At 49.2% G+C, this 70794-nt stretch overlaps 2 protein-coding genes across 10 annotated transcripts in view; one reads left to right on the top strand and one right to left on the bottom strand.

Moving 5' to 3' along the window:
- The window catches only part of Rimbp2 (RIMS binding protein 2), a 191682-nt gene extending 161246 nt beyond the window's left edge, over positions 1-30436 (top strand). For 3 of the 9 annotated variants that reach the window (XM_026784541.1, XM_026784544.1, XM_026784547.1), the window contains 12 exons: positions 1338-1489; positions 2470-2925; positions 4203-4349; positions 5783-5941; positions 8243-8953; positions 10287-10404; positions 14082-14266; positions 14814-14982; positions 16536-16639; positions 18011-18082; positions 26876-27010; positions 29070-30436. In XM_026784541.1, coding sequence (XP_026640342.1) covers positions 1338-1489; positions 2470-2925; positions 4203-4349; positions 5783-5941; positions 8243-8953; positions 10287-10404; positions 14082-14266; positions 14814-14982; positions 16536-16639; positions 18011-18082; positions 26876-27010; positions 29070-29258 — 2597 coding nt within the window. In that variant the 3' untranslated portion in view covers positions 29259-30436. Of the gene's footprint in view, positions 1-1337; positions 1490-2469; positions 2926-4202; positions 4350-5782; positions 5942-8242; positions 8954-10286; positions 10405-14081; positions 14267-14813; positions 14983-16535; positions 16640-18010; positions 18083-26875; positions 27011-27480 lie in introns of all 9 variants that reach the window. The other 6 variants (XM_026784554.1, XM_026784553.1, XM_026784550.1 and 3 more) reach the window with 6 other exon arrangements.
- Positions 30437-37045: 6609 nt separating this feature from the next.
- On the bottom strand, positions 37046-53664 carry Piwil1 (piwi like RNA-mediated gene silencing 1). The gene is made up of 20 exons (XM_026788007.1): positions 53587-53664; positions 52924-53038; positions 51746-51871; positions 51233-51447; positions 50827-50948; positions 49721-49801; positions 49113-49310; positions 48740-48851; positions 47601-47727; positions 47381-47498; positions 46811-46925; positions 45520-45707; positions 44877-44949; positions 42152-42352; positions 41615-41718; positions 40914-40984; positions 40642-40795; positions 39317-39442; positions 37346-37493; positions 37046-37224 (listed from the first exon to the last, which is right to left on the bottom strand). Exons 1-20 carry the CDS (start codon positions 53662-53664, stop codon positions 37108-37110), a joined length of 2589 nt encoding a protein of 862 aa, XP_026643808.1. The 3' UTR covers positions 37046-37107.
- Positions 53665-70794: the final 17130 nt, after the last annotated feature.

The raw sequence follows: 70794 nt of genomic DNA, 5'->3' as shown, positions 1-70794 counted from the left end.
ATTTGCCTTCATTGTTCAAATATATCCTCTTATGAAACTGGATGATTTATTTTGATGCTGTTCCATCTTTGGTTGACCTGCCATTGTCTCTGTGATGAGTCAGCTGTCACTCCTACTGTTACCAGCAGAGTACTTCTCAAAGAAGGGCTTTGGGAGCTCATTCTGAATGCACCTTCCTTAGACAAAGGTCACTCATGAGCCACTGGGGAAAAATGGACTCTGATCCAGGCTGCGCTTCTGAGACCTTTGCTTCAGTAGAGTAACATGGACCTGTGCCACAAGTACATGCTATGGAGGGAAGGATCCAGCTTCTAACCCTAGGCAGCAGAGCAGATTTTCTGAGCCTCGGTTTCCTCATTTACAAAATGAGGTTGGAGACACCATTTATAATATCATTATGAAATGATATGCAGAAGTCCTAGGGCTCTGGTGAGGGCCAAACAATACATAGCATACAAAGTACACAGGGCGGCTGGCGTGTGGACATTCCCTGGTGAGCGCTATCCTCCTCTGGGATGCCTTGGCCAGGTTTGGGACATGTTTGGCCTTCTTCCTCTTGAGCTCATGAGTACATTCCTTCCAAAACGAAGCCATCCAGACTCACAGTCAAGAAGAGGTGGGAAACTGTACCCCAAGTCTAGAATAGAAAACGTTACGTCCTTGGTGTCTGAGAGCAGATGGACTATACCTTACAAACACTGAAATGGCTTGGAGAGCTGGCCAGTACTTACCTATGACCTGAATTAGTGGCTCAGGACATTTTTTTTTTCAGTGAGCATGGTTAACATTATGTCAGCCCGTAAGGAAACCAGCAGTCTAGATACTTGCAATATCTGGGCTTTTTTTGACATGATTTTTCCCATTTCCATAGGAGAGCCTGATGGGTGGTGTGAGGTCAAATGTTGCTGTCTCTAGAGTTTGATGATGAGCATGAAGGGGGCGGGTGGCAACAGTCAGGAGGAGAAGGAGTAAGAGAGAGGTGGGAAGAGGGGTGTGTCAAAGGTATCTTTCCTCTGGAGCCATCCCAGGCTACTTGGCTTCCAAGCCCCTTGGCAGAGGAAGCTCCATTCAATTGGAGCACAAGGGCAGGCTTCTCAGAGGCACAGAGAGGTCCTCCCCTAGATGCAGATGAATAGATGCCAGGACTGGGAAGCAGCACAGCTTCCATGGGCATCGAGCTGAGTGCTCGCCTTCACTACCTACAATCTACTGTTTACATCCTTGCCTCTATGTTCCTTTCTCTTCTTCCTTGTCAACCATATGGATGGCTCCTCTTCCAGGTGTGACAGAGCCCAAGGACCATGCTCTGACAGCATCTGTCCCTTCTCTCCTTCCAGGCCCCCCAGCCCCACCCCAAGATGTCACCGTCCAAGCTGGGGCCACAGCTGCCATTGTTCAGGTCTCCTGGAAGCCCCCCGTGCTGACTCCCACTGGGCTGTCCAATGGAGCGAATGTCACAGGATATGGAGTGTATGCCAAAGGGCAGAGGGTGAGCATGGGATGCGAGGCTCTACTGTGCAGGGGTAGGCTTGGGGAAGGAGGAGGGGGCAGAACCCACCATCTTAGCTTGCCACCCCTTTCCTGGCACATGGAGCAGAAACTCTAACCTGAGGAAGCTCTGGAAAGCTGCTGTCTATCTGTCCACTGCCATCTTAGAAAGGGCTTTTATTGCTGTGCAGAGACATCATGATCACGGCAGCTTTTATAAAGGAAAGCATTTAATTGGGCTTGCTTGCATCCAGAGGTTTAGTCTATTATCCCACCTGGAGGCACATGGACAGGCATGGTGCTGGAGAGGTAACTGAGAGTTCTACATCATACATCGGGACCAGTAGGAAACAGGAAGAGAGAGAGACATTGGCCCTGGCTTGAGCATCTAAAACCCCAAAACCTATGCTTAGTGACACACTTCCTCCAACAAGGCCACACCCACTAATAGTGCCACTCTCTGGTGACTAAGCATTCAGATATATGCACCTAGGGGGGCCATTCCTATTCAACCTGCCCCAACTGTTGCCACCCTGCTCTTCCTCCAAGGGACAGATTGGGCTGCCTAACTTGGGTGTGAGGGCCCCAGCCATTTCTCCCATGATTCACCGCTCATAGGCTGTAGGCTTTATGGGTACAGGCTACATGATTTCCTAAGGGCAGGTTTCATGCACATCCAGGAAGCCACCCCCTGGTCCCCTCCCTACAGCTGTGTCAGTAAGCAAGATCGCCTTCAGATCCCTGTGGAACCCTGCATCTGGTCTAGAGACGGAAGAAGAAGGCCATGCTTCATTGATCTCACAACCTACCTGGGTCCTGGGCTCCCAGAGACTCTTTGGTTTTGTTAGCTCTATGAATGACTTGAGCCAGATGTTGGGCTCAAGATATTGGCTCTTTTCTGCCAGATGTCTGACTTCAGGAGAGGCCACTGCTGGGTCAACACATGCTGACAGCCTGTGACATGGCTTTCTCTGTGTGCAGGTGGCTGAGGTCATCGCCCCCACAGCAGACGGCACAGCAGTGGAGCTGGTCCGGCTGCGGAGCCTGGAGGCCAAGGCCGTGAGTGTGCGCACCCTGTCTGCACAGGGGGAGTCCATGGATTCTGCCCTCGCAGCCATCCCTCCTGACCTCCTGGTGCCTCCAGCCCCCCACCCGAGGACTGCTCCCCCACCAAAGCCATTAGCAAGTGACCTGGATACCAAAGACCAACACCTGGGTCCCCACGTCAAAGTGGACGAGTCCTGGGAGCAGAGCCGGCCACCCGGCCCCGCACATGGCCACATGTTGGAACCACCTGACATGCACAGCGCTGGCCCAGGCAGAAGGTCACCCTCACCCAGCCGGATCCTCCCTCAGCCACAAGGAGCCCCTGTGTCCACCACCGTTGCCAAGGCCATGGCCCGTGAGGCTGCACAGAGGGTGGCTGAAACCAGCAGGGTAAGTTGCGTCTTCCTAGCAGGTTGGACCCTGTGCTCTTGGGGTGGGGTATGACCTGTCGCTGTGCCCGGCAGGTAGAGACAGATCTACCAGAGAGCACTTTAGACCTCAGCCTAGGACTGTTGTCCTGAACTGGACAGGGCCTGTTCTTTCATTGCAACTTTCATATACATATACATTGCCTGAGTATATGTGTGTATGTTGCGGGGGAGGGGCTATTGTGACTGTGGAGATTGGGTGAGGTTTGGACAATGATAATGTACCTACTAACTCACCTATAGGGTACCCCTTCCCCACTACTGGGGGAGTAGGACCCAGGACTGAACTGGCCCAGGACCTTCCCATTTCTCCCAGATATTTGGGGCAAGTTAGAGTTTCTCCACCAAGGAGGCAGCAGGACCTACTGGCAGGACCCTCTTGGTGTCGGGTTGTTCTGTGGGCCTTGCCAGGATGGTGACCCCTGGAAATGTCTGCCAAGGCTGGGGAACCCTCCTCCCAGGGCCCAGGTCAGGAGAGGAAGGATACATGGCCAATGGTCAGCACTGGAGTTGCAGGGACCTGGGAGGATGTTTCTAACATAAGTTCAGTCCCGTGTATCCCCATGAGGGCACAGGGCTACCCTGACCCCAGGGCCCCAGAACCCTTTAGGAAACCAGAGGGTCAGCCTGTCTGTGAAATCTGATTTGTAAACAGCGGCTTCTGATACTTATGAACTTGTGAGCTTGGGACCTCTGCGCTGAGGCTTAGTGAGGCTGGAGCTGTGTTGAGATCACTGGATGGTACTTATGGCTGAGGAACAGAGGATCCCAGGGCAGCCTCAGAGCAGATCCAGAAGAGTCCAGTAGCTGTTAGGATGGGTCAGAGATCCTTCCTGGGCTCCTGCTTCAATGCCATGGTCACTGTCTAAATAAGCCAGGTGAGGTGAGTGATGGAGGGAGAAGTTTCCCACTGAGGGAAGCTCAGAGTGATCCAGGTCTCATGAAGAGGAGGAAAGGTGAAGGGAATAGCTGGTCCCAGGAGCCTGGACCTCATGGGAGCCATTCTCCAGTAGCAGCCTGGAGTCACATGCTTAAGGGGTCACAGTCCAGCATATTTCATGCATCTACCCTGAGGGAGTCCTCAGGGCTCAGTGTGTGTGAGGCCTCTCCAGGGTACCTCTTAGAATCTCCTTGCCCTTCTCAGGACTTGGGCCGAGGATAACAGCCGTGTGTGCTCCTGGGTCCCCATCCAGCCTTTCCCCATATGCCTGCTCATCTTTGTCCCTTTCTCTTTCCAAGTTAGAGAAAAGGAGCCTCTTTCTAGAGCGAAGCAGTGCTGGGCAATATGCCAACTCAGACGAGGAGGATGGCTATGCCTCCCCCGAGGTCAAGAGGAGGGGTACATCTGTGGATGACTTCCTGACAGGGTCAGAGCTGGGCAAGCAGGTGAGAGTGTGTACCCCTGCATCAGCCCTTGGCTGGATACATAGGCGCTTAAAGTTATGAAGACATTGCCCTAACCTGTCTTGGGCGTGTACCCATGTGTTCATATATGCATGTGTGTGTCCAGGCATAACTGTGTAGGCATGTACATGCATTTGTGGTATATGTGCTTGTGCTTATTGGATATATTCATGTGTGTAGAAGTATATGTGCCTGTGTATGAGTGTGTATGGTGTGTGTGTGTGTTCCTGTTTGTGTATGCTCCTGTGTGTATGCGTGCCTCTGTGTGTACCTTTGTACACGAATATGTATGTGTATGTGTGTTTATGTGTGGACATGTGAAAATGTGTTCCTGTGTATCTATGCGGGTGTGCATGTATGTGTGTTCATGTATATCTGTATATGCTTGTGTGTATACGCATATCTACTTGTCTGGTATGTATATGCATGAGTATGTTCATTCATGTGCTCATATATAGTTTCTATGCACATGTGCTCATATGTACATGTGACTGAATTCCTATGTATCATTGTACACATGTTTATGTGCACAGAAATGTGTGTGGACATATACATGCATGTCATCATGTGTTCCTACGCATCTATGTGTCTCTGTATGAGTACATGTATGTGTATTGGGATGAGTGTGGATGTGAGCATGTTCCTATGTGTGTTCTCATATGTGGACCTATACATGCACATGTGTCTGTGCATACACATGTACATCTGTTTACTTCCCAATGGTTCTTTTAAAAGCCTCAGCATCACCCCGTGTGACCACCTGCCCTGTCATGTCCTCTTGTGTGACACTGTGTCGACATGTACACGTGGGTGCCCTGGCCCTCAGCCATCTGAACTGGCAACGTTGGGCTTAAGCCTCTGTTCAGCTGGTGAAGTACAGAAGTGACAGGTTGGAAGTTGAGCATCATAGAATGTGACTTACCAATACCGCTTGCTCTGTCTCCTGCAGAGTCCAGGATCCTCATGCCTGTCAGAGTGGGGTGACCCGTGCTGTCCTCTCTCTGTTGCTTAGACAAACTCGTGTCAGGTTTTGTTTCCTTCACCAAGATGAGCTGGGCATGCACTGTTTCCCTCATTCCTTGTTCCATGGGCTCTACACGTTGGTAAATATGGGCCCAGGACTCAGGGAGGATAGCCTGGGAGCCTGTGGCACGCACAAGATGTCCCGTCAGGAGCCGGAGACATACACAGTGGTTAAGGATAGTTCCTTCAGAAGACCCAGGTTGGAGTTCCAGCACCTACATGGTAGCTCACAACTGTTTGTAACTCTAGTTTCAGGGGAGCCAATGGCTTCTTCTGACCTCCACAGGCACTGGGCACACATGTAGTGTACAGACATACATGCAAAACACCCAATACACATAAAAATAAATAAAAAGAAGAAAAGCTCTATCTGTGTGCCTTTTTGACCACAGCCCCACTGTTGCCATGGAGATGATTACCACACAGAGAGCAGCCGGGGGTCAGACCTGTCGGACATCATGGAGGAGGATGAGGAGGAGCTGTACTCAGAGATGCAGTTGGAGGATGGGGGCCGGCGCCGGCCCAGTGGCACCTCTCACAATGCCCTCAAGGTGAGCACTGAGCTCATGACAGGGTGCCCCAAATCTAGGGGCTGCTCCCTTCTGCCCTTTTTCTGGGATTGTTTTATGGTTGCATTCAGGAGTTAACCTGCTGCTCCTGTCCGTTTTGCCAAGAGGGTCTGGGTACTGGAATTTGGGGGATCCATTTGGAACCCCTGGACACAGCCAACACTGTAGTGGGAAGAGAACAGAACCAGCCCAAGCCTTACATGTTCACACAGTAGGTGCAGCTTCAGGGTTAGCACTGAACTGGCAGTGTGGGGCTGGGCCCCACGCTCCTATGAATGAGGAAGACTCCACGTGGGCTAGAGCCATGCCACTGAGGCCACAGGAGGCCTATGACAGCACACCCCTGGGTCCATCACCCAAACCCCATACCAGGAAAGAGTCCACACCATCTGCCCCTGGAGATCTGAGATGGAAGGGTGGCTACTTCATCAAAATGGGGGTGGGGGGTGATGAAGCCTGCAGGGCTTATTTCTGTAGATCATCCTGTGCTATGATGGACGGACAGAAGACAACATTCATTACTGCTGTCTACTCAGGGCCTCTATAGGGACCATATGAAGGTTTTACCCATAAAGGTCCTTGCAGGGACTTTGGGGACCTCCATGAGGTCCTGCATGGTATGACTCACACTGTTCCCTGTGCCCCTCCCGCAGTGGGTCCCACACAGGCCTCTTCTGAAGACTCCTGACCTGAGCCTCCTACCTGTCCTGGGCTATGTTCCAGAGCAAGAGCCACCTTGAAAGTGCTCATGGGTGGGTCGGGGAAAGGCATACACCTGTGTTTTGCACCTTCCAGACACTTCTCTGGACAGGGGAAGATATTAGAAGCTGCCTCCCAAGCACTGCTTAGCAAAGGAAGGGCCACCAAGGGTGCTGTGAAGCAGGAGGTGTGACCCCATCCATCCCTCACCCTCTTATAAACAGCCCAGCAGTATCCTAGGGGACGTAGGGTCAGGGTAGCCACAGGGGTGTGCCACTCACCCACAGGGCTTCTTAAGGGTGTGGGTTTCAAAATTCTCCTAATAACTGCCAGTATCAGTTGGGAGTATGGCCACACTACCCCACAGTCTCACATGGTAGTGACGGGCTAAGCCAAGCCAGGTTTCCTGGAGGGACCAGCGCCCACGGCCCTTCATCTCCAACTGGCTCGGCTCACTTGCCTACCCCATGGTACCCTCTTTTTCAGCAATCATCCTTTACCTTCATAGTGCTCAGCACACCTGAGCCAAACATCCTTCAGTGTGGTGCTATAAAGGAGAAAGATACATGAGTTAGCAGATTCTGTGCCCATCCACTCATGGGCAGTGGCACAAGCGTACAGTAGACTGCACTAGGAAACAACCCCCCCCCATGGTCCGAGGTGTCCACAGACCAGTGGGGGCAGCTGGCCATTATGGGTACTCATTATAAGATATAACCCCAGATCTCAGCAAAGGATAAAAGCAGCTTTCCCAGAGTCAGCCTGATCTCCCCAAAGGGGAATATGGAGCAGTAGTTGGCACCAAAATATGCCCTTCGGAAATAGACAGGGGCCGAGGGCTGCAGCTGGTAGGGAACGGAAATGTAGGCTAAGGCTGGAATGCAGGAGGATTTGCATAGCAACCTCAAGACTAGCTAGCTCGGTGCCAGCTGCTGAGCCCAGATGGGCCAGGTATGGTAAATCCATCTCAGGTGCAGAGGCAGAGGACCTTGGTCCTTTGTAGGCACCGAGTAGGCACTGGGTCTGCTAAGGCGACATTCACTAGACTACGGGTGCGCTTCAGCTAAGGGAAAGGAGGGTGGCAATCAGCTGGGGCACTGAGTGCTGGCAAGGCAACAGTCCGCAGGACCAGACAGGGATACAGTAGGGCTACCTCCAGCCACACTGGGCATTCAATGGCAGCTGCCCCTGGGCTGCAGGGAGTCAGCCCCAGTGGCAGACAAATTCCCCGCACTACTCTGGAGAACCCCTCAGCATAGGAACAGGCAAGGGCCTGGGAGCATTGTTTCCTCCCATCTGGGCCACCTTTTTCTCCCTCTGGCTCACCCGCATGGCGTCTGCTCCTGACGTCCCGCTGTTTCCTCTGTGTGCTGTCCCTTACCTTCTGCTCTGCACCCACCACGTGACCCATTGCTCCATCCCAGAGCCCCAGCAGGCATGCTGCAGGTCCCCCATGAGCAGAGGCTGCCTCACGCTGCGCCCCCCTGCCTCCCTGCCAAGACTAATTCTGTGTGTGTTTTCTCTCCTTCCTCCACCGCCTCATATCTGGTCATACACCGCTCTCTCACACATGCTGTCCCCAAGGAATGCCATAAGGCTAGGAGTTTGGAAGGCGCTTTCCTGGAGCAGCCCGAGTTCCCCCAACAGCCCCACCGCAGTAAGAGACTGTTCAGTATCCCCGAGGTAGCTGAGGAGGACACGGAGCATGGCGAGCCGCTGCTCAGACAGGGCATGGGGTCCTCCAGAGCCAGGGCCTTGTTGGCTATGGAGCGTGGGCCGGCGCGGTCCTGTTGGGGACATCCAGTCCTACAGGGTTCCTGGCTCCCTGCAGAGCACAGGGGCCCGGGCATCCATATGGAGGATCTCTTTCTGGAAGACAGAGGCTGTCGGTTCAGCCGCTCGGCCACCAGGAGCCCGGACAGTGGTTTGGACTGTGGCAGTGAGGAGGAAGAATCTCGGTTTAGTTTCAGGAGCACCTCGGCCAAGTGCAGTCCAGGCCCTGGTCACTGTCCATGTAGGAGAAGCCCAAGGCCCCTGCTGGCCCGGAGGCGGACGCTGACCCGACAGAGCAGCATCGAAGAGGACTTTGGGGAGCAGGTGGACCCCAGTGACGTCATCAGGAGCGATGACGCCCAACTCAGCCCGGAGAGGCCCGTGCCCAGGAGGGATGGCTGGGACGAGGCCAGCGACCACGAAGATTTTCGGGGTGTCTGGAGGAAAAGCCCAGCCATGCCCGACAGTAGGGCAGCTGAGCGTCTGGCACAGCCTCCTCCCCGAGTGGCAGACGGCCCCTTGGTGTGTCAAGTAAACCATCCTCCCCGCGCGCTTGCCAAACCAATCCGTGCTCTCATCCTTTTGTTGGTTTTGCCTTTGGTTCGGGTTTTGGAGTGCATCCGGGGACTCTCTGGGCCGCTCTCTTTGGTTTCTCCTTGCATTTTTGATTTTTTCAGTCCCATTGCTTCCCAGCTGCTTGACCATCCCGAAGGTTTTCTTGCTTTGGAGTAACAATCTCCCCCCACAGAATCAGCGATGGTTACGGCTGCTTTACTTAAAGGACAACTGAATCTAAGTTTTAATTAAGGGTTAGCTGAACTGCTGAGTATCTGGAACTCTAGAAACACACAACCCCCCAGCCCCCTAAAATGATCCTTAGGGGCCCACAGAGGATGGTTGGTATGATCAAAGGCTTTTTGCCCTTGTTGTTTTGGCTTTCATCTATAACTGTTTAAAAACACGGAGAATAACCAGGGAAGAAACTCAGTTTTGCAAATTGTTCCCAAAGTCTTCCTCACCCCAATCTCTGTTCCCTCTGTGTCTACCACACAGCGGGGGGGGGGGGGGGGTCATCCGAGGCTTCATACATTTCTGTAATTGCATCCTCTCTACAACATCTGCGCCCCTGCTGTGCTCAGCTGCCATTGGGCACACAGGTGGGCCATCGACACTGCAGCAAGCCACCTTCTGAGCTTTGCACTCTGACGTGTCCATGCCAGGCCCTGCCTGCACCCCATGGCGCCTGTCCCATTGGCTCCTGAGTCCTGGGAACGGCTACCAACAGGCTGATTCTTACCGATCTGCTTCCCTTCAGTCAGTTCTGCCCCTTAGTCCAGACAGAAGGCCTGCTCGAGCCCAGGTTAACCACAGAGCACGATCAAAGCCGATAGTACAGGCACTACCCTCTGAGGGTCCAGAACCCTCCAAACCCCTTCTATCTGTGAGGGACTTTGGGAACTACAGCAGTGTGTCTTTTGAGGGTGGGACAATCAAACCAGGAGAAGACTTAACTGACATGGAGCCTGAGCTGTAAACCACAGTCAATTTGCTTCAGTGGGTTTGACTTCAGGAGCAATAGCATCAACCAAAAGCTTCCTCCTATGACTCCTTTTGACTCCCAGCCGTACCAGCCCCACTGCGGTGAGTCCAGAGTCCAGAAAGGACCCTGATGTAGAAAGCAGGTTCCTGGGCCTGGCTGGCTCCTCCCCCAGGTCACTCAGCTAACCTTTCAGTTAAAAGCTACGTTTAGTTGCCTTTAGTGCTTCTGCTTCTGATCCGGATTGATTTGGCTTTAACTCCTCTCTTCCTTCCAAGGCTGGCCAGATCTAACCACGGTGTTCTCTCTTGGGTCTAGATTTTAGGAAACCCCGCTTTGATGGGGCGAGGAGACCGGATGGATCACGTGAGCCGAAGGTATTCTCACAGTGGCGGAGGTCCTCAGAGGCACCGGCCGGCGATGGCTCCATCCATTGGTTAGTGGCCTGATCCCTATCATACACTCTCTGCACACCACCTACTTAAGAACAGTTCACGGGTCACACATTAGGGCTTTTGTACTGGGTCAAGTGCCTGAGAAAAACAATGAAGAGGAAAAAGGACAAGGGGACTCATAGTGTCAGGGTTCAGTCCACTGTGCCACGGGAGGATGTAGGAGGAGGTTGGGAGGGGAGACACAGAGAGAGTGGGGAGAGGAGGAAGAGAGAGAACAAAATACTCTATCTACTGGCTTGATCCTTCCCTCTTATGTCATCAACCCCAGCCCCTGGGATGGTGCCTTCCACATTCCCACACGGAGGACACAGTTCCTCCTGCTAAATCCTTTCTGGACCCACTCTCAGAGACATACTCAGAGATGTGCTTTAGGAATTTCCTGGGAGAGAGAGAGAGAGAGAATGAGAGAGAATGAGAGAGAGAGAGAGAGAGAGAGAGAGAGAGAGAGAGAGAGAGAGAGAGAGGTTGAGTTGACTATATACCCCAAATATCCAGATGAGCTCCTGGTGAGTGGAGTCATTTGAGGTCATAGGTCATATTGGTGCAAGTCTTGGTAACACTTGGAAGCTGGAAGTGTCCCTAAGACATGTGCTCCCTTTCTTACCCACCACTGGCCCCGCCCCCTCACCATCCACCTCAGTCCTATTTTCTCCACCCACTCATGACTCCTGGGCTTCCTTTTCTTAAAAACCATTTGGGATTCAGTCAGTGGGATTCAAAGCTGTCCTTTGGCTGTTGGTTGTCACCAACTCATGCTAAGGGTGTCTGCAGATGGGGGCGATAGTGCTGCCATTGGCATAGAACCGTGGGGACAGTAATTCTAAGAAGTGGTGTTCGCGAGGTAACAGGGATCAGGAGGATCCAAATAAACCAGGCTTTTGTGAACACGCACATGCACGCACGCATATACGCACACATGTGCATGCACACACAGGAAAGACACTAAGCAGGAATGGTGGGGACAATACCAGGTTCGCCATTTCAGAGTGGAAGAAAATCTGCTCAGGTGACCCAAATTGGAAAGGATTCAAATCACAGTGAGCAGGAAGCGCTGGAACATGATTCTTTCCCCCACCCCAAGAGGAAGCCGAACAGCAGTAGGAATCCCTTCTGGGCTTGTTCCTTCTGCAGGGAAGCATTTGCTTCTGCAGCTCTGCCTTTATCACCAGGCACCTGCTTTACCCTTAAGGATGTCATGGGATGCTGGACGTCCTCAGCTCGTGGAGTGAGACTCACCAAACCCCACCCAACCACCACCACCAAAACCTGTCTTTACTAATCCCAAAGAGAGCAAGAGGTGTATGACCAGACTCAAAAAGCATGGACCCCAAGATAAGCTGATCAGTGCAGAGCTCTGCTCTCCTAATCCTAGCCGGGCCAAATGTCCCTGACAAAGTGAGCAGAAAAGGGTTTGGGCTGTCCTGTTCAGTGGGACTTCGGTCCTGAGGCTTGAGAGCCAGGGCTGACCCACTCAGGGTTCAGCTCCTGCTCTGCCAGCCAAGTTGCCTGCTCAGTCTCAGTGTTATTGTTGGGCAAAGAAAGGGTGAAACGCTGCTGGAGATGTCACATGACCAAATAAACAGGCTTCTATGAATCCCACCACCACCCCACCACTCCATGCAGAGATGTCATAGGCAGGAATGGACATTTCTATGGGCATTGAGATTTATATCATTTAAGGAATTAGAGTAGAATTCCTACTTCAGTCTCCCAGGCCAGGAACTTATTGTCATGAAAGTCAGAGACAGAAAAGAAAGAAAGAAAAGAAAAAAGAAAGAAAGAAAGAAAGAAAGAAAGAAAAGGAAAGGAAAGGAAGAAAAGAAACGAAAGAAAGAAAGGGTAAGGACATCCCATGCCCAGATATTCAGACATCCTGCCTGCACTGTCCTGTCAGATACCCTTGTCAGTAAGAGCCAGGGACAGCCTTTACTGCTTTGTTGGGACCCTTGTCATCGAATCTTATGCAAGGTTTGTCTGGATTCTTAAGGTGAAGAACTCGAGAGGCTGCAGGCATGTGACTGGCCCCAAAGAGAGTAATGCCGTGTAACAAAGATCACACCCTTCATCCTAATACTTGAAAGAGAATGAGCCCATGGCAGCTCCCTTATCTCTTCTTAGTTCTTGTAGTCACCCAAGACCCTGTGTAAAAAACATAACTTAAACCCAGCACATAAACAAACCCAAATGCCTGTGAACAGCTTGGAAGGAAACATCCATAACATCCATGTGATAGGCCTGTCACTCACCAAGAACACAGGCAGGTGGGCCAAGCAGTCAGTGAGTAATAACCAGGGGTCAGGGGTTGGAGAACATGTTTCTCTGCTCTTCAAGTCTCTTTGCATGTTAAAACAGTAGCCATTAGGGTCTGGAGAGATGGCTCAGTGGTGAAGAGCAGTTGCTGCTCTTGCAGAAGACCTGGGTTCATTTCCCAGCACCTAATAGCAACTCACAACCAGCTGTGACTCCAGTTCCAGGGGATCTGGCGCCATCTTCTGGTCGCCATACATACATAGTTCACATATGAAATAAAAGGTAAAATTTAAGGAAAAAGATCAGCAATTAGCATTTTAGAACCCGCCATATTCCAAAAGCATCAGTTTTTCTTTCCTATGGGTAGTGAAGTCTTCATATCATATTTTCCTGGGTACACTTTAATAGACAGGGGAGCCACAAATAAGAAAAGTAAGGTGGCTATTGATATTCCGATTTCTAACAATAATATTAACTTTTATATCTTGTCACAACCCCCTAAACTGTAGGACAGCCAAGCATCGACACTGATTTGGAAGTGCCCTGGAGCCAATTAAAGCAGCCAAGATGGGTGGAGGAGGGGCATGGCTAGAGAGGTAGCTCCATAGTTAAGAACATGTATTGCTCTTCTAGCGGATGTTTGACTTCAGAAACTGCATCAGAAGACTCATGACTGCTTGTAACTTCAGCTCCTGGAGGATCTGACTCTTCCAGCCTCTGTGGCCCCTGCACCCATATGCGCATACCTACACATAATTAAAAACAAATCCTTTTTAAAAAGTGTCATAGTGGGAAGGGCAAAGGTTCTAGTTGCCATCTTTTTAAGGGGTAAGATTATGGTGCAGTTTAGTATCAGCATGAGAGGAGTCTGCAATGGGCACCTCGTGGGTATAGCCAGACAACCGTACAGCTCATGATGTCAAGTGACCCTCACACACTCACACACACTCACTCACACACACACACACATTAGGATCCTAAACAAATCGCAATTAGATGCTCAAAAGGCATGGATTCCCTTCGGTGGAGGGTGTAACATCCAGATCTGGGAGAATGGCGCTGTCCGCCATGTTGAACCCTGAGATGTGAGTGGCAAATAGAGTTAGCCTTGTGCTCTGCTGAGGACCCAGGAAGCATCTCACAAGGGTCACACCTGTACTCTGAGGGGACCAAACACCTATTCTGTCAGAGCCACTGACCCAAGGCTTTTCGCTCAGACGGCTTTCTCTCACTTTATGGCTTAGTTTGGAGTGAGGTTCTGTTCTGAAGCAATCCCCAGTCTACCTCTGGGGGATTTCTGCCCCATGGTGAGCCCAAACAGACAGAGAGGAGCACCCAGGGCTGCCCTTTCCACAGATGCACCCCTGGTGTCACACCGTCCCTCTGCTCTGTCCCCTGCATGCTCTAGATGAATACACCCGACGAGACCGCCTTTCTCCAGACTTCTATGATGAGTCAGAAACTGACCCTGGTGCTGAGGAGCTCCCAGCCCGCATCTTCGTGGCACTGTTTGACTATGACCCACTGACCATGTCCCCCAACCCTGATGCTGCTGAGGAGGAGCTTCCCTTCAAAGAAGGACAGATCATCAAGGTAGTGATGGCTGCGGTATGGTGGGATAGGGGACCGAGACTGGCAGCGGGGCTGGAGTGGTGCTTGTGCAAGCATGGGAGGGCATAGCCTTTAGACTTCAAGGGCTGATGGAGACGACTCAGGGCTGTGAAAGCCTGGAACATAGGCTAGGCATTGCCTCTGCTCCACCTAGGAAGAGGGTCACTGCTTCCACCTGTCTGCCTGATGGGATTGTGCACGTTCCTATGCACGCAAACCTGCCTGCCTAAGTGTGTTCTGTGTACTTCGTGTGCAATCAGAGCCTATGCTTACAGATACTGAATTTGAAAAGCAGAGGTTTCTGTGTCCTACACCCAAACTTCAGGCAGGCACACCAACAAAGGGGAGGGATGAGAAGGAGAGGAGCCATGGTCACTGGGCCAGTGGGCCTATGACTGATGCAGGTCAAGGGTAGGCTTTGAAATGTGTGTTCTAAGCAGTTTGGGCTTGAGGTGCCTCTGCTGTTGGTGGGGCTAATGTATGGCTGAGCCAGTCTATCAAAATGTTCTGCTGTCCCCAACGGCTCCAGGTATATGGAGACAAAGACGCAGACGGCTTCTACCGTGGGGAGACCTGCGCCCGGCTCGGCCTCATTCCCTGTAACATGGTCTCCGAGATCCATGCGGACGATGAGGAGATGATGGACCAGCTGCTGAGACAAGGCTTCCTCCCTCTGAACACACCTGTGGAGAAAATAGGTGCGCACAATCCCTTAGGCTCAGCTGTACTTACATTTAGAGCAGCCCATAGTGGGGTGTATGCGGGGAGCCGCAGCCCCCAGAAGCACGGGCTGCACAGCACCTCTGAGTGTCCAATTCTTGGGGGTGGGGATTTGCTACTCCCTCCCTTCTTGTTGGGTAGAACTCACTCTGCAAGCCAGTACTGCAATCCACTTGCATGCTTTAGGAGCATTTACCACGTCCTAGTATTTGTTCTAGTATTTGTGCACACACAATGCACACACACACATGCAAGTGTCTTGATGGGTGAAGTGCAGCTAAAAGACTTTGTTTCCTGTTCTAGGTTTTTTTTTTTTTTTCCTGTTGTAATAAAACATTACGAGCAAAGATGACCTGGGGAGGAAAGGGTTTATTTCACCTTACAGTCCACAGCACAGTGCTGAGGAAAGGTAGAGCAGGGTCTACTACTTTACAGGCTTGCTCAGCCTGCTGCCTTTACAACCTAGCACCCAGGGGGGTCACCGCCCATAGAGGGCTGTCCCCACCCGTACATTAATCATCAATAAAAACAGATGCCCCCCCCCACTTGCTCACAGGCCAATCTGGTGGAGGCAAATCCTCAGTCGAGGCTCCCTCTCCCCAGTGTACAGATACACTAATAAAAGGCCGTAGGGCTCTCTGGAGATGGGAGGAAGGTTGACAGTAAAACCTGTCGGTGCCGTAACGTGGCTCTTCCTCGTGGGGTCTGCCTCCCCTTTATTCAGGTGGCTTTGGACCTGTAATTAGCTCAAGTCTGGAAACTCGCTGATGGGCTGTGATTCTCTGTTAGTATGATCCAATACAGCCTTTCTTTCATTTGTTTTAGAGTTTCTCTGCTTATACAGATCACACAGTAACTGGGTAGGCGTATCTGTTTTGTTCCAAGGAACACCATGATTAATGAGCCTGTCCCCAAAGTCAGGCCATTGTAGGCGTTGTTTTGCCGGTGCTGTCCATCATGGTAACTATGCTCACCTTGCCTTTGGTGAGACAATGCTGCCACCTGGCCATGCTACTCTGAGTGGTGACTCAAAGACAGCACCCCCAGCATACGTGATGACTCACCAAAACTGTACCGAGTTCTGCACACCCAGCAGCTGGTTTCACCAAGAGCTGTGTTCCCTAGCATTTAGTCGCAGCTTTAGAAGCTTGGGGTGGGGCCTTGCGAGCCTTGTAAGTTTCTGAGTGTGCTGAGCCATCCAAGTTTGCCTCCATCTTCCCTGTAGGAGGAAAGGTTTCAATTCAAGGGGTAGCTGTGGCTTTTTTCCAAAGCAATGGTCAGAGCCTCATGATACCTACAAGGCCTTCCCAAATTGTAGCCACCTGGTGCCTCAGACCACCTGCCCTCACTTTGGGAGGAGCTCCCCTACCTCATGGAGCCCCCGTAGCATGGTAGTCCCAAGGGGGAATGTCACTGTGAAGGTAAACACTGGAGGCTGAGACCGTTTTCCCAAGCCAGGGGTGTCAGCAGCTCACACACACCCTTTGGGCACCGAGTGGCCTCTTCACAACTAGATCTTCTGGTTTTGCAGAGAGAAGCAGAAGAAGCGGCCGGGGTCACTCTGTGCCCACACGAAGAATGGTGGCTCTCTACGACTATGACCCGAGGGAGAGCTCCCCCAATGTGGATGTTGAGGTACCAGCCCAGAGGTCTTTCACACTGACCTGGACCTGCTCCCACTGCCTTCCTGGCTAAGCCTCTCATGGGTGCCTTTAGGCAGCGCTCTTCCCTGAGCATTGTAGAGAGGGAGACCCGGTGGCAAGCCGCGTCAGAGATGGCAGTTGCATTCTCTGGCTCACAGACAGCTGCAGAAAACACAGGTCCACGTTTTCAGTTACCTGTGGCCAGCCGAGGTCCAAGGATGCCAGTGGAAAACTCCAGAAATCAACGATGAGCGAGCAAATGTCCATCCTTAGCCACACCCACAAACTGTCCCGCCGTATTCCACCCAGCTGGGAATCACCCTGATCCAGCGTAGTGCATGAGTCTGCTGCTGAGAATGCAGATGTGCTAGCCTTATCTAGGGTACTCTTACGCCATTGTGTTCTAAGTTCCTACCCATCTATTAGGGTGTCTAGTTTACAAACTGTGTCATGAAGATGTTTGCCAAAAATACACGTATAGTATGTCGCAAGTGTTTGATGTCATGAGGACAGTTACAGTGGCAAATCCTCGTCCCTGTGGTCCAAGTCTCCCTGCATAACTATAGAAGAGCGACCTATGACCCACACTTACGGCAATATGGAGTCCCTTTTAGCAGAGAAACCGACGTCACTGTGGCTGATGATCCCTCATGTGCATATGAAAGATGAGAGGGAGGGCGGGTGTTCTGGGTGCCTGGGACTGCTGGGCACCCCATAGCATAAAAGCAGAACATGATCAGAAATAAGAAAAAAAAAGAGTTGCCCACCCCTAAACCAGATTGAGCTGAATTCCTGCCCATAGCTTTGCTTATTAGCTGCTGGCTGGGAAGCCTAATCACCTCCCTCTTATTAGAGACAGAGTCGTGTTTGTAGTCATCCCCAGGTAGCTTTCTGTTTCTCCCTTCTTCCGGGCCCTATGACCATAGTCCGAAGGGTCTAAGGACAGTTTGACTCCTGGATACGTTCTCTGCTCTCCCCAGACTGGGACCTGACACTTAACAGATGGGTGTTGAACTGATGGTGGGGCTGGGCGATTTTCTTGGTGCTGAGAGGTTGTTTGCCAATAGTCCTCATTCTCCAGTCTTCCAGGTGTGTACAGTTACCACGTGACTAGAGTTCCCGTGCGTTACCAGGAGGTGGCAATGACCTTTAATCTACACGTTTCTCTTAGGTTTACTTAGAACAGATGCCCCCCCCCCCAGCTTTGAGCAGATAACCTCCCTCCCTGTCCCCTCAGCTTTGCACCCTACATCCTATCTTAGGTGAAAGACAGATTAATTCCCAAAGAATAGGAAGAATCCAGGGCCTTGTAGGATGCTCCTGTGTCACAACATTCTCTTAGCTCTGTCTTCTGTCTTTGCAGGCGGAACTTCCGTTTTGCACAGGAGACATTATTACTGTTTTTGGTGAAATCGATGAAGATGGGTTTTATTATGTAAGTTTTTGGAACATCGAGAAATGCTGTTCATTTTATCCCAAGCCCTGGTTTGCGCTCTCTTAAAGTAACACATACGCTGTGATCTGTTTATATCACGTTCTGAAGCATTTGCCTGGTTTGCTGCCTGAGTTTTCTTTTGTATATAATATAGAAATCTGGAGGCCAAAGTGACACATGGCTACGAGCCTGGGACATGGGGGGCTGAGACAGGAGGATTGTAAGTTCAAGGCAAGCCTGGGCTATATAGCTAGATCCTGTCTCAAAAACAGAAAAGGAGAGGAAGGAACAATGAGGGAAAGGAGGAAGGACAGCGAGGGAGGGCAGGCGAGAGGAATGGAGGGGAAAAAGAAGAGAGGAGCGAGGGAGAGAGGAATGAAGAGAGGAGGAGGGAAGGAAGCTAGCACTGTGGTCTCTTGCTATTCTCTACTAATTATAGTATTTTCTGTGTCTACAAACCATAGACAAAGCAAACACAAAATTGCCACCATCCAAACATTTACAAAACAATTTGATTTTCTAGGTTATTTATGGCCTGGGTGGTGGAGTCTCTCTCATGGAGAATAGGATGTAAAAAACAAAACAAACAGGTGGACCAGCCCTCGCCTTCCCCACCTCCCCTCACCCACAGCCAAACCCTCAGGTGGACCAGCCCTGGCTTCACCCACAACCCGACACCAGAGAGTCGCTCTTCCTGCTCATTCCTGTGTCAGCCACGGTGCCTCCCTCTTCTACGGCTGATGAGTAAAGGAGGCCATACACAGGGTGGGCTTGACTTCCTGCGTCTGTGTCTAGCTGTCCTCTGAATGTCCCCCACCCCTGTGACCACTCTCTGTGGTTGCCCCCCATGGCCACCTCCTCTTGGGAGTCCTGCTTCTCCATACAGTGGTGGGTGCTCCCAGAGATCCCCCCCCTCCACAGCCTCAGGCACACAGGGTTTTAGAGGTTCGATCCTCTAAGCTGCCGAGATTTCACAGCAGGTTTTAGTGGGGTAGCCACACTGCCATGCAGATTTTTGGTGAGCTTTCGACACCCCCATGTGGGTTTTGGTGGGATAGCCACACCTCCTTGCACAGAGTAACAATGTCTTTCTGTAGGCCACAGTCTACTGGTTAGCTTTTCATTTGGAGCAGTGTTGGGCTGTGAATTTGTATGAGGGCACAGTGCGTTGTCTTCATGAATGGTGTGTTGAAGGTGGCTCACCGCAGTGAGCTACCCTTCCTTCTTCAGTTCTGTGCCAGTTTCTCACGTGCTGACTTGTGGCTATGTTTCGTTTTCTCCTGAGTTAGAACCTTATAAAGATCCTTCCTAAAGTGACCTGTCCTGTGCCGGAAGAGCTTGCTCAGAGCTTAACAGAACTTGCTTCTCTTGCAGAAGACCCAAGTTTGGTTCTAACCCCCCATGCCTGGTGGCTCGCAACTGCCTATAACTCCAGTTCCCTCTTCTACCCCTCCTCCATATGCACACGCGTTACATATACTCACACAAGCACATAAATGGACACAAATGGAAAAAAAAATCTCTTTTTCAAAAAAGAAAGCTGCTCTCTTAAATATCTCATCCATACCATATATGCTAAATTTGACTGGTATGGATTGCATAGACTGCAGCTCTTGGGTCTGCTCTTTCCATCTCTGTATTTTTATAATATATTCAGGGTTTTATAATATATTCGGTGAGCCTTGGCTCTATAGCAGACCCTCATTCCTCTGTTTAGAGAAAGTCTATGCCATATTTAGGTTAGGCTCAGGGGAAACCGTCATGTCTGACAGGGAATACTTCCTGTCATCTAACAAGAGAGTCAGAAATTTATTTTTATTCCCTTTTTATGGGTCTTTAAATTATTAAGAATTTATGGATCTTACTGCTATTCTCTACCCTTGAGCCACAATCCCAGGCTTTAGTTTACTTTTTCAGTTTGAAAATGTAAGAGACACAGGGAGACACCCTGTGTCATTCAGGCTGGCTTCCTGACCTGCACCTGTTGGCCTGGCTGCACAGAATCCCTCTTGGGATGTGTGTGGTCTCCATGTACTGTCATACGAGTGCATGTCTGTAGTCATCAGCTGATGCTCGAGTGCTCCAGATGATGACTGTTTAGTCTCTGATGTTAACAGCTGTCACCTTCATTTGCTGTCTTACTGTCATAACAATGCTGGGAAACATGTCTGCGGTAGCTGGCCTGTGGCTTGCTGCAGACTTCAGTAGCAGATGTGTCTGCACAGGGTAGACTTCCTTCTTCCTGATTTAGCTTACTAAATTCTTTTTATCATTAACCCATTGACTGTGGAATATGTACGCACATAGATGAAAATGCATGTAAACACACATATACACATATACTGAACAGGCTTGTTTTCCTAATTTTTTTCTTAGCACACTTATTACTGTATGGGATGGTTACTAATTTTTGTATTTTAATTTGCATTCTGCCGTTCTTCTAGTGGTCCTTATCAACTGTAGGCAGTTTCCTGTTGGAGTCCTGGGGTCTCACACATAGGATCATGACCTCTGCAAACAGAGACAGATACTCTGACCTCTTCCTCTCGAATCCGCTTCTCTTGTCTCATTGCTCTAAGACTTTCAACGCCATATGGAATGGAGAAATGAACACCCTTGCCTTGTTCCTGGCTTTAATAAAAACGCTTTCAAGTTTTTCCCACTTAATATAATGCTGGCTGTAGGTTTGTTATGTATAGGTTTTATTATGTTGAGACATTACTCTTTTATTTTGGGTGTCTTCAGGACTTAACATGTAGGATATTATAGATTGTCAAAAGCTTTTTCTCCATCTTTTGAGATAACCATGTGATTTTTTTCCTTGATGATATCTACTTAATGTAACTTATGTTTGTTGATTTACATTTATTGAAGTCTCTGCATCTCTAGAACAAACCCAACTTGGTCATGGTCAATGATCTTTATTAGCCCATTGGTTACAGAATATATATGTGCATATATGTGTGTGCGTACATATATACATGCATATATATGCTAAATGGGCTTGTTTTTTCTGACTTCCTTCTTCACTCATTAGCATATAAGAAGGGTCTTGGATTTGGTTTGCAGATATTTTGTTGAGAATTTTAGCATTTGTATTCATCAGAGAAACTGGTCTGCAATTTTCTTTTGCATTGCATATTTTTCTGCTTTTGGTATCTCAGTCATACTAGCTTTGTTAAAAGACCTTGGTAATGTTCCTTTTCTATTTTATGGAGTAATTTGAGAAATGTTGGTCTTACTCTCCTTTGAACGTCTGATAAAATTCACCAGGAATCCACGTGGGCCTGGACTTTTATGTGGGAGACTTTAATCACTTCAGTCTCGCTGACTCTTATGGATCTAATTAAATGTTCTCATTTTGGTTTACTTTGGTGGGTCACGATGCGTCTAAAAGTTCATCCATTTCTTTTAGATTTTTCAGTTTATTGGAATATATGTTTTTCAAGGTAATACACGATGATCTTCTGAAGCTTGTATCTGTTGTGATGGTTCCCTTTTCATCTCCAGGTTGGGTCTTTCCTTGCTTTCTGTTGGTTAGCTTGGCTAAAGGTTTGCCAATCTTGTTTCATTCTTCAAAGAACCAACTTTCCTTGATTCTTTGTATCTTTTTCCATTTCATTAACTGCTACTCTGATCTAATTATTTCTTTCCATTTGCTGATTTGGCATGCTCCTTTTCTGGTGTTTTCAGGTGTCTTGTTAAGATATTTACTCAAAATCTTCAATTTCTTGACGTAGGCATAAATGTAGCTATAAACTGCCTTGCTAGGACTGCCTTCACTATATCCCAGAGCTGTTGGTATGTTTTCACTTGACTCTAGGGGTGTTTTTATTTCCATTTTGATTCCTCTTTCATCATTCAATTGTGTTGTCTAATCTCCAGGAGTTTGTATATGCTCTAGGGTTTCTCTTGCTGTTGACCTGCATGGTCTTATTCCACAGTGACCAGAGAGGATATACAAGGAATATTTTAGTTTTCCTGTATTAAGTTTTGTATTGTGTAATATATGATCTTTTTTATACAAAGTTCCATGGTCTTCTAAGAACAATATGCATTCTATAGTGGTTGAGTGGAATGTTCTATAGATGTCAATCAAATCCATTTGATCTATGGGGTCATTTAATTCAGATCATTTTCCTTCAGAATGCCCGATTGTCCACTGTTATTGTGCTGGGGTTACTGTGTGACACTTAACAGCACTTGTTTATGAACTTGGATGCTCCTGTGTTCAGGCATGTGTGAATGGCAATGTCCTCATGAGGGATTGCTCCCCTTAATAGGAAGTCCCCTTTACTATCTTAACAAGTTTGGTTTCACATCTATTTTGTCAGATGTTAGAACAACAGCTTTGTTTCCTCCTTCCCATTTGCTTGGACCACCCTTTCTGGCCTAAGGCAGTCTTGGCCTTTTTTGGTGAGGTGCATTTGTTTTTTGAGGCTTCATGTGTTGTTAATACAATCTACTAGTCCAAGTCTTTTGAATGGATTCTAACGGTCTCATTTCTTCAGGGTTATTATTGAAAGTTGTCTTTTTATTCCTGCTACTTTGTTGGTTTTGTAGTGCTTGGTTTTTCCTTCCCTTATAGCAGTGTGGTTTGCTCTTCTTTTTAGAGTCTTGTGGCAGATTTGGTTTTCTCTTCGGTCTGAAGGATTCCTTCAAATATTATCTGTAGGGTTGGCTTAATGGTCACAAATTCCTTCAGTCTCTTTACTGGGGAGAGTTTCAACTCTATGACAGATCTCACTGCTGTGTATGAGTCCAGTTTGCTGAGCTGTCTTTCAGAATCGGAAGTGCATTTTCTACACCATCCTGATTCTAAAGCATCAGTTGTCAAGTCTGCTATTACTCTGATGGGCCTGCTGTTATTTGTGACTTAGCATTTCTCTTGAATATCTTTTGTTCTGTGTATTTAGTATTTTGATTAAAACATGATGAAGGGAGGTTCTCTGGTCTATGTCATCTGGATGGGCCTCTCTCTCTAACTCTGGAGAACTGTTAGTCTTGAATATGTTTTCTGTGCCTGTAGAACCAGATTCTTTTCCTCCTGTGCCTATAATCCAAAGGTTTGGTTTCTTTAGAGTGTTGTTTATGTCTTAGAACTCCTACTTGGAATAGATAGGTGTCAGGATTTTATCACTGCCCTTGTTGGATCATTCCGTTCCTTCCACCTTGTCTTCAGGCTCGGGCATTTGGTTCTCTCCTTGATCTATGATATCATTGAGACTTTCCATGGACTTGGTTTTTCTCTTTTTTTTTTTTTCATTTCTGGTACATCAAACTAGGTTTTCCTCAGCATCTCTCTTTGTTGAATCCTTTTTCACACTGTCTATCGTCTTCCTTATTTCCTCTAGCTGTTTGGGTTTTGAACATCCTTATGATCATGATACTGAGTTCTGTGTCTGGAATTTCATTTAACTTACTCCCGTTAGATGCCGCTGCTACAGGATTGGTAATTTTTGGAGGGGTTCTGTGTCTTCATTTTTCAGGTTTATGGCACTGTGATGGGATTTATGTATCTTATTTTTGCTGCTTGGTTCTTTAAAATTTGCTATTTTCGTTCAGTTGCTATATTTTTAACATACAAGATTGGTACAGTTGTGTAGTTCATAAAATAACACCTTGGGTAGGCTCTGCATTATCCCCTGGATGGCATGTTAACTGCTGACTATTGCCACCCAGTTTTTAGACCCTCCAGTGAGCAGGGGCCCTTGAGATGTCAACAACAGTTGGAAGACAACCAAGGACAGTATGGCGTGCACATGGACTCATTTAGTGAGATTGGGAGTGGGAGGACAGTATTGTGGGAAGGAAAAGAATTAAGTTGACTTTGAAAAGAATAAATGAGATGGATAAGGTGTCGAGAGGGAGAAGCTGGAATGCTGTTAGGGCTCACAGATCTAGAGTGTCAGATCTCAGAAGTAAAAACGAGAGAAGAAATGTAGGAAGGGGAGAGTATGAGCTAGGTCTGAGCAATATAGTTAAAAATAGTAAACTTGGGGGCTGGAGAGATGGCTCAGAGGTTAAGAGCATTGCCTGCTCTTCCAAAGGTCCTGAGTTCAATTCCCAGCAACCACACGGTGGCTCACAACTATCTGTACTGGGGTCTGGTGCCCTCTTCTGGCCTGCAGGCATACACACAGATGGAATATTGTATACATAATAAATATTTAAAAAATAGTAAACTTGGGTAGGGGGGATGTAAAATAAACACTTTAGATATGAGCAGTACACAAACAAAAGCAAAGTTATTTATGTATGTGAGCTTAGAAGTTATATAATAGAAAATAACAGCATTTACAGTTTGACTTGGCTGGCATAGCTGTGCTGAGTTGAAAGGGGGAAGTTCTCAAATCCCTATGGCTCTAGAAGGCTTCTGTTGCCATGTGCAGGAGGGACCAATGGGAGCCACTGATCTCTGCAGCTTCAGTCTTCTGGTTAAGGAATGGGAGGCTCTAAGTCCTTTCTTGGTAGTTGTCTTGGACCCCTGGACCCAGGCAGGCCTCTTCTGTCCCTGTAGGTGGTGTGTATTCAGGGAGCAGCTTTCTCCTTGCAGGTTGTGCCTCTGTCTCCAGGGCAGCTTGATTGGCAGGCCCGCTGGTGTAAAGAGGGCTTCCTGCTGAGCCCTGCTTCCCTGCAGGGATCTCCCTGGCTTAACAAGCTCCTTGGCAGACCTTGTCTCTTCAGAGAGAGCACACTGAGCACTCGCTCTTTTCTTTTGTCGGATTTTGGTGGTAAGACTTCCAGCCTAGCGGCTTATCCAGAAATCCTTGAAAAATTTTTTTTACAGCAAAGGTTCAATTCGCCATGCCACGGATGTGTCGGAACGGGGTTTTCATCTCAAGTCTGAATATGCCCTGGCATGCATATGTCCTCTTTTGTTGATCCATTTATCCAGAGGTAGACATGTTAGTTGCACTTGGCTTTTGACTGGTGCAGACAATGGAGGCATAAACACTCGTATGGGTGGCTGAGACCTGGATCTATCTCCAATTTTTGAGGTGCACACTGTGAGGTCACACTGTAGCGTTGTAGTTTCTGGAGGACCCACGGCGCTATGCTGCACAGCAGCTGCACAGGAGCTCCACCACTGCATTCCCATCAGTGCTATGGGAGGGTCCATATCTTCACCAGTATCTGTCTTCTGGTTTGAGGAGCTGCCGGGAAGTTCTTGACCATATTCATGCTGATGGTGTAAGATTCACATATTTATTCTTTACTTTTTATATTGGCAGGGATGGGGTGGGTGGTAGGTGCCATGTGGAGGTCAGAGACAAGTTGATGGAGTTCTCTCCTTCCACCCCGTGGGTCCAGGGATTGAACCCTGGTTGTCAGGCTGATGGTAGGCACCTTACCTGCTGACCCACCCTTTAGTGTAATCTGTGTTTGCCCTGTGACCCGTAGTGTTGTGATCTTCCCAAATCTTTTTTGGCCGTTTGTCTATTCATCTGAAGAAATGCCTATTTTTAAACATCTTTTGTTTGGCTGTTTCTTTACATACTGTGGTTATTAGCCTCTGGCAGAAAGATCATTTATAACTATATAACTCTCCCTTGGGTCCACCATTACACTTTTGGTTGTGCATTGTGAGGCTTGCACGTTCTGTTTGATGAGGACAGAAGGCTAATTCGTGTCCTAGACCATCAATGAAGAAACGTAACCGCACGTTGTCAGGACCAGCCAGGATTGTTGCTTTGTTTTGGAGCCAGGACTATGCTGTTTTGCTCATGTTGGTCTCAAGCAGTCCTCCTGCGACATCAGCCTCCTAAGTAGCTGGGATTATAGGCATGAGGCGCAGTCCCAGCCAAGTTTGAACTTGGTTTGAGTATTTGCAGGCAGGATGGTGTTGGAAGTCCTGAGGATGGAGCGGTGTGGCTGCTGAGGGAGCTGCATTCGCGGGGCTCCACCTTAACCCGGTATTTGTGCAGATGTGTGAACACAGCTGCAGGAGTTTCTGCCACCCTGAAGCAGAGGTCTGCGGGCATGAACACTCATCTTTGCCTTGTTGGGTCAAGATTTACAGTAATGACACATTCCTATATAAGAAGGAAAACCACAGGGTTTTTTGACATGAGCTGGTCTGACCTTCTTTGCTCTTTTGGATCTTTGGCTCCCATATTCTCCAAGGAATAGCAGTGGCTGGGGTCACTGCCGTCACAAGCTGCTGTCTTTACACCCTCATCCATTTTGATTTTGATATAGGATCTTGTCAAGTTGCCAAGGCTGGCCTTGAACTCCCTCAAGTCTCCCAGACTGGCTCAGTGGAATGCAGACACCAGGCAAGTGCTTCACCACTGAGCTGCACTCCAGCCCTAGAGGACATTGGGCTTGAGAATTAAGGAGTGGCTCCAAGTAGAGTTGACTCTTTAGAATCTACTCCTCTGTCCTAAACAAGAGCTGCACTTGACAGGCCAGAACAAAACTTGTGGAGGACTGGAGTTCCCACTTCCCAGGATGCTGAGCAGGAGGGTTGTGAGTTCAAGGCTGACCTGGGCAACTGAGATCTTATTTCAAAGTAAGCCAGAAGAGAGCTGGGGATGTGGCTCAGCTCAGCAGCAGGGCACTTACTTGGCTCTTGTAAGGCCCTGGATTCCTACCTCATGCATGGCTGGGCTTCTTGTCATGATTCGGACTCTGTAGGGAATGTTTACCCAACATACCTTCAAGCCCTGCCACTTCCAGCCAGAATCAACTGGTCACATCTGTCCTCTTAAGTAGGGTGTCCTTGTGGGAGAAATAGGTTCTGGAAAAAGAAATGGCTTCCTTGACCCTTTCTCCACCCTTTGTTCACAGGGAGAGCTGAATGGGCAGAAAGGCCTTGTGCCCTCCAACTTCTTGGAAGAAGTGCCTGACGATGTAGAGGTCCACCTTTCTGATGCTCCATCCCACTACTCCCACGACCCACCCATGCGCTCCAAGGCCAAAAGGGTAAGCCAGCCCCCTTAGCCTGCCTGCCTGCCTGCCTCTTCCCCTCTCTGCGGTCTGGCGCAATCTTTGCATTGCTGCTTTCATGACTTGGGTCCCACCAGCATCTGCCCTGATTTTTTTCCCCTCTGTTCTTCTTTGGGCATTGTGCCCACAAATGCTTAACTCCAACTTGTATGTTGGTGTCCCACAGAAGGGCCCTTTGGTTTCAGTCAGTCCGCCTGACTCCAAGGCCTTCCTTGGCCTCTACAATAGGTGCACAGTTCAGCTGACAGAGAGTGAGGTTTGGGGACCCAAATGCCACTGGCCACCCCCTTAAGGCTTAGATGGCAGGGCTTCTGCAGCGTAGCACGCCTGCCTGAGACTGCATTCTCTTGAGTGTCTCATCTTCACGTTTCGCCATCACTGCGAGTTCTTATCTGTTGTATTTTACGTATATGTTTTTATCTCTTCGCTCATCTGCTTGGACATAGAAGAAGAGTGTTCATTTCACACCCTAATCAGGCATGTAGCCTTCACGTAAGTGAGCAACCGAAGACACCTTAGAGAGATACCGACTTAAGCTACCCTAAGCGGACAGCGTGGTAGTCTTAAGACTTCAATGTGGGCTTAAAGAAAGAGAGAGAGAAAAGAAATATGTCTCAAAAAAACCCATTGGACCTAAAGTATTATAGGCTATCTCACCTGGTCTCAGTTGCCCAGCAACTGGATTCATAGTGAAACGAATCATCTTGAACAATCATTTTTCAATATGTCCATTGAGAATACGGGAAAGGCCAACCTTGGGAACATATTTCTTACAGCCGTTTGTTTACACAGAGTGCGCCAGCGTGTACTCAAAAGGAAAGCTGCCTATTGCATTGTTAGCCACCCTCGGGAAAAGCACAACCCGATCTACGTGTTTACTGTGAGCGAGTTTGACTCACACTAACAGCCAAGACAAAACTTTAATCCCAGATCAAGCCCTGAGGGGCAGCCTTGGCTCTGGGTGTGCCAAAGCTGGCCGGAACACCCAGCTGCAGCACCTTGGCCTTAGGAGCAGGTGTTCCCTCTCCTCAAAGCACAATTGTTCAGAGCTCCTGGAGGTGAGAGAGGTGCTGGCCTACCAATGCAATACTGTCTCCCGACGTGGCAGCTCCCTGACTGCACTAGCTGGCCCCGTGGTATCTTCAGGTGTGCTTTGGGGTGCGCCCTAGGTGTTATCCATTAGAGTTAGACCTTGATTTTAAATCCAAGCAAGCTTGGGGCCCCCTTGCCTTGTATGGTGTATACTCCCACCGAGTGGCCAGCTTTCACTTGCCAAGTTTTGCCCTGGGGAGTTTTGAGAACCAGAGGCCTGGCAATTACTGGCCATGCTCAGGTGTGTGCCTAGCTGCAGAATGAAGTTAAATTGGCACTCTATGTCCCTTAATCAAATTCCATCCCTTCGAAACACTGTTGGTTGGCTTTTTTCCCCACCTAATAGTCTTTCAAAGCCCACCATGTGCTGGGAAAAACATACCTCTCTTTGGAAACCGTGAGAAGAAGGGCCTCTGAGCTTCCTTAGATTGCAATTAAGGTTCATTTCAGTTTTTTTTCTTTCAAACAGTGTGCCATTCCCAAAGTTTCTGTAGGATTCTAACTGACCCAAGGGCTCACTCCACCATGGCAGGGTCTTATCTACCCACCTAGTTCACGATCCATCCAAATTCCCATTGAGAGCTTTTGCTTTACAATGATTGATGGGTTCTCGGCCACCTTGCCTATCCATCTGATTGACAATAACTTCCCCTGCTTTTAGTCTGAATTTTCAGAGTAAATTATGACCTGGCTTTCTTTGCCAAAGCGATGGCCACCCTGTCTCCCAAGACACAGACAGCGAAAGCCCATCGAGGCCAGCCTCTCTCTCAGAGGGGGCTTGGGAGCGGGCGTGTGCTTCTCATGGCATACTTTAAAAATTGAAAGAAGAAACGAACCACCCACCCTTTCCCCTGGCTGGCGGGAGATGGGGCAGTACGCGTTACCGAGTGAATTGTTGTTGGCGCTGACACACCCAATAAAACTGTCGCAATGTACCTACTAGGTTCCTCCCGAGGGTTCAGGGACAGCAAGGAGAGCTCCATCCCCCACAGCCCATCTCCATTCGGGGTCACCTACGTCATCTATGGGTTCTGGTAGTCCTGGGAGAGGCAGGGAAATGTCCTCGAAAAAGAAAAAAGGGCTGCTCTCCAGAGGCAAGAAACTGCTGAAAAGGCTGGGTGCGGTGAAGTGACCCGTGAGCCTCCGGACAATTCCAAATCCATGTCACTTGCTTTAATTCCAAACTAGGGCTTTCATGACTCCCAAAACCCAACCTTGACCCCGCCCCCCCCCCAGCAGTAGAGAGAGGCACACTTGCACTACCATCCACGTAACACCATTGGAGACATCAGGGAGGGGCTGCATTGTGGGCCCCTCCTTCTCCATTCCCAAGGTTCTATCCCAGGTCTGGGGCGGGAGGTGGGAGGGACAGCTGGCTGAGCAGCAGGGGAGGGAGGGCTCTCTGCAGCGCCCCCTACCTGCAGTTCCAGCCGGCACACACTTGACATCAGCCCTTACAGGATTTCCGACCTCCCCCACTTCTCAAGATGCTTGCCTCATTATGCATTACTGTCATTTCCACTCTGGTCTTGAAATTCCTAGTTTAATTCGCCTTGATGTTCTGCCTTATAACTGCACAGTGGTTTGTACTGTCGAATAAAAACACCGTGTATACTTGGCATGTGTTGTGCATTCCTGGGCTTCATCTTCACTCACACAGTGGCTTTACATCCCAGTGGCCCGGGCCCTACGCTTTCAGATGCCTGCCTTGGTCTTTTCAGAGCAAGCCAGCCACACACAGATGTTTACTTATCCCACCACACAAAAGGAGAGGGAGCGACCGGCAGCATGCACGTCCTCTAGCTAGCCAGGGCGCTGATAATCTTTGCGCTCCGTGTCCCATCCTGTGGCTTTAGGTTTCTGTTACTTTCATTATTCGTTGAAATGCCTTGCCCCGATCCACTGCCAACAGCACACACAGCAGAGTCACTACATGCTTCATTAACCAGACCAGACAGAGCCCCAATTGCAATCTCTCAGACACAGCCCCACCCACACCCATCTTTATCGTTAGCCTCGAACAGCAGACCTCCCGGAAGGCTGGCAGGTGTGACGGTCACTACTTTGTAATTCCTGTCCACTGTAAACTGTTTTTACTCTTTCTACACACTTTTCAGACTGCCTTTCTTTTGTAATTTCTGGAAGGTTTATAAATGAATGACAAAGTTTCCCCCATTGTGTCTTCAGAAACTATTGTAAATTGTAATATAACTGTATGTGGTAGCTGGATTAAAAGGCCGTTCGTTCCTCGGTGTGTGCAGTGCTGTGTGGATGTGTGCATGTGGACGGTTAGGGTGACATATTTTCTAGAAATAAACTTTGTTATTTTGTACAATGCTGTGCATTCTGCATCTTTATTTTAAATACTCTTCTCTTGGCAGGGAAACAGAATTCCCTTCTGCTCTGTGTCCATAAAGAACTCCATGGGCTTGGATTTGCTGGGACTAACTAAAAATATGACCTTGAAACATGTTCTAGGAGTCGTTTACATGGCATTCCTGGTGGCAATCTTCAGGGAAAACAGACAGCAGTAGCTAGTCTACATGTTACTAGAGACACGCATACAGAGACCACAGGAATCTGTTGAACTGGGGCTTCAAGCCAAACCTCTTAGCAGCAGCACCCCCCCCCCCGCCGGCTCCCACCTTTCCTAGGAACGTCAATAAAGAACCGCTCTGCTTCAACACAGTGAAATGCAGCCTGACTTACCACATGGCTCTGTAGAGGTTTCCCTCGTAGGCTCGGTCTGTTGGCCTCATTTTTCCTGGGATGAGGTGAGATGGAAGGGCGTGGTAGAGAAAGGATGCCCTCCTTGGTGTGGGCAGAAAGCGCAGGGAACCGGGGGGTAGATCCTTCCCACAAAGCCATGTTCCCACAGGCCTACTTTCCTCAGCCAGGCCCTGGCTCCTAAGAGCCTGTTCAGCTATGACCAAACTCATCAATAGATTAACCGACTGATGAAACTGTCACCCTCTCCACGCAGCCACTTCCCAAGAGCCCCTCAGATGGCAGCCAAGCCCCGAGCACATGCGACAGTTTTAGGTTCACTCCTCAACAAGAATTGTTCAGAGGAGGAGAGAAAACCAGGCTGTTTATGGCAAGATGAAAATAACAGTTCACATCCAGCACTTCGAATCTGACCGCACATTATGTAGTTACAGCCAGCGCTGCGGTGCCATTATTCATGCAGAATCATACTTTACCTACTGCATTTAAACAATTCTCAAAATGGGGGAAAACAGCGAAGATCACTAGGATAAGGCTCTCTGTGCTGGTGACTTTTCTCGCACTCCGGGGGCACATCCACCATGCGGCCCTGGTCACACCGCACTACACCCAGTGGGGCTGCAGACAGACAATGCTGTCCCTCATCCTCAGCCCACGGGATGGTTCTGCCCGGCTCAGGGTGGCTCTCCTCTCCCAACACCATCCCCGACAGGTCCACAAGTGTTTCCATGGAGAGTCTGAATCCCTTCAGGTGCACAAGGAGGAACCATCAAACTTGATCAAACTTACATCCCCCCACCACCAATAAACAAGAGACAAATCAAAGGTGATAATGAGCTACATTTAACTTTGTCTCACAACCTCTTGCATGAAAGTAAATCTGAGTTTCTCATGGTAAAGGCTCCTCCCTGCCTAGAAGGGAGGGGCTTCCACCACAACCTCACTAGGTTCCTCTGGGGAGATGCCATAGACAGAAATGCCTTTTAAATGACTTTAAGCTTCATCAAAAATGATCAATAATGAGTTCATAAAATACAGACAGCAGGCACAATCCCACACCACTGGCTGAAGGAACACAGACTGTAATATAGGTCCTTCTATCTCAGAGTCGCTCAGACAAGGACGGAGTCTGCTCCTGCATGGCCAAGCTGCTGACTCGACATGACTGGACCTGACATGTGCACATGCCCTGTAAATAAATTGTTTCCAGGACTCCAACTTAGGAAAGAAGAGTGATCAGGGATGGATAAGATACTTCCCATGACATGGTCAGAGTGCTCACTTTCCCAGGCATGGTCCTGTCCTGAGGGGTAGCGCCCACTGGAGGGTCACAATCCATGTCAGCTCAGGGACATCATCTGTGCCTTTCCTCCTCCCCCTTCCCTGATGGCTCAGCCCATTTACAATAGCTGGTGTCTAGTTCCAGCCTGCTTACTCACCAACACACCACAGTCCTGTCCCCCAGACCTCCTGGGAATACGCAGCTCAGTCAAGGATGATGCAGCCCTCCCTTGCTCAGAGGCCGCCTCCTGCATCCCTTACGGGCTCAGTAGCCAAAATGCTGCAGTTCATTTTTCCACCTTTCAAAGCAGGGCTGCTGCCTAGACACAAAGGGATGATGTTATCTTCCTACCAGTGTTTCCGGGCCCCCTGAATTCCCCACTGCCAAGTTCTTTGAGGAGTTGAAATCCCCTGGCTGTCTACTGTCACCCCCGCCTGTGTTCTACGTCCCCATGGTTAGGGATGCCTTATCTTATATCCTGGGACTTGAGAGCCCCTCCTTTTCAGATAGTGTGCTCTGCCTGTAACTTTTCAACCCAAGGATGAACTGAGAGGCCCAGACAAGCAGGCAGCAGCTGCCCTCTGGGGAAGACAGGAGTCCAGTGCCTCTTGCTTGTCTGGGATTCTCTAATGAGCTCGGAATGTACCTGATCCTGGAAGCGGGCCACAATAATTTGTTCCTTGTGGTAGGGAGAGGACCAAAAAGGCCAGAGTCCCTGGGTACCCCTCCTTTGTGCTCAGGTCTGGGCCTCCCAGGAAGTCCTCCCACGATTGCTGAATTTATATCAGATTTGGGTAACAGGTTCTATCTGCCTCAAGGGTCTGGCAGTCTCTGGTGACTGTTCCCTTGGTGGCAGTTCTCTCAGCAAAAAGGTACCAACCTTGGCCACAGATGTAGCAGCCACTCCGCCTCCGGTCAGAGCTCTGTGTCTGTTTCTATCAATATCTGTCTTCATCATACCCATGACTTCCGGGTACAGCATGGAGTGAGGGGAGCAGATGGGCTGTCTGAAGGAATGACCAACAAGGAGCGCTAGGCTAGAGGAGAGGGACTGGACCCCTGGAGACATTTCCCCTCTGTACCCATCCCTGCAGGGCTAGCAGGAAAAGGAAGGGTGTGTTGGGGTCCTCTGTATATACCAGGTGAGAAGAATCTAGTTGTCCCACAGAAGACAGAGCAGACCAAGCCAGGACACGGTGCTGTCTGTGACAAGAGCCTTACAGAGCCTTAGCTTGTGAAGTTGAAAAGGAAAGGGTGGGAGATGGGAGAGAGTAGTGAGATAATTAAGGCCCCCTCCCTAGGAGCGAGTCTTCGCCTGGTATTATAGGTTAACTACTCCCTCTTCCCTAAACAGGCATAATTCTTAACTGCATTCTAAATCCTACCCTTATAACCATAATAGAGTGTAGTTCTCACCTCTCAAAGTTTTTTTAAAAAAAGCAGATAGAAACTATTATAGAAAGTTGCAACTGATCAAAATGCAGAGAACAAATGACCATGGGGTACCCGACCCCCAGTTGATAACATCTACAACACAACCCCTCACCTGAGCTCAGAGAACGTCAAGGAAGAAGGAACAGAAAGACTTCAAGAGCCAAAGGAGCAGGACATCTGCCGTGAGACAGTGTCTTCTGTATATGACGGGGAAGCTGTCGCCTAAATGAGACCTGCACAATGACACCTCCAGGTGACATGCTAGTGTGGGTGGGGGAAGCTCACAAGCCACCACCCCTAGATGAAGAGCTACAAGCAATCAAATGGCTGACTGCTCAGAAAGAGAGATTAGTCTTCTCCAGGAATAGTCCAATCCCAATTATCCAGTCCCAAGGGACCAGCCCTAAACATGTGCAGTTATAAAGAACCCTTCCCCACCAGGCATCAAGAGCTAGGTAACAATTCAAACAAGATGCCAATACACCAGGGCATACTGTCTGGCTAGAGTCACCACATCATGGGAGGCTGGTGTGCAGCTGAGGCAGGATCGTGGGTCAGTGCGACTGATCTGTTGAGGGTGAGGATATGCTGATTGGAACAGTGTGAAGCTGCATCCCTTGGGGCTTGTTTCTGTGGGTTGGTTGTGATGTGTCATGAGGAGGTTCCAGCCACCACCCTTCCTGACCCCAGGATACACAATGTTTGAGGGATTGCTACACCTACTGCGGAGATGGCAGATGGTTGGCTGGGGCTGAGACTTCAACGAAGCAATTCTGACGAGCCATCACCAGGCTGGGGAGAGCTGCCTCTGAGTGATCCATGCATCTGTAAGTGACCCCAGCATACATGCTGGTTCACCGAGGACCCAGATGGAATGGCTTCCTTGGTCCATTAGTAGCCTTTTGGAAATGGACAGGTGTTCTGTGTACTGCCCCAGGACGAGACATGCCACCAATCCCTACTTAAGATCATACAAAAAGTCAAGGATTTGTTTTTTTCTGGGCTAGCTTCAGACTCATGGCAATCTTCATAGCCTCAGCTTCTCCAGGGATGCTGCCATTTAAGACATAATTCCTCACATCTGGTTAAAAGAAAAAAGGAAAAAAAATAAAAGGAAAAAAAACTGACTACAAAAGAAAACAATGGGCCGGCCTGTGGTGGTGCATGACTTTAATCTTTGCAGGCAGAGGTAGGTGGAGCTCTGAGTTTGGAGTCAGCCTGGTTGGTCTACAAGAGCTAGTTCCAGGACAGCTAGGGCTGTTAAACAGAGAAACCTTTCTCGAAAAAAAAACAAAACAAAACAAGCAAACAAACAAACAAAAAAAACCAGTGGAATCTCAGAAATTGGAATTTGTCTAGGAGGACAGAAAAGGATAGGACCCAGGTACCAGCCAAGGGGAGCTTGTGCTCTGGAGAGATATTTCATGAAGTTCTGACAACTGGTCAGATTACCTTGCAGGACAAATGAAGCCCAGGCAATGGTAGGCTGACCACACCCCCTTAGCTATGCAAACCTCCTGCCCTAATTTGAATATAAACCTTATTTCCAGATGCTGAGAATGGCTTTGGGTCACTGCCTCTCCCTTTCCTTTCCTGGGTGGCCACCTGAGTAATTCTCCCTTTTGTGGTTTTCACTGTAACATGCAGTTTCTTTGGCCTCTGAGGGATAGGACTGAGCCTAGTCTGTCAGGGTTGGTAAGATCTACCCTCTAACCCTGACAGCTGCGCTAACAGAAGGGCAGGATCTTCTGCTAACTTGAAGAACCACTCTGGGTGAGGCCCCTGGAGCAGGGCCCTACCGCTGCAAGGCAGAGTGGTCCTGTCTGGGTGACCGTGCTACCCTGAGTGTGGGGGTCCTCAGGGAAACTTCCAGGTTGGCTTTCCCACCCTACTGAAGGGGTATTCCTCTTGGGGTGAGGCTGACTACCTTGCACCTTGTATAAGGAGTCCACCAACACCAAAGGCAAAAAACAAGACAGGCCAGACCCCATATACCAGGCCAGTCAGCAGCTGCCCCATTATCTCTGGACAAACCAGCTGGGCCTATCCATGTCCTGAATTCCTAGTATAACCCAGAGCCCAGGTCCTGTGTCTTTGCCAAGGGACAACAGCAGGTAACACTGAGTAGGGGCGTCAAGAGAGGGAAGAGAGACAGGCCTCTTTGAGAGCCACCTGAGTACTCTCAGCTGTGGGTATGACGTTTCTAGAAATGACGAGAGGTATGTTGTAGCTCTGAGGACCCTGTAGCCTTCCTTCTGTCCTCAGAGAATAGAGCTGCGCTGACCTGGCACCCAGCTCTGAGACCAGGCACTTCTCGGGGCCTGATAGAGAGTGTCTCCCTCTGATGAAGGAAAAGGATAGGTTAAAGGCCACATGCCATGAGCCCAGATGGTGGCCCAGGAGCTGGCTTTAAGAACCACAAGGAAGCAAAATGCAGAGAAACCCTCAGCACATGGCAGTACAGTGAGACAGAACTTTATTGAGCTGCGCCAGGGACACACACATCACCGATGAGTACAACTCATCCCCCGTAGCCACACTGCAAGCTGCTCTCATAACATACAGAACTCCAAGCCTCCTCTTTACAAGAGAGTCAAATGGATGTGGGACCTATACTGCCCCACAAGTCACAGCCCTCCAGACCCTAGGGCAGAGGCAGTGCTCACTCCCAAAAGTTCCTACAGACACTGGCACCCACGAACTCTACTACTCTATTTTCTATTTTTTTTTTTAAAGACAAGGTCTCACTATGTAGCCTAGGCTGACTGTGAATTTGGGGTTATCCCAACTTCACCTCCCGAATGCTGAAATCACAGGCATATGCCACCACATCCGACACATTTACTTTAAGGGGTGAAATTTTATCCCTGAGTGGTCTCAAGTAGTTTAAAAAACAGAAATAAAATACAGGCTTTCAAAAACTAAAAACTACCCTGTTAAGTAAAGCGATGGTCACTAATTTTACTTGATAAGAAAATTGCAAAACAAAACAAATAACAGCATCCACTTCTTTACAGCCAGCCCCATTAGTCTGAAAACACTTCCATGAAGAAAAGGTGAGATCTTTTCAACAATTCTTTTCATTCTGTATGGCCTACCTCTTAAAAGAAATACCGAAAGGCACCCCAGTCTTTATCTTAGTGCCTGCCTATGATGCTGCAGACATTGTCTCATGTCTTTCCCCACTTTTAAACTCAAACATGCATGAAACAAAGTTAGAGCAGTGTACAGTAAGAGGTGCTCCTGGGAGCACCTCTGAGAACCTGCCGACATGGCTGCTTTAGGAAAGTCTATCTGTGGTACCAAGGGCCTTGGTACAGCTCTGCCAAGCAAGCTGTCACAACACACTATGAAAAACAAAGCAAACATCAAACCTATAACCTAAATCTATAGCTGCTACATACCAACCCTAAAAACCAAACTGTAGCTCCCTGACCCCCACCCCCAAACCCCAGTAGAACAACAGTCATGTGAAAAGTAGAAAGGGAAGGATTGGCAGAGTTCTGAAGGAAGCCAGCACACAGGCCCTTGCTGTTGGTCAGAGGTAGTAGAGGCGGTTGGACAGGGACAGGTTCGGTTCTCTGTGGATGCTCTGGCCCACAAGGAAGGCCAGCTTATGTGCATACTGGCAGGGTGCAGGAACTCGGATGACTCCCTGTGGGGGAAAAGAGGGCCAGTCACTGAGCTGAGCTGAGTGGAACTCCCAGGGTCCTTACCACAGCAGGCTGAGCAGGACAGGTGGCCCTGAACGGGGGCCCGGACAGTAATGCACTCACAGGCCAGTTGTAGTACACATGGCAGAGCTTGTAGGTCAGTCGCTGGATGTGGTCGGGCTTCAGGCCACTGCTGTCATAGATGACATTGTAGTGTGTTGGGGACACACTCCCACTCCTCACTGCCTGGCTCACGATGAAAAAGTCATACCTGGAAAGGCAGGAAGAGCCAGGCAAGGCAAGGACACGTGCTTTTATATAAGGAAAAACCTCATCTTCTAAAAAACCTCATTTTTTCTCCAGCCCCAGTGTGTCTGTGGTGCCCAGGACAGGACAAACTCTTCATGAGCCACTGTGGCAGCACACACAGAAGACAAGACTCTTTCCATATGTGTCACCATGCTGTGTGTGTGTGGGGGGGGGGGAGCTTGCATACATGGGCACGCAGCAGTGGCACCAGAGTAGGGTGGAGCCAGTTTCCTCCTACTGCTTCCATATATTAGTAACAGCAATGCAACAACTTTAATCACCAAGGACTCAGAACAAATGTGCAAGAGCCAGAGGTAGAGCAACTGTGCACAGCTAGTAGAGGACCCAAGCCAAGGCCGAACTAAACAGCAACTAGAAAACTTGGCATTCATCCGGGTTCTGTTCCCTGGCAGAGTGTCAGTCAGGAGGCTCCTGTGATCTGACCTTATCAGCAAAGGAAACTGACTCTGTGATCCTGATGTAATTAGACAACCTGGAAATCAGAAGTGGTCTACACTGGAGTCTATTTGGGATAGAATAAGTCCGAGATGTTCAATGATGTGCCTGCCAGGAAGAGACAAGCTCTGACCAAGAGAGGGAGAGCTCCGTGTGTAGCATCCAGACTGCCACCTTCAAAGGTTCTCCTGCCATCGGCTCCAAGGGCCTGAGTGGCTCTCACAGGACTTAAATGGCATCTGGTGAGAACACATGCCTTCTACTCTAAACTCACGTGGGTGCTGTCCCTGAGCTCATGGGCTACCAACCCTCTCCTTGTCTAGTGCCCTGAACACTCAGTGACAGTCCCAGGTTCTGTGAAGGTGAGAGAGGCCTCAGACTGGCCCTTCCTAGCTACCGGCCTTATCTGTTTGCCCCACTTTGCTCCTGGAGTGATAGCAACTCTCTTCCAGAGCCAATCCCATAGGCAGCCTCGGAGCAAAAGAAAAACCCAAAATAGTATATTTCAAAATAAAACCCCTACTCAATCACATAGCTGAAAAGAAGCACCAAACATTTTGTAGCCATTTCCGTCTCTGAGATGCAGGGTCCACAAATGATTCAGAGTTCAGATTTTGGAGCATATGCTTAACCCGGGAGAGTTAAGTACCCAATTTAGGTTTTAAGATCCATGATGCTTTGCTGTTAGCAGCAGCTCACCCTCCCGAGTCAGGGAACATGGGGGCATTATGGAGGTTCCCAGCTCTCGTCTGCAATGCTGGGAGCCCTCTATAGCCTCACTCTCTAGAACAAAGGGTGTCAGACTAGGTGGTAAACTTCTGCCCCCAGGGACAACCATCACAACCCCAGAAGAGAGCTAGTGAGGAGGTCACCAGAGATGTACATCTGTCTACCTATATGGTTAAACCTGCATGCTGTGACCGGCCTAGCTTCCTCTTGCTTTCTTACTTTGGAACTTTGAAGTCAACTATAGGCTACAGATCTGCTGACAATAGGCCCTCTCATCACCTTGAGCCCTGGAGGACTGTGTGAAACATCACAGAGCTAAAGATCAGGTAGAAACAACCTATAGATGGGTTATATATGTCAAAATATAGATGCTGCCCGCAGAAGCTGTTCCTAGAGTCTGAAGTGCCACACACAACTGTAACTATCATGGAGCTGCCAGAGGGCGTTGCTTCCGGGGTCTCAGCATTGAGAAACCTGGGCTTTAGGAAATACGTCAGATCAGCTCAGCTGAAGAATTGGGACATTTAAGAAACACGGTGTCATTCAGGAACTGGAAAACAAATAAGCTAACACTGATAGTCATGAGGCCCCAGAACTCACCACTCTGGCCTAGTGACCTCCACATCGATGACTGTTCCCGGTAGAGGGTTCTGGAGTCTTCCCCCAGACTGAGCAAAAAACCTGGCATTGACACGCTTCTTCACCACAATCACAGTCAGTCTTGGGCTGAGGACAAAGAGAACATGGCCATGCTGAGCTGGTGGCCTGTCTAGCTAAGAAGTCACATGTTCATGTATCCTTCAGAAAAGAGCCCCCATGCCCTTGACACATCATCTCATTGCATGCTGGAGGAGGGTCAGCCCATTCCTCTGGGACAGACCGAAGTCCAGGAGTGACCTGGAGGTGGACAACAATATGTCTCTTGTGGGTCCCATGACAGGCTAAGGTGTGGGCATAGATCAAATCTACTACACCTATCAAATCACAACACTGCCTTCGGCAGGCTTCCAAAGTATTTGGTGTCAGTGCTACAATGGGCATTTTCTACTCTGAGACCTATCTGGAAGAGCTGGTTCAAAGGCATGTACACCTTACCACCAGCTCCCTCTACACTGCTCACACTAAGGGAATCATCAGATGCACAGCCAGAACATGCAGCCTCTAGACAGTTCTTCTCCCTGAGGGCAAAGAATAGTCTTCCAGGAAACTCACCGCCTCACCCTCCCACCTCTTGAGATGCTCCTCTTAAATTCCTCAGGACAGTCATTTGTTCATACACAATCCACATGGAAGTCAGTGAATCGGACCTCAGAATGAAGCTGCCACCTAACATGACTGGCAGTCCTGATTCAGATGACATCAGTTCCTCTCAAGCTCAGACACGGCTGACCCCATTCTCAGGGAGAGTGGGGCTCTAAGAACATATTACCCAGTAAACTGGTTGTTCTCCAGTGATCATCAGCTCCTAAGGCCTTGAGCATGAAGCCCACACTGGGGGCTTCTCTTTCACAGTGTGGTAGCAATGAGAAGCAGGGCCCTGCCAGAAATGTCACCGGCTGCCTCTAAAGCTTTGCTGTTGCAAGACCTGCCAGCTGCTTGCAGCTCTGGGTACAACACAGAACAAAGCTGGGTCCTGGGTCCATGTGCTTGCCTAGACTGGGCTTAGATCAGGAAGCTCAGGGTGGTATGCTGGCAGGGACTGCTGAGGAAGAGCCACAGAAAAGTGCCCTACCCTGAGCAGCGCTGACCTATAACTTATCCAGACCCAGTTTCAGGGAACAGGAACTCAGGCTGCCTGCTCAGCCCTGCCTCCATCTCTTATCCCTACCTTCAGCCCAATTCCTAGCAAGCCCATGCACCCTCTCCTTGCCATTGAGTGACACTTATTTCAGAGTGGGCAGCCATGTCCAACCCCATGAACTCACTTGTAACCTCTCCCAACTGACTTGAGACAGTCCAGGAACTGCGGGACCTCATAATTGACCAGGGTCTTCAGCTGTCCATCCCCTACACCATCTCGGTACACAATGACACGGCTAGGCATATATTCATTGCAGCCACTCCAAGCCCTCAGAGCAGCTGCAAAAAGTGGGGGAGGTTTTGAGTTCACAGACACAATACCTGTTTCTCCCAGTTCCCAGCCACTTTTGGGAACAGCCCAAGGGCCCCAGCAGATTACAAGGGTACACAGACCCACCTTGCAAGCACACCTTGAGCCCATCCACCAATTCCTGGCCACGGTCCTGAAAGACGCAGCGGGAGAACCAGCTGTTCAGAAAAAAGCAGGGTGGTGAGGGCGTGGGTCTGCCAGGCTCAGCTGCTCTGGCCTTCCTACAAATCTTCTGAGGAAGATTCCTGCTACCCTCCCTATATCCCTAGGAGGGCTCAACTAAGCAGAACAAGAGACCATTTTCAAGTCACCCACTGCAGTTTCCCAAATTCTAACTCTCTAACTCGGCAGGGGACAACTGGGAGACCAGAGGGGTCACCTGGGAGCACCCACCACTAGAACAAGTGCTGTCCACCCTGTTCCTGACAGATCATGCTTTCTGTGCTTCCCTTCTGCTCCCCAAGACCAAGGCCACAGCCACTAACATCCATATGTAACAAGTGGTCAGGCTCCGGCTCTGCGGCTATGGCTATTCCCTCATTCCACAACCACTGAAAACTAATATTGAAAAAGCAGAGGACTGGGTAAACTGGGCCGTTACACAGAAAGCATGAGACATTTCAGGGGCCAAGAACAGCTGTCAAACCAAGGCGCTTTCAGAGTTGGCCATTTAATGTGCCCTAAGGCACACAGTAGAGAGCAGAATGGGGATGTTCTGAGTGTGGCAGGACAGGGACAATGAGGGCCAGTCCCATGCTTCATGATACCACTGCTGCTCCCTGGCTTACCGGGTCATCCCTTCATTGATGCTGGCAACGAATCCTGCGATGGACCTCCGCCCAGCTGTGGTGTCATGGTAACAGTCGATACCCACGATCATCGCCAGCTTCAGCTTTAGTGAAAACAGTGTCATTTAGCTGTGGCAGGGTTTTGGCAGCTGTGAGCAAGGCTGGCTCCTTCCCCTAGATGTCCACATAACCATCCCGTCTCTGATGGAAGCAAACTCACAGGCATGTCCACCTGCCAGAGTTCACCACCACCCTGTCTCCATGACAGCAGACTCACAGGTATGTGTACCCGCTAACCGCCCCATCTCCATGACAGCAGACTCACAGGCATGTCCACCCGCCAGAGTTCACCACCACACCTGTCTCCATGACAGCAGACTCACAGGTATGTGTACCCGCTAACCGCCCCATCTCCATGACAGCAGACTCACAGGCATGTCCACCCGCCAGAGTTCACCACCACACCTGTCTCCATGACAGCAGACTCACAGGTATGTGTACCCGCTAACCGCCCCATCTCCATGACAGCAGACTCACAGGCATGTCTACCCGCCAGAGTTCACCCCCCATCTTGCAGTTCATCTGCAGGGCAATCTTGGTGGCAATGGCCATGACTGTTTGCTGCTTGCCCAGGGTTCGGGCCACCACACACTGACTTGGGGTAGGGCAGTCTGTACACAGGTACTTTTTGATGGCATCATATTTGTCCTTCCGATTACTTGACAACAGACAGACAACCTGAAAACAAACCAAGCACCTCGTTATAGAGAACCAGGGCATGGAAGGCCAAGAGCAAGGGGGCAGACCTAAGTCCTGTGTTGCAAAGGACACTTGTCACTCATGGCACCAGTCAGCTCTGCCATGTGGCTAATCAGTGGGGCAGGAGTAACGTTTTAATGTTGCTGGTTCAGTCTGAGTGACAAGCACTCACACGAGAGGCGCTGCACATAACAAACCTGGGCTTTAAACAAAGTCATTGAAACCTGGGACCCGGGCATGGCACACTATCGCATGAGTGGTTCCGGGTAAACAGAAAGGCAAGCACAGCTTTGCCTCTGAGGTGGACAGACGTGCAGCTCTTTGAGCCTGAACTCACAGCTCCCCAAAAACCATGGCTTTTGCTTGGGAATCTGGTCAGAATGTAAACTTTCCCAGGAAGGAAGAATGACAATTCTGAGAACAAGGAGGAGTCTTTGATCAGGTTCCCCCAGCCCAAACTCTGAGGGTCTACATTTAAGTTCCTAAAACCAAATCTAGCTTGTGACTCACAATTCCAGCACCCAATGTGTACCCAGACTCTTGTTTTTCCAATTCTCTCTGGTCCCCAACAAATTAGGCTCCACCTGCTGTCTCCATTACTCTAGGTAAAATGGCAGCTATCTGCCTGTGGCCTCTGAGAAGGAAATGAAGGAATAGTGGATGAAGCATTGCAGGCCACTATTCAGGTCTCTGGCCACATGGGCAGCCTGCTCCTGCTCCTGCTCCTCGTGGTGGTATGGCCTCTTGAGCTAGAGGGAACCCACCAGGGTACGGGTCACTTCTGTGCTCATCAATGCTTCTGCATGAGCCAGAAAAAGCTTCTAGCTGGTTCTTCAAGGCTGCTTGGCTTGTTGAAGGCTCGGACTCTGCTGCATTAGTGTTCAGAGGTAGGCTTTGGGCACATGGTCAGACATCAAGGGCTCTCTGTTGGTCTGCCTACTGAGCCATGCCGTGGTGGCAATGGAAAATGGTGGAAAACACAAGAGCTGAGGCTGGATGAAAGTAGGTCGGGTCACCACTGAAGGATGTTCCCTTTCCTCTCTGTTTTGGGACCACCATAGGGGGAGCAGGTAGGTGTGAGTCTCCACATGCTCCCTGCTGGGATGCCCTGCTTCACCAGAGATCATGGAGCCAAGCGACCCTAGCAGAAACTGAGACATGAGCTGCAGTCAATCTCTCCCCACGAGAAGTCTGACTAGCTCATCTAGACACGCTCCCATCAGCAGCCAGCTGTGAGCCAGCATGGCGCAACTCCAGTCCTAGACTTCCCTTTACCACAGCCACAGAGGACCGTGTCCCATTCACTGGAGGTCCATCCTGTTTGTTCACCGCGTGCAGCACACAGGCTCCCCCTGAGCCACAAAGGTGATGGGGGCTGTGGAGCTTCACACCGCTGGCTTCAGCCCCCGCCATCACAGCTTTAAGCCTGAACAGTGAGTGGCGTCACAGAATCTGCTCCTCTGGGACTTTGCTCCGTTCTTGGAGGCCAATGACTTTACAGGCTAATGAGGTCTGCAGCAGTGGCCTCGGGGTTTGAGGCGGCAGAGATCAGCAAAATACATCAAAACGTGGGCCATGTTCATGGGAAACTTGGAGCGTTAACAGTTAACTGGCTAATTGCTAAATCCACATATGCAGAAGCTCCTCCTTCACATGTGGGGGCTGGGGAGGTGGGTGCAATGAACTTCCCAGTGTGGTTCCTGTGCAGTCAGTCTTCCACCTTTAGCCTGCTGTAGTTTCCTGCCACACAGAAGGCCAGGGCTTCCTGGACAGAGGGCAGTAGTAAGGTCACACTAGGCCAGCTGCCGCCTGAGCCCTGACTCCACACTGCTGCAATGCTTGGTGGCCCTCCCCCACTTTGCTGGGGAAGGCCCAATTCAGTGGCAGCCCCATGAGCAGCAGACCAAGGTGGACCGGTCTTCACAGAGTCCAAAGCCTTTCCAGGAAACACACCAACGTAGATGTGTGCCTGGTATGAGCAGGAGCACCAGGTGATGGGATCATGGGCCTAGCACAGTGATGCCTCAGACAGCATGACTGAATAAGTGGCCCAGGTGGCTATCTACACTTCCAAGAGCCAGCTTAAAACTGTGACCAAGCCAGAGGTGGGGAGTGTGAGAATGGGGTGATGCTCTCCTCAGGCTCGTGTTCTCCCTAGACACGCTTCACATCACTGCGTGGACTCACACAGCACACATGGGACCTACTTCATCACCATCATTGGGTGCCAAATCTCACACGATGGAAAGATGGCATTCACTAATGTCAAGGTATCCCAGCTTAGAGTCTGGCTGCTGACCTCACCCTATGACCTCCAGTGTCTAGAACCAGAGAATCAAGGCAGAACGTGTCCTTTTCCTTCGTGGCTTCTCCTCATCTTGTGCAAGGCACACGCCCACACAGGCACCAGCCTTACTGAGCTTAAAACCCCAGTCTTCTGTCCCTCAAGACCCCCCCTGCCCGCCTCAGGCTGCAGCACTGTCTGCACCCAGCAGCTACTCACTATCTGAGTGTCTGATGTCACCTTCTGTTGCAAGGCTCTCAGGTAAGCTTCTGTTCTGTCGTCCACCTCAATCCTAGCATCAACAACATAAAGATGGGCAGTACACAACCCTCAGACCTTAACACAGTCAACATCCCTGCACCAATCCCAAATAGTACAAAGCAGAGATACAGGAGCTCAACTCAGTGAAGGGCATGGCTAACAAGCTGTACCACCATCCTGGCTTAAGAACCTAGGCCCGGAGGTGGTGGCACATGCCTTTAATTCCAGCACTCGGGAGGCAGAGGCAGGAGGATCTCTGTGAGGTCGAGGCCAGCTTGGTCTATAAGAGCTAGTACCGGGACAGGCACCAAAGCTACAGAGAAACCCTGTCTCAAAAAAAAAAGAAAGAAAGAAAGAAAGGAAGGAAGGAAGGAAGGAAGGAAGGAAGGAAGGAAGGAAGGAAGAAAAAGAAAGAAAGAACGAACAAACGAACCTACCCCAAGAACATCCCATCTGCTCTTTTCTCCCATCCATTCCCTGTGGGGTCCATGGAGCTGTGGAAGATCTTAGAGCTGTCATTAGCTCACTGGTGCATCACACACCCTTCTGATAACTGCCAATCACAATGCAAACCAGAGAGTGGATGGCCTCAGACACTCACATGATTGCCTTTTTCATCTGGATGCCCATGGCTGGAGTCACTTTGAACAGGTTCTGTATCAGTGAGTTGGCCGCTTCATAATTCCTGCGGGTATAGATCAGCAGCCAGTTATCCAATGGCTTCACGCTGATCAGCGGTGCGCCTCTTGTCTCTTTGGACCAGTCTGCAAACTGCGGGTTGTAATCAAACTAGAATAAAGGGCAGAGATGCTACTGTCAGCTGTGATGAAGCCACTGGTCTTGCTCAATCCTATCATGCATGTAGAACCACAGACTACCACACTTAAGTTTGAATCAAAGTGACAGATCAAAAGTCCCCACTGGAGAGAAGACACCAGATGCATCTGGAGGACTTTTTCTACACCATACCCTTCTGAGGGCCCAGGACAAACTCTCCATCTTTCCTCTCATTATTGAAACAAGTGCCATTTTCTTCATGAAAAAGGCTCGGGCTATGGGTGGTGGCTTCATGTTTTTCATTCCGACACTCAGGAGGGAGAGGCAGGTGGTAGAAGTCAGCCTGGTCTACACAGTGAGATCCTGTCAGGGGCTGGAAAGAGAGCTAAGCCCTTGACAGTGGTGTCCTGTGCCAACAAAGTTCAGGGAAGAGCCACTTGTGGTCCCCATCACGGCAAAAATCCAGAGTTTCCCTTCACCTAGCTGGACTCTATCTTCCAGCCCTGCCTGTGGCAGGAAGGCTCGATTGCCGGCAACAGTTGAAAAGAACAGGTATTTGTAGTATTTGATTTCATTTAAAACTATTTGAGAAATTCTATTTTTCCTTTTCCTGAAGATGAAACAAAAAGCACTCTAATATTTAGATCAACTCCTGAGAGACTCGTGGCCCACACAGAGACAAAGCCAATCTAATGGGGCTCCTTGGCAGCACCTTCGGCTCCTAAGTTATGTTGTATACCCACCCCCTGCAATGGTTTCTTTAGATAGCCCTGACTGTTCTGGAACCTGTTCTGTAGACCAGGCTGGCCTTGAACTCAGAGATCCATCTGCCCTCTGCCTGCCGAGTGCTGGGATTAAGGGTGTGCACCACCACCTCTTAGCTCTTCAGTTTCTCTTTAGCAGATCTTCCCTCGTCACGAGGATTGGGCTTTGGTTCTACATGCGCTAGAGTCACAAGCTGCCTCTTACAGAATGACCCTGTCAGGTGGCTCTGGTGGTTTTCCAGAGTTGGCAGAGAACAGGAACAGAGGATGGAGAGAAGCGGCCTGGTGCATGGTAAGTTGTCCCCTGCCCCTGTGAGACTCAGCCTGGACACCACACCTTGCCAGCCTTACCGTCTTCCCACCCTGGTGGATCTTCTCAGACTGTAAGATTCTTCCTGAGAAGGACAGCAGGTTTGAGTCGAAGCTCAGGCCCCAGTCACGAAGCTCCCTCTGCACATTGTCATCCCTGTGAGTTGAACAAATGCTACTCAGCACTGTCGACCAGGCAGCAGCCAGGCTGGTGACCCACATTCAGGTGGACAGGGTGCCACTGTGGCTTGCCGCACAATTCAAGGCCACTCTGGGCCTAGAATACATGGATAAGCTTCTCTCCACCTCCCGAAGACTCCCAGTGCTCAGACAACATGCCAGTGAATGACCCACAGTCTACACAAGCAGGGAAATGTGTGCCTGAGATTTGCTTCATCTGCCCCCTCCACGGCCTTCCCATGACAGGGCTGGAAAGGACACATGGGCATATCAAGTTTCATTTCTTGGCTCCCTGAGAAGAACTGGTATCAAGAACTCAGGACAGCCCTCCATAGTCCTCCCAACATAGGAGGCCACACTTACTGCCTTCCAGACCCCTCTCAGACCTATAGGGAAGCCCAAAAGAGAAGCTGGAGAGCTGAGCCGGCCTACTTGTGGATGTAGTCGATGAGGCGGCCCACCTCCCGCTGCCGCTGCTCAGGGGTCAGTCGCGTGTGCACCGCTAGGTCCTTCATCACGTTGAAATCGTTGCGCATTTTATCAGTCAGACCTGCACCCAGAGCAGTGCCAGCGAAAGCCAGTTAGCAAGGCTGCATAGCCCCCAGCGGGGGTGGGCAGGGATGAGTGAAGAGAAGAGGGTAGCACTATGCACCTGTGAGGTAGCAGAGCTCAGGGATGAGCATGGCTGGGCCCGGCAATGTGCCTCCGGGGCCTCTCCTCCGCTTGGGCTGGCTTACCAGCACTGGCTGCTTCAAGTCTGTGATTTCCTGGTTGTACTGCTGCTCAGGAGGAAAGGAAGGCATGCTTCGCACCAAACAGGGTGTGTGGCACACCCGTGGGTGCAGTAGATGCCTAACTGACAATGGAAGCTGGGTACCAAGCTGGGCTAGACACACGTCAAACCGTCCTGAAGGGTGGTGTGTATGCTCTTTCCAGCCACCGAGGGTGCAGGAGCAGGACGGGGCTGACCCAGCTCTCCCAGGTGGATGAGCTCTATGTAGCCACGTCGTCAGGACTTAGCTTTGGAGACCTGACCATGGCGACACAGAACAGACTTCTCAGGTTACTGTCATAGTGCTCCTAACCCCAGGGTGTGAAGGTCTTTCCTGTCATCTATAGCCCAGAAGCTGCTTATTCTGCAATCATTCTTATTTTTAATTTGGATTTAAAATATTTCCACTGAGCATAAAAGAGTGTCATCACGTCAATAATCAAGTTGTAACAGTCTAGTCTTAATGCCCACCTTAGGGCAAGATGTTACCAGCCAGCATGCCATCAACGAACCTGATCCATGTCTCTGTGCCTCAATGAACCAACCATCAGAGTTAAAAAGGTTAATGTACCCTCAGACATGGTCTTCATATATCACTGAACATGCATGGCTAGTATGGCAGGAAGGTGGGGTCTCCTTCTCCCCATCTTATTAGAGTCCTGGCCACAGGATACGGGTAGGTAGAGCTGGAGTTCATAGGTGCTGGATGATCTTTGGTCTCCTACCATCTGCCATCAGAAAGCTGTGCCTTACTGAGACCTCTCCGAGAGCTGGACCCGGCTGCAGCAGCCCTGGACAACAAGGACCAGGCAAAGCTACAGAGCTAGGGATTAGGGCAAACTGCTTGCCACCACTGGCAGTACCTGTCTGTCCCCATGATGCACTGTCAAATTCAACTATTCTGCTGGACAGAGCCACTAGGGCAGCACGCGTCTGGTATGTGGGGAATTTCTCAGTGATGTAGGCAAGACTGAGCAGGGCCTGTGTGCTCCTGCACATCACCCAAGGGACAAACCTACCTTCCTGTAGTACTCCAGGAAGCTGACCTCTGAGCCATCTGCCTTCTTGAAGGTGCTCTTTGGATTCTGGTCCCAGTCAATGTCATCCACCCTGTAGGTCTTGTTGTTGTACCTGTGGAATTCGGGACATGAGGCTCTAACTCATGTGGAGATGTGTGATGGGGGTGGGAGGGCAGGGGAAGGAACTGAACAATGGCTGGGAACAAGGGAATGGAAAAGGGTGAAGAGCAGGAGGCACCTGTCCTTTGTACCTGACCACAGGAAAGGCAACAATACCACACATCTGACATATCTGGCTCCCTTTTATTCACCTCTGCCTGTCTCCCTCAGCCCCACTGCTCTCTAGCCCTGGGCTCTTGAGATGAAGTCGTACTTGGTGAGGACAATTAGGCCTATAAGCTCCTTGGACACTTGTTCCTGGAACTTGTGCTCCTCTGTTTGCTGGTACAGGTTGAACATGAAGTCCAGAACGGTCTCACTGCGGAGGACCTTGTGGCTGACGTCTGTGCAGAGCATGATGTTGTTCTCATACTGAAGGATGGAAGTAGTGAAGCCAGGCCAGATCACCAACCTGCAACACAAGGTGGGTCAGGTGCAGCCCCATGCTCCATTCCCTGTGTCGGAAGCAGAATGTGCTGCGCCAGCTCACTTTCTAGTACAAGACTCTAGATAGAGCCCTGCCTTTTCCATGGCTTCACCAGCATTTGCTAAGTACACTGAGCTGATTAAACCTATCCTTACTTTGGGCCATCTAGCCTCCTGAGCCACCATGTCTCAGGACCCCTAGGTGCAGTGTAAAAGGTCTGTGCTGCTGGCTACGATGGGATTCCTTTGACATTCAAGTCATCTGGCGTGACTAGGTATCTCTCAAGCCAGGTTACATGCTCCCGTAACTCTTAAGCACCAACAACAGGTGGTTTCTAGTTTACAGAACACTGCAATGTCTGTGCAGCCCAAGGGATGGTGGAGTTTTCTACAAACCTGTGATTTGGAATATCAATTGGGTCACTTGGATTGTAATAATTCCGTCCAATTTGTTGCAAATTCATGATTTTCAAGAGCCTACGAATTTAAAATCAGAAGTTAGCATGGCAAATCTTAGGGACTATCTAGAGCTGCATCCAGTCAGCAGGGCTGGCAAGTTGTCACCCAGAACCAAGCCAGTCAATTCTACACTGCCTAAGAGTTCACATTCTTAAAATGTCTAAAGGTTGGAAAAAAATATTTCAAGACTTTTGAATTGTGTCGATTCCATTTTATCATGATACACCAGGATAACCCACTAGCTGCAAAAGTAGAGGTGAACAGCTGCCCAGTACTCCCCGGTAGCTTTCCCTAGAAGAAAAATGCACCAAGCAAATGCATCCCCTCAGGCCAAGTATCCCTACAGTGAGCTATCTATCCTTCCACCACTGAACCATCTATGAATCCAGTAAGCCATGAATCCAAGGACTGCCTCATTTAGATGGCTCCTTACAGGGAGGGGTCTTCTGGAGAATATGTGTGTGTGTGTGTGTGTGTGTGTGTGTGTGTGTGTGTGTGTGTGTTACATGTGTGGGGTATGTGTCTGCCCATGCTCAAATGAGGAGGCATCAGGTATCCTTGTACCCTATTCTGTCACTCTTCACACCTCACTTGCTCCCTTGAGACAGGGTCTTACAGTAAATCTGGAGCTAGGCTAGTAGCCAGCAGGCCCAGTGACTCTCCTGTCTTGCCCCACCCCCAGCACTGGAGCTACATGCAAATGCCCATGGCTGGCTTTTTGTGGGTGCTGGGCATTTGAACACAGTTGAATATCATGCTTGCATGGTCATCTCCCCAATGCCTAGACATGTTCTAGCTAATTGCTCCTCATGTGGTTGCCACTTGCCCCAGCAGCCACCCACCCATCCATCCATCCTGGGGAAGGGGCAGCCGGGGTGCAGATCAAACACTATTTCAAAGGCATAGTGTCAGCACCACTGGGGAAGGGGTAGAATCCTGGAGGCAGATAAATTAATTTTCCTGTCAGAAACCACATTTTCAAATGACCACACAGACCCCCCCCCCCACAAACCACAGTGCGCACGCCCTGCCATGGCATGCACCTTCTGAATATGATGTTGTAGAACTGTAGGCAGGTGGGTGAGGTGGGTGGCAGCTCATTGGTCAGGGTAATGGTGATCCTCACGTGCTCCCCATTCCGAGTCTGACTGAAAACTTCCGTGACCTAAAGCCAGAGAGGTGGGAACCCAGGTCTTACCTCTGTGTAGAAAAGATGTCCCGGTTCCTGGGGCCCCTGAGTGCAGACATGTGACCTGAGACTAGGAAGTCAGCTGAGTAGCTGAGAGCGCTCACAGAACTCTCCACAGCCCTTCTGTCTGACCCCAAGGACACAGTGAGTCATAATGGGGCCTCTGAGAGCCCTATCTCCTGGACCAGGAGACCCTTTCTGAACTTGGCTTTAGGATGGACACTCCCCCTACCCCCGCCAGTGGAGACATTTGAAATAACCTTGTGCTGTAGTCTCTTAGGTAAAAACAGTATTGTCCCATCGAAAGCATGACACCTTCCAATAAGGTCCTCGTGCTGGAAGAGCAGTGCCGAGCGCAGCCTGCGGGCCTCCATCAGGGGGTTATAGTCGATGTGGTACTGGTACAGGGCCCACTGTGGGCGCGAGGTCAGCCGGAAGTGGTTGGTGCTTAGCCTCACGATGATACCTGAGGAGCCTGAGGGGCCGTCACACAGTCAGGCCCTGGCACGGTTATGCTCCATGAGAGCTTTCCTTCAGACCCAGCAGAGCTGAGGACAGTGGTCAGCTCTTGCCTTCAAGACAGCTGGCCCTGGGGACTAGGGCTCGGTTGCTTGAGGGAGGCCATACACCCACACAAAAACAACAGACACGGGGGAGGGGCTGGAAAGGCTGCAGCTGCTGAGCAGAGCGCTCTTCTTTTCTCTGAGCCAGAGAAGCGCTGCAGCCCAGTGCCAGAAAAAGTGCCCCCTAAAGCGGTGTTTCTGGGAGCCCACCTGTCTTTGACTCTTTGACGTGGTCAAGATTCTGTCTGGTGTTCACACCAAGGTCATGGAAGTCTCGGCGACGCCCTCCTCTCTCTGCCAATGACAGCTCCTGAAACCCAGCTGAGATCTGCAGCTCTTGAGGAGAGAGAGGAAAACATCAGTGATTAGAGCCAGTGGGTGGGAGGACAGCAGTTTTCCTGCTCAAGGGGGCAGATGCAGCCCACTCTTGTCTAATCGTGTGACCTCATCCTTTGCAGAGCCATCTACCCTGGCTCTGGCCACTCCAACAGGCCAGGAGCCTGGGCTATGATGATGCCTGGATCCAAGGGATGGATTTCTTGATTAGGAAATAAGTTGTCATTTTCTAAGTCTCATGGCCTTTGTGTACTCTGTAGCCTGCATGCTGTAATCATGGCTGCAGGGAGCCAGGGGTCAGGGTCCTAACTCTATAAACTGGGGGAGACTATGTCACCAATGTGACATGTGGCCTCCTGGCTTCTCGGCTCTCCTTACAACCAGCAGCAGGGGCATGTACACACCTAGACAGGGTCAAAATGCACAGGGAACAGCACTAACACGTCAATCTTTGCTTCTTCTGAAAACAGGATCGTGTGTATACAGCCGGGCACTTGAGAACAACAGCATGCCCGGGCCACAGGACAACCCTGGCTTTGGGATCTGGTGGTGGCGTTCAGGGTCATGGCTACAGTTCTTACAGCAGCACCTACTAGTGGACTTGCCAAAAACCAGTCTCCCCTCCTTCAGAGGAGAAACACATATGTGCGGAGCAATGTCCCTCAAAGACAAGCCTTCCCATGCTCCTGGCAGCCAGGCACACTTGGGCAAAGTGCCTGAGAGCTGGCAGTTGGCTGTGCTGATTCTCTGCCCAGCCCTACACAAGTGAAGATACACTAAGTCAAGCCCACAGGAAGGCTGAGGGAATCACTACAGATGCCAAGACAACATTCTAAAACTGGCTAATGGACACAGAGCAGGCAAACTGAGGCCACATATCTGAAGTTTCCGTGTTGCCGAGATGGCCCTGGCTAGCTGCAGTCTCTCATTCCCAGCCTGCATGGGGTAGCACACATGCCATTATGCTCCAGTGTGGTGCTGGGCCCTTGCAGAAGCACCAGCACCCTGCACATGGCAGCCCCTCCCTGTACACTCCCTCCCCTAGCGCTTACCTTGTGACTTGGATGTGGCTCCAACTACCATTCCTCTCTGTCGTCCTCGGCCGACCAAGTCCCCCTCTGTGGGTGACTGCTGAGTTCTTGGTGGGACGTACCCAGGCTGCTGGCTCTGCTCACGCACAAACACAGCTGAATCCCCTTATGCCGCAGGGTGGGCACCAGAGACCTAACTAGTCCTAAACTGGTCCTAGCATTCAGAACTTAGTCGTTAAGCATGTGATCATTAAAAAGGGATCTGAGCTGGGCAATGGTAATGCCACCTTTAATCCCAGCACTTGGGAGGCAAAGGCAGGTGAGTTCAAGACCAGCCTGATCTACAGAGCTAGTTCCAGGACAGCTAGGGCTGTTACAGAGAAACCCTGCCTCAAAAAATCAAAACCCAAACCAAACCAAATGAAACAACCCACAAACAAACAAAAAAGGGTGGAGCATTTTTGAAGCAAAAGTCACCAAAGAAGGATTCAGTTCCTCACATCACACTAGATCTCAGATCCTCCCAGCTCCCAGGTTATACCTGTTGCAGATGGACCCCAGAGCTTCCTGCATGTTGGGCAAGTTCTACCACTGAACCCTAGGACGAATCTTTTAATTCCCTGCCACAGGCCCCACTGGCTGGGTGTCAAGACACTGGTGAGCTGAAAAGGGTGGGGTACTCACCGCGGCAGCCCCAACATGCTGCACCGTCTCCTGACCGCGGGCCCTGCCACGGGCCCGTGCTCGGGCTCTGCCCGTCATTTTCTGTCAGAGAGGAAAGAACTGTGGCTAGCGCTCAATGGACCCATGCATAGTAGACGAATCTGTCTCCAGTATTTTAAGGGTGCTAAAATAAGCCCCAAATTATAATATTTAAATCCTTCCTATTGAGCACTTGCCTCGTGCATGAGAGTCTCTCATCCCAACACAGCTTTCTTAAGGAAACCAGACTGGGGACTGCCCGCTGTGCTAGGTGGCAGGGCTCAGATGGAAATGTACTAATAAAACCCTTTGTTTTCAAGGGGCTAGAAGTGGCTCAGCAGCTAAGAACCTTTTCTGCTCTTGCAGTGGATATGGGCTTGGTTACCAACACGGTTACCAGCATGGCTCACAACCACCAGTTCCAGGGGATCTGATGGCCTCTTCTGGTTTCCCTAGGCACCAGGCACACACACATGGTACACATACACACACACAGGTAGGCAGGCACCTTACACGGACATATAAATCATAATGATACAGAATACTAAAACTGAGATTTTTTTTAAAGGTTTTGATTGTGATAAGGCTTAGGGAGCATTACACTGTTGGGATGGGTTCCTTCTTTCACAGGTGGGTTCATGTGTCACAGACACCGAGTATGACCCACAATGAAGAGACACCTTCGCAGTATGTTACCAAGTGACTCCTCAGCGGGCCTTTCCTCAGACCCATGGTGCCCTCCAAACACTTCCTCAGTTCTACCCGCGTCTTGAAAGGAATATACCCAAACCAAGCCACCCCACCTCCAGTCTCTCTGATTCCTGTCTCATACATGCGTGTCTAGCCACAGTCTGTGAGGAGAAAGCACAAAGCTGTCTCTCTCTGAACTGCTCCTGTCTCCCCGTCTTTCTGCTGTGAGCAGCTCATCACCCACCACAGGGAAGAAGATGAAGGTGGGGTCATCTGGACTCCAGGGCCCGAACCTTAAACAAGCCCACATGGGCCAGCTATTTCCAAAGCATGTCATACATGGCCACCTGTCAGGAGCAGCATGCTATACCTACTGTCAAGTGTCATGCTAAGCACAGACACCTACAACATGACTGTGTCAATTGGTGGGCCATGCCTTTTTCTCCATAAGAGGAAGAAGAGTTTAGCAAATACAATTCCCTTCCTGCCAACCTCGTGACTCGGGGATGTCACAACGCTCAGCTGAGGTGCTTCCCGCTCTGTGAACTAGAAGAAATCTAGCTCATCCTTTACGGGCCAGGCCAGTGACTCTCTCTCCTCACCCTTTTCCCACCACACACAGCGGCCTCTCCCTGGAACATGTGCCGTAATCCAGCTCCACCCTGGATCTCATCAGAGTGTTCCTTTGCACTGGGTCCAGTGCTTGGCACGCTGGCAACAACTGCCTGGCGTGACATTTGAAGGATCCCAAAGTGCACCAGCAAGGGGCGCAACAGCAGCCACCTACAGGGGATGTTCTCCTAGCTGCCTCTGACAGGCAGTATCTACTGCCCCGTGCTGGTGATAATGAGCTAAGTCTCCCCCTCCACTGCCCCCACCCCTGTGGGAGCCAGTGCTGCAAGGCTGTCCGCGCAGCATGCAGAGGTCGTTCCCATAAGAACTCTGCCCTGGGCTCACCCAGTCAGCTCAGGTTTTCAGCTCAGTCTCCTTCCAATCCCACAACTGTCCCAGTCTGGATTTCTGGTGTGGTCACTCCTGCAGGAAAAGTCAGAGGCCTAGAAGTGAGAAGAGCTTACACCACAGCTTCCAGACCCCCAGCAATGCAGCTCTGACACTAGCTTAGAGACAAGACTAGCTCTAGCTAGCAAGACCAAACGCTATTGCATCTCCACGCTTAAGAAGGCAAAGATGCTAACTTCGTGGTATGCGGGATAGCTTGCAGCCAGAGAAAGAGAGGAGGCTGCACACTGTTCCTCCTCGCATCCCACCCCATCACCAGAGGACCCACAAAGGCTGGAAATAATTCAAGGTGTCAATTTTCTTCCATCCCAAAGACCTCCCTGCTTCCCTTCTACCCCCTGCACCAACTTGGGGCCCTCAAATTCCTGCCTAGAGGTCTGGGTGCTCAAACCACAGAGCTACTCACTTCAACACATCCCAGCTCTCGATGCTAAACCACCTACTCACGATTTTGTGGTTCTCTGGCTCTCATCCTTATACTGTCAGCTCCCGGAGGCATCACCTTTCCTTGAATTGATTCCTTTACCCCTCACCCCCCAGATCTGAACCCCATAGGGAGTTGGATGTTTGGGTAAGAAAAGACTTGATCTCAAAGGCACCCAGGGAACTCAGAGCTGGCCATGTAAGTTACCACATCTCTGGATGTGGTTAACACCGGTAGGGGTAACTACTGGAGTCCCAACGCAGAAGGACAGGTAGACAGGTGGGAAAACCAGTTATAGATACAGATAGAGTTGGGGACTGCACCAGGTAGGGTTACAGGCAGAAATGCTATCATGTCTCTTGATCACAGAGAGATTGGGGCCAGGCTCAGACACAGACAACAAGGAGACATAGGGAGGAGATCCAGGAACAAGGAACAGTGAGGACAGGCAGGAGGAAGGATACAGGCCAGGTTTCGGCACTGGAAGAGGAGGAAATAAGGCCTCGGAACAGTGAGAAGAGAGGCCAAGGTCCAGGCAGAGAAAGAGGTACAGATGAGGCCCGACATACCAAGCCCAGGAACAAGTGGGGATCAGGCTTGGTCTGTTGAGGCCAAGGCAGAGGTGACGACAGCTTAGTTCCAAACCCTGATAGTCGTCCTGCAGCGATCGGTCCTCTCCTGCTCCCGTGCTTGGCACGCCTAGGTGCGCCGTCCCTGAGGCCCTCTCGCCGCAGGCTTCTCGTGGGCGCCTGGCTGCTACCACCACGCACTGCCGCTGCACCCGCTGCTGCAGCACTCGCTGCAGCACCCGCCAACAGGCCCAACTGCCAGATTCCTCCGCCCCTGGGCACAAGTCTCGGGGAGCTGCGGCTTGAGCCTTCTGGGTTAACGGGCGAGGCAGACACGTGCTGCTCCCTGATTGGCTGCCACACAGGTGGCGGTTTTGCATGGGGCAGGGCCTCGAGACCCTGCCCAAGCCCCACCCTCTGGTCCTTGGTCCAGGTGAGAATCCTTGCTCAATGGGTTGAGATTCTACCCAGGTGGCCTTCGGGTGTCCTGGAAAGAAAGAGTTGGACTGCCCGTTTGGGGCTGAGCCTTAAAAAAAAAAATCACAAGTCATGCTGGGCAGTGGGGGCGCACGCCTTTAATTCTAGCACTCGGGAGGCAGAGGCAGGCAGATCTCTGATTTCTGAGTTGGAGGCCAGCCTGGACTATAGAGCAAGTTTCAGGACAGGCTCCAAAGCTACACTGAGAAATCTTGTCTACGAAAACAAAACAAAAAACAAAAACAAACAAAAAAACAAAACAAAACAAAAAAAACAAAAAAAGGCATTCCACCTTCTTAGAAACGTATGATTTGAATTAAAGTCTAGAGGATAAGTCAATGGCTTAATTTTCCAAATTCTCAGAGGAGTAGGTGCCGAGTGTGTGCCAGCTAAGATGAGGCAGGTTCATCACTTGCTGCAGTATTACAGGCCAGGTTAAGCGTTTCCCACCCTCTACAGACGTAATTGAGCTGGCATGGGCAGGTGGAATCCTTTCTTCTAAGCAGTTGCAAGTGATTCAAAAGGAGCTGTTCCGGGTCCCACCTGAGCTAGGAGCTCTTGTTACTTGCCTGTTTCCTCCTGTAGTCAACACCTACCCCAGTAAAAACCGGTGGGGACAATATAAAATAGATCAGGGCTCCTCCAGCCGGCTGGAGCAACATGTTCAAGCAACATGATTTGGGATATACAATAAAGACTGACCTTTCTTTTTTTAAAAAAAATTTATTGATATTTATTGAGCTCTACATTTTTCTCTGCTCTCCTCCCTCTCCCCTCTCCCCTCCAACCCTCCCCCAAGGTCCCCATGCTCCCAATTTACTCAGGAGATCTTGTCTTTTTCTATTTTCTCCTTCTCATGTAGATTAGATCTATGTAAGTCTCTCTTAGTGTCCTCATTGTTGTCTAAGTTCTCTAGGATTGTGGTTTGTAGGCTGGCTTTCTTTGTTTTATGTTTAAAAACCACCCATGAGTGAGTACATGTGATAATTGTCCTTCTGGGTCTGGGTTACCTCACTCAAAATGTTTTCTAGCTTCATATGTTTTCCTGAAAAATTCAAGATGTTATTTTTTTTCTGCTGTGTAGTAGTACTCCATTGTATAAATGTACCACATTTTCCTTATCCATTCTTCGATTGAGGGGCATTTAGATTGTTTCCAGGTTCTGGCTATGACAAAAAAGTTGCTATGAACATGGTTGAGCACATGTCCTTGTGGCATGATTGAGCATCCTTTGGATATATACCCAAAAGTGGTATTGCTGAGTCTTGAGAAAGGATGTTTCCTAATTTTCTGAGAAATCGCCACATTGACATCCAAAGGGGTTGTACCAGCTTGCACTCCCACCAGCAATGCAGAAGTGTTCCCTTTTCCCCACAGCCTCTCCAGCACAAGTTGCCATCGGTGTTTTTGATCTTGGTCATTCTTACAGGTGTAAGATGGAATCTCAGAGTTATTTTGATTTGCATTTCTCTGATGACTAAGGATGTTGAACATTTCCTTAAGTGTCTTTCAGCCGTTGTAGATTCCTCTGTTGAGAGTTCTCTATTTAGGTCTGTACTTCATTTTTTATTGGATTATGTGTTCTTTTGGTGTCCAATTTCTTGAGTTCTTTGTATATTTTGGAGATCAGACCTCTGATGTGGGGTTAGTGAAGATCTTTTCTCATTCTGTAGACTGTCGTTTTGTCTTGTTGACCGTGTCCTTTGCTTTACAGAAGCTTTCCAGTTTCAGGAGGTCCCATTTGTTAATTGTTTCTCTCAGTGTCTGTGCTGTTGGGGTTATATTTAGGAAGTGGTTCCCTGTGCCAATGCATTCAGTGTACTTCCCACTTTCTTCTATAAGGTTCAGTGTGACTGGCTTTATGTTGAGGTCTTTGATCCATTTGGACTTGAGTTTTGTGCACGGTGATAGTTATGGGTCTATTTTCATTCTTCTACATGTTGATATCCAGTTATGCCAGCACCACTTGTTAAATATACTTTCTTTTTTTCCCATTTGATATTTTTTGCTTCTTTGTCAAAAATCAGGTGTTTGAAGATGTGTGGATTGATATCCGGGTCTTCTATTTGGTTCCTTTGGTCCTCCTGTCTGTTCTTATGCCAATACCAGGCTGTTTTCAATACTGTAGCTCTGTAGTAGAATTTGAAGTCAGGGATTGTGATACCCTGTGTTCTTTTATTGTACAGGATTGTTTGGGCTATCCTGTTTTTTTTTTCTTCCATATGAAGTTGAGTACAGTTCTTTCAAGGTCTTTGAAGAATTTTGCTGGGATTTTGATGGGTCTTGCCTTGAATCTATAAGACTGACCTTTCTGTAATGGCAAGCTAGCTATAGCAGGAATCTCTAACCTGAGAATCAAGATGGCTCCTGACTTGTGTTGAGTTACCTAAATCAAGAAGGTACATGGATGTCTTTTCTCTAGAGTGCTTGACATCTGTTTGGGATTTTGAATAATTTTTACTAACAAAATATGTGCATATATAATACGGTTATATTATTATTATTATTATTATTATTATTATTATTATTATTATTATTATTATTATTATTATTGGAGATAGGAGCAAATTCAAACCATGAAATTCATGTTTCAAGCTTACGTTAGACACAGCCTAGCGGTGATCTTAGGCCAGGTGTTTAGTGCGCCTGTACGCTGGGGCCATCCTGTGAGGTCTACTGTGGGGTTCCCCACCAGTGGCACCCCATCAGTGTCATCGGTTTTTGAATTTTGGAGCACTTCAGACTTGGGGTTTTCAGAAGAGGAATATTCAACCTGTTGATGTATGGGGTTCTCTCAGGTTTGCTTAAAAGTTCCATTTACAAAGCAGATTGCCATCTTACATTTATTATTGAAAGAGTATATTGCCAGGAGCTGGGAAGTGGGTGGGGTGATGGTTTCCCAGGCCGATAGTCTCCTATTGAGGGAAGGGGACAGCCTAGACTCCAGGGTTTCCCATACTAGCCTGAGTGAAAAGAGTCATTGGAGGAATGTCTAAAAATCAAAGATTTCCGCACATCCCAGATTCAGTAAATGTGGTAAGGGAGAAAGGAATTTTCTTTTTTAAAGTGTTGGAACATTTTGGGTATGGCAGAGCATGCCAGTTATACCAGCATTCTGGATGCTGAAGCTGGAGGAGGACGGGAGGGAGGGGAAAACTAACCTGGTGTGGTGTATGTAGAGAAAGAAAGAAAAAAAGCCAACCTCACCCACTCTTAGAAAATTAATGAGAAATGCCAAGAGCATGGGGCAAAGAGCAGTCTGAAGAACAGGATAGTCTCATAACAGATTTCTTTTCTTTTCTTGAGATAGGGTCTCCCTATGTAACTCTGTTGACTTTGAAGGCCAGGTTGGCCTTGAACCTGCAATAATCCTCCTGCCTCTCTGTCCTCCAAATTCTGGGATAATAGACCTGTGTGGTGTGCCCAACACTTTCACCTTTTAAGCACTAGAAGTCATAATTTGAAAAACAGCTCAAATAACTTTTGCACAGATGACAAGCAAGCTGTTCCACAGGCTGCCAGTAGATGGTGCAATAAAGCAAGAAACTGGGATTTACATCTCATCCAGGAACAATCTGGTCCTGACTGGACTGCAGTGGAAGGAAGTGATGACAACATCCATGTGGTTTGTAGAACGGTTTGGTACACGAAGCACCCAAGGACCAGTTCTAACTACCTGGGAAGTGTGGCCACAAGCCACCAGAAATGCCTTAGCTCTCCCAATGATACGTGCATCAGATGTCACAAAGCTCACCTCAAGTTTTAAAAGTACCCAGAGAGGAACTAGGGGAGTGTTGTAATTTTAACTTTTTTTCTATATTGACAGCTGACCAGAACCCTAAAAGTATCAGTTATTAGGTGCAACTATATCTTCACAGGGATGGAAGCACATACCCGTAACCTCAGCACTTGGGAAGCTAAAGCAGGGGGGTTATCAGTCCCAGGCAAGCAGTAGGCTACATAGCAAGAGCTTGACAAATAAAACAGGAAACAAGTCTGGTGTGGTGGTGCATGCCTTTAATCCCAGCACTGGGGAGGCAGAGGCAAGTGGATCTCTTTGTGTTCAAGGCCAGCCTCGTCTACAGAGTGAGTCCTTCTGTGGTGGTTTGAATAAGAAATGTCCCCCACAGGCTCAGGTGTTTGAACACTTGGTCCCCAGTAGGTGGCGTTGCTTGGGGGGAAGTTATGGAACATTTAGGAGGTGGAGTTTTGCTAGAGGAAGTATATCTGGGGGCAGGCTTTGAGAGCTTATAACCTCAACCCATTTCCTGCTTTCGCTCACTCACCCTCACTCTGCTTCCTGTGGGTGATATAATGTGATCTGTCTGTCCACTCTGTCCTCCTGCTGCCATGCCGTCCCTGCTATGATAGGCTCTATCACCCTGGAGCTTTAAGCCAAAGTAAGTCCTTTCCTTCTCTATGCTGCTCTTGATTATTTTTCTTTCACTATGATGAATTATCATAATCAACTCATATACCTTGTTATCAGTGGAATCTACATCTATGGATGCAACCAACATTAGAACAATTTTGAATACTGCCGTCTTTTTCCTTGTTTTTACTTCGTGATCATACAGTGCAACTGATCGCGTAGGATTACACTGTATTAACTATCCTAAGTGATCTATAGATGAGCTATAATCCCGTAAGGCATGTGGGACACAAGTTCCCACAAGGGCCCGAGAATCTGAGGAGTTTAGTATTCATGAAAAGCTTCAAAACCAACCCCCTTTGGATACCAAGGGATCATTGTTTTGTTAAAGCTTAATCTTGGATGGGAGTGTACTTCAGTAGTAGAGTTTGCTTAGCATGTGAGAAGCTCTGGATTCCATTTCCAACATCAACACACACACACAGTGACTGCCAAGGAACATACACACACATACGGAGCTCAGACTAGGTACTGACTTCAGGATTTCTGCACTAAGGCTATGGGAGATCACAGCATTAAATAAGACATCCCGAGAATGATGAGGTGGTTAAGCTGAACCTCTGAGCTCAGTGATTCCCCCAGGAGAAAATCTGAACAAACGTGGCTATCTATATGCTGATATACCAGCCTGCACTATAGTATGAACGAAGCACGCCAGGACTGGACCACATTGTGTATTTACAGCAGGTTCTAGGTGATGCTGTAGGTGCAAAGACCCTATTGTGAGAACACCTGAGTTGGTGTATCAGGAGTGCAAGACAGGCAAGAGATGGGGGATGTGGGCATCCCAGGATGGACAAGTAGAAATGGAAAAAGACCTTAGTACCCAGAGGTACAGGGGGATGACTGGGATGGGGAATGAGTTGCCCATCAAAAGAGACCCTGTGAACTTAAAAACAAACTCTGATATTTTCACGGATACACTTGAACTTTATCATACTTAGATTTATGAATGCTATGAGGCTTTTAAAATGTTTTCTTAAATGTGGTCTCGTTCTCATTATTCCTCTTATTTCTTCTCTGTGCCGACCACTCTCCCTCCCTCACTGGAGACTCACTATTTCAAATTAGGGCAAAACACCCTGATGAGCTAAGGTGATGCAAGCTTGGCATTCGATGTCCAGATTGGTCACCTTTCTGTTGCTGCAACAGGACACCATAACCAAAAACAGTTTAAGAAGGGAAGTGGTTACTTTGACTTATTGTTTTAGAGAGATAGAGACCTTGTGTAGGGGAAGACATGCAACAGGCGGCGAAAGCACAGTGGCAGGAGCGGGAAACTGGTTGATCACATTTTTATCTATATGTATGAAACAGAGAGAACAGAAAGTCCTGCATTGCTGGCCTCTAAACCCTCAAAGCCAATTCCCCAGTGACGTACTTCCTCCAACATGGCTCCACTTCCTAAAGGTTCCATAACCTTCCCAAACAGTGCCACCAAACAGGGACTGTGTGTCTGAGCACATGAGCCTAGGGTGGACAATTCTTCAAATCTCAGTACTTATGAGTGCAGTTCAAATTTGGCTTTTATAAATCCACTTTAAGAGCCACTGTACCCAACAGCCCCTAAGGAAAAAGAACCAATTTATGAAAAGCACATGTCACGAGAACGGACTATGGGGCAACCACAGAAATACCCAGTTGTGTGGGTATTATGCAAGTTAGCGTACGTGATGGTACACACCGCAGCAATTTCAGTCATTAAAAAGCGCACATGGGCGTGTCTTCAGCACGAAACAGTACACGGTTAAGCAACTGCACATTTCTTTGTGTTAAGCGATCTCTTTGGCGAACCTCTCTCAATCCTTCCCCACCTCCTATCAGAGGACTGTTCTCTCTCTTGCCTTCTTTTTAGACCACCTTTTTTCTCTCTCTCTGGCGTCTCTCTTCACCCACGAACTTAAGAGACACGCTGCATGTGCGTACACACACTGCATAGAAATCTGTAGATCTAGAAGGACAGAATCCTGCGTTGAGGCAATGGCAGTAATTTTTGCTGCTCACACTTTGTGTTTTTGTTTTTTTTAATGCCACTGGAGTATTGAGGTGGGATTCAAAACTTGAAGCTTATTTCCACTTTAAAGCCGGTGCTACAGAACACAGACACCAGCTATGCTATATCAGAGGCTCCACTTGTATATCAAGTTCATGGTAAAGGTTAGGAATGTGTCCCGCCAGGTCAAGTTCCTGGTGACCCTTGGAAGCAAGACATTCAACACACTGAGGCTGAGCTTCCAAAGAGGTTGTGGAACCCCTCTTCCCAGGGTTTCTGGGCCCCCATGACCATCCACACAGATGAAAGCTTCCCAAGTTCAGGCACAACTTCCAGAGGCAGGCTGTGCTGGCCCTGGGCTGTTTCCCTACAGGAGGCACGTTTGTTAAGCGGGAACCTGCTGGGCTCTCCGGTGGGTCAGGGGGTTAAAGCTACATCAATAAGATGAGGGTCATCTGTGCTCAGCCTCTTTGGGAAGGTAAACAGTGAGCTCAAAGCTTTTGAACAATGCTATTTAAATGGCCTGTGATGGGGCGGAGCAAAAGAAATGGGGCTCAGAAGCAAGCCCTGGGAGCAGCGTCACAATCCAGAAAAACCAGGTTGGAATGTACCCCTGCTCCCTCAAGCCTAGGCTAAAGTATGAGTTATCTTGGTTGAGGTGGTTCAAAGCTGTCTTCTCCTGGCCTTCTCTACCCACTCTATACAGTGGGGTGGAAGACATCCCTGGGGGTGCAGGCAGAGGGAAGGGGTCTACTTTCAGGTATTGCACTTGCCAGAGAGCTAGTATAACAGGGCCACATCACTCTGAGGGTTGGGGGACCATGGGACTGGTTTCAGGCTCTTTGATGGCTTTGGTGGCAACACACCTCTACCTTCGCCACCCCGTCCTTTGTCGTGTGCCTCTCTGCTATGCGTGTGACACAAACATATCTGTCCTCCTGTGGCAGCTCCTGAGAAGACCTGGAGTCTATCCTTCCATCAACAGTTTGACATTGGGGGAGACCTGGTGAAGTTCTGGGGAAAGCTTGCAGCCTGCTGTTTGGTTAAGATTCCCTCCGGTGGCAGAGGCAGGTGAATCTCTGTGAGTTCGAGGTCAACCTAGTCTACAGAGTGAGTTCCAGGACATGCTCCAAAGCTACACAGAGAAACCCTATCTCAAACAAACAAACCTAAACAACAACAACAAAGACATGGGCGGTGGTGACGCATGCCTTTAATCCTAGCACTCGGGAGGCAGAGGCAGGCAGATCTCTGTGAGTTCGAGGCCAGCCTGGTCTTCAGAACGGGTTTCAGGACAGCCAGAGCTACCAGGGGAGAATGTTAGGGAAATGGCTCAGTCCATAAAGTGCTTGCTGCATAAGCCTGAGGATCTGAATTTGAATCCCCAGCACCCTTGTAAAAGCTGGGTGCAGGGCACATCTGTAATCCCAACACTGGGGAAGATGCCGTGTGTGGTCCTGAAGTCTGCTGATCATCCTGGCTAGCCAAAGTGAGGAACTCGGGATTCAGTGAGAGACCTGATTTCAAAAGGAAAGGTGGAGAGTGGCTGGTTTCCACAAGTGCACACGTCGGCGAGTTTACTTGCATGCACACACACTCACAATGTAACAATTTCTCCTACGGAGCTCGTGTCTTGTTCTATGTTGGAGTCATGACCAGGGGGGATTTGAGAACACCTAGCTTTCAGATTTGCTTTCCAGGGTTAGCAGTTTTCTGATTTGAAGATCACCACCATCTCATCTTCCCCCTTCTCCTCCTACTCCTCCTGTTCCCTTCTCAATAACCTCTCGTGATGGCAATACACCCTTCCCCGCTATTCTGAGCCCTCCTTGCACCAGCAGAATCGGGCAGGTGTCTGGATCACTGGCAGTAGTTGCTTTAGACTCACTGTAATGGACAAGGCAAAGGCTGACCAATAGTACATCTTGGATGGTTTTCTGGGTGGGCAAGCCTGGACTCGCCCATCGCTGCAGGCATGGAAAAGGATGGTAACCCTAGATGCTCAGGGTTGGATGAACTATGATTTGGGCTTCCAGGGTCTTTCCATGCTGCTGGAGTCACGTGGTGTTTTGACACAGTCTAGCCCTGTTTAAGAAATCCGGGGCCCATCCCAGGGCCAAGGGTAGCACTGGAGTGTCATTGGCCGACGTGAGTGACTGTAAACCTATTATACACCCAGTTTTCCTTGGGAAAGCACAGTGTCTCCAGGGTGGCACTAAACATGTTAAAAGATTTTGAGCAAGCAAGAAACAAACATTACTAGGGAGAGAGCTAAGGTATAAGAAGTGTGTGAGTGTGTGTGTGTGTGTGTGTGTGTGTGTGTGTGTGTGTGTGTGTCAGGGCGGGGAGGGGGGACCCGCTCCCTTGAACTTGGGTTTCCACTTTCTTTTGGCTGAAGTGATTGAAACTGACAAATCTCTCTCCACCAGATCAATTAACACTTCCTAATGGGAAGCCCTTATTTTCCTTTTTTTTTTTTTTTCTAACAGGCTGAGACTATTTATTTCTCCAGAGAACCTCTAAGGTGACTCCATCCCCTCAAACCCCACTTACTACCAATAAAATTATTATGTTCAATGTGAGACCTTCAAGAAAGGCCTATGCAGTATAACTTTGTCAACTCAGGGAGATGGGGGTGGGTGCTGCAGGACACTTGACTGTCACCATGTCTTAGTTCCATTTCTTTTGCTGTGACATCAGCAACTTCAAGAGAGAGGAGTCTTATTATGCTTTCACAGCTCCCGGTTGCTGGCTGGCTGTGTGGGGAAGTTGGGGACAGAGCATGAAACAGCTGGTTACATCCAAGATCAAGCAGAGAGAGAATGAATGCATTCACCCTTAATATTCCACTCGCTTCCTCTTCTCTTAGAGAGTACAGGATCCAAACCCAGGGAATATGTCCCCTACTTTCAGGCTGAGTCTTCCCACATCAGTTAACATAGTCGAGACAGCCTCCATAGACACACCCACGGGTCAATCTGAGGGAGTCGAGACAACCTCCATAGACACACCCACGGGTCAATCTGAGGGAGTCAAGACAACCTCCATAGACACACCCACGGGTCAATCTGAGGGAGTCAAGACAACCTCCATAGACACACCCACGGGTCAATCTGAGGGAGTCAAGACAACCTCCATAGACACACCCACGGGTCAATCTGAGGGAGTCAAGACAACCTCCATAGACACACCCACAGGCCAATCTGCTGGAAACAACTCCTTACTAAGACTCTTCCCAAATAGGTTGTGTCAAGGCCACACGACTAACCAGCAGACGCCTCAGCAGCTCTGGAGTCTTGTGATAAGTTAGCCATTGGTAGCATTGAGTGAGGTCCCACACCCAAGTAAGTTACAGATCCACAATTTAAAATTTTATGAGAGTTCTGAAGGGAGCCAGCACATACCATCTGTGCTAACAGTGTTTTCTGGATTCTTCCTCTGAAACTATTTGATTTTTTTAAAGTGTATTTTGTGTGTATGAGTGTTCCCTCTGCATGCATGTATGTGTACCATGTACATGTGCAGTGCCTGTGGAAGGCGGAAGAGAATGCCAGATCCCCTGGAACTGGAGTCACAGGTGTGAGTTACTATGTGGGTGCTGGGAATCAAACCTGGGTTCTCTACAAGAGCATAACACACACTAAACTACTAAGCTATAGCTCCTGCCCCTATTTATTTTTTTAAAAAAAGATTTTTAAGTGTATGTATATTTGTACACACATGTGTGTGCATCTATGGAGGCCATAAAAGGGTCTAAGATCCTCTGTAGCTGGACTTATAAGTAGTTATGTGTCACCCAACATGGATTCTGGGCACCAAACTCAGGTCTGTTGGAAAAGCATCAAGTGCTCGTAACCAAGGAACCACAAATTGATTGGTTTTGAGACATGTAGCTCAGGCTAGCCTCACCTCCAACTTGCAATACTCTTCGGCCTCAGTCTCCCAAAGTGTTGGAGTCACAGGTGTGGGTCTCCATTCCCAGCTACCATCATTTTATTTTAATATATGAATTGTAAAATCCAACTAAGGTGACCACTAGGCCCCTCATCAAAAAAAGGGGGAGGCGTATCAAATTAAGACCAAAGTGTTGGGTGTTCCTGGAAAGGCATTTTCCCCCCAGCGAATTGACAAGAGTATTAGATGTCACATGTCACACTGGTTATTTCATCGGAGGGGAAGTGCCCAGGAGAGCAAAGAAGGGTGGGGTGTGGAGTGAAGCCCCAGGGTTGCAAAGCCCAGAGCTTAACCCTTTCCCTGCTGCAGCCCTTCATCCCTAGTCAGTGGAGATCTTTCTCTTCTCTCAGTCCCTCTTTCTGCTTGCAGATAGCTGCTGGCTGGGCCCCTCCCCTTCTCCACTCATAAAGAGCAGGGAGAACCCAGAGTCACAGCCAGGATGAAAGGATCTATGTCATTAGATCTTGGCTCTAAGGTTCAACGTGCAGTCAGTCCGCTTACATAGACAAGGAAACTCAACAAGTGGTATATGTTTTTCCGAGCTCACAAATGCTCCCCTTTTGTCTGCTCCCACGAGGGGAAGTTCTGTCCTGCCACTGCAGAGAAGGCTGCCTATCTAGACAGGGAACACTTGGGCTACACACAGCAGTTTCTCAAAATGCAGAGGCTGACACGCACCTTTCCAGGAATGCTTAGAAAGGCTGATTGCTCTGGCCATCAGGATCATGGCGCTTTGGTCACAAGCGATTTCCACAGTGTGTTGGCTTTTGGTCCTTCCCCCACCCCTCAGTGTTGGAAGAGATCCAGGGCCTCACTAATGCTAGGCAAACACTCCCACTGAGCTATACCCCAGACCTTTTCACCTTTTATTTTGAAATAGAGTTTCACTATGCACTCTGGGTTAGCCTTGAACTCACTCTGCAGTCCAGGCAGATAGCGAACTTGCAATCCCTTGCCTCAACCTCCCGAGTAGCTGGAATGACAGGTCTGTGCTATAGGCCCAGGTCCAGGCACTGCTTTCTTGGAGGGGGTAGGGGTGGGGGGAAAGGAGCAGAGGGAGAGAAAAGAGAAGGAATGAGGAGAAGGGGGGGGGGGAACAAAAGGAAAGCTTACACAGGAGTTCATGATGATTAGATCAGTATCTGTCTGCTGGGGGAGGGGATGAGGGACAGAGTACTAGCTCAGGAGGAGGCATGAAACTGTAGTAAGCAGTCAAGCTGGGCATTTATCTGCCAAAGCCAAAGCCGACATGATGCTAGAGGGGCAAGGAAGAGCCAGCCTCCCCCCAAGCCCAGGCAGCAGTGGGTGTGTCTCAGAGTAGGTTTTGGGTCGCGTGTTCTGCTTAACAACAACAGCAACAGCAGCTGGCGGTGTCTGAGACCACTCAGGCACCACTCTTAATATCGTACACACATGACCCCATTTGATCCCCGAAGCCTCGTTGAGAAGTGATATAGACGACTTATGGCCTCTGCTAGCCATCCCCCCCCCCCAAGAGCTCAGGCTGGTGGCTCATTTGTAAATTGTCTTTGGAGATGTCATGCTTGCTATGTGGTCATAAGGATGGCCCCTTGTCACTTTGACCAGTGACCTTATAAAAGGGAGACAATGGGGCTGAAGGTGTGACTCAGTTGGTAGTGTCCTTGTCCAGTGTGTATGAGGCCCTGTGTTTGATCCCCAACACTATGTAAGCACTAACATACATAAACACTACATGGAGGTGCTAGCCTATAACATGCCAGCCTAATCCATCCTCCCAAACAGTTCAAGACAGAGAGCAAAGATACTCTCCTTCCCCAGTAAAAGGCTCTAAATCCTAACAAAACACTAGAAAATCAAGCTCAAAAACCACACTGCTTAGATGGCATGCCACGCACGGCCGATAAGGTTGACTTTGGTAACGTGGGACAGCTCATTCTTTAGATGAGCCAATGCCAAGTGAGTCTGCTAAAGGGAAGCCACAGGGTTGGCTGGATGAGGGCCTGGAGCTATCTGACAAAGACACAGGAAAGTTCTAAGTCTCGTTTGCATGGACGAACAGCCCCATCTGTGATCAGACACTCCCCTACCCAAACAGTGGCACTGACAGGGCAGAGGAAGTGAGTGCTCCAGAAACATCAGAATCCCGACTGTGGGCATCTCTGCTCAGATCTGATAATCTAGCTGATGCGTGAGTGAAGGAATTGACACTGTGGGGGTTAATGCTGGGCGCAGGGTATGTGGAAATGAACAGAAAACACTTAGAGCTTTGCTGATGGTGATGGGAACATGGAGGTGCAAGAATGTCCATTTCTGGTCAAGGATAGGGATACTGAAGACAGGAATTGAGTCCGGCAAACTGGTTCTAACTTGCAGATGGGAGGACAGCGGTACAGGCGCAGGGAAGCAGGGATGCTCAGCTGTGCACTTGGAGCACCTGGCTTCCCTTGACCTCCATATGCCAACCCTATCTGAGGCCATTTTTCCTTGGTGCCCTGGCAAGGATGCTCTGAATGCTAGGTTCCAGCCTGCACAAGCCTCTCTCTCTTTCTCTAAAGGCCATGAGCTGGTGGTAGTTCACACCTACACCTAAAGGGGCTTCCTGCTGGTCCAGTGACTGAGAATCCAGGCTTTCTTTGTCGCTGCAGGTCACTGCAAAGACTCCTCCCATGAATTCTTAGCAGAACTGAATGTCATTTCACACACACACACACACACACACACACACAAAATCCTAGGGTGCCCCATGTTTGGGAGTTAATCTTTTATGCTTTGTATTAAAACTTTTGTTCAAACTGATCTGTAGGCCCTGAGTCATGACTGGACCCTGACTAGTATAGAAGGTAGTCATCTCTGAAAAAGGACATAGGGGAAAAACTTGTAACACAAATTATATACGTGCCTGCACACATAAGCCTAAAGCCAAACTGCAAATTGTATGTGTGCAATGATTAAGTCACTGGCCAGGATCAAATAGGTCATTAGAACAAGACAGAAAGACAAACATTTCAAGTCAAAGGCAGAGGCCAAAGCATTCAATAACTGTTCTCAGACAACCCGATGACCAGTATGAACAGAATTAGTACATCAAAATTCCTAATGTATAACTTCATCTAGGAAGTGGATCTAAAGTGGTTTAAAGAGGTAACAGCAAAAACAAACACAGATGTTGGAGAGGTTAAGAGCACTGGCTGCTCTTGCAGAGAACCTGGGTTCGATTCCCAGCACCCACATGGTGACACACAATTGACTGTAACTCTAGGTCCAAATCCCTCTAAGGCTGAAGAAGAAAGGACTAGAGAAATGACTTAATGGTTAGGAATGATTGCTGTGCAATCCTGAGGACCAGAGTCCCCATCCTCACACCCACCCACATGACAGGTGTCCTGCAAATGCCACTAATTCCAGCATAGAGTGACCCAATGCCCTCTTCTGGCTTTTTCCCATGCACAGACATAAACACATACACATAAGCATGTAATGTAAACATATCTCTCTTAAAGATCTTCACCAACCCCGCAACTGACAAAGGTCTGATCTCCAAAATATATAAAGAACTCAAGAAACTAGACCGTAAAAAGCTAATCAACCCAATTATAAAATGGGGCACTGAGCTGAACAGAGAATTCTCAACAGAAGAAGTTCAAATGGC

The sequence above is a fragment of the Microtus ochrogaster genome, chromosome 2 (assembly GCF_000317375.1).
Source record: "Microtus ochrogaster isolate Prairie Vole_2 chromosome 2, MicOch1.0, whole genome shotgun sequence".
Taxonomy (NCBI): domain Eukaryota; kingdom Metazoa; phylum Chordata; class Mammalia; order Rodentia; family Cricetidae; genus Microtus; species Microtus ochrogaster.
This window is presented reverse-complemented; position numbering and strand designations above follow the sequence as displayed.

Bases quoted from the DNA above. Each gene is read 5' to 3' on its own strand.
- Piwil1 (XM_026788007.1), bottom strand. From the start codon at position 53,664: ATGACGGGCAGAGCCCGAGCACGGGCCCGTGGCAGGGCCCGCGGTCAG. The intron at 53,039-53,586 runs GTGAGTACCCCA...GTGCGTGAGCAG, and splicing joins AGCATGTTGGGGCTGCCGCG to AGCCAGCAGCCTGGGTACGT. The intron at 39,443-40,641 runs GTGAGTTCATGG...CTTTGTCCTCAG, and splicing joins TCAGTTGGGAGAGGTTACAA to CCCAAGACTGACTGTGATTG.